This window comes from Molossus molossus, unplaced genomic scaffold, assembly GCF_014108415.1.
Source record: "Molossus molossus isolate mMolMol1 unplaced genomic scaffold, mMolMol1.p scaffold_m16_p_19, whole genome shotgun sequence".
In the NCBI taxonomy this organism is placed as follows: Eukaryota; Metazoa; Chordata; class Mammalia; order Chiroptera; family Molossidae; genus Molossus; species Molossus molossus.
Genome location: NW_023425354.1, coordinates 32,839,670 through 32,901,288, shown reverse-complemented (window position 1 = coordinate 32,901,288; position 61,619 = coordinate 32,839,670). Strand labels below are relative to the sequence as shown.

At 51.7% G+C, this 61,619-nt stretch overlaps 4 protein-coding genes and 1 non-coding gene across 15 annotated transcripts; 2 read left to right on the top strand and 3 right to left on the bottom strand.

The window, feature by feature from the left end:
* The first annotated feature begins 1,168 nt into the window (after positions 1-1,168).
* On the top strand, positions 1,169-11,054 carry FAM171A2 (family with sequence similarity 171 member A2). Its single transcript, XM_036269098.1, has 8 exons — positions 1,169-1,409; positions 5,007-5,234; positions 5,464-5,556; positions 7,665-7,823; positions 7,903-8,082; positions 8,176-8,292; positions 8,412-8,538; positions 9,046-11,054. Exons 1-8 carry the CDS (start codon positions 1,292-1,294, stop codon positions 10,511-10,513), a joined length of 2,490 nt encoding a protein of 829 aa, XP_036124991.1. The 5' UTR covers positions 1,169-1,291; the 3' UTR covers positions 10,514-11,054.
* Positions 11,055-11,141: 87 nt separating this feature from the next.
* Positions 11,142-17,877, bottom strand: GRN (granulin precursor). Of its 5 annotated transcripts, none has more exons than XM_036269659.1 (13): positions 17,811-17,877; positions 15,194-15,341; positions 14,978-15,121; positions 14,782-14,866; positions 13,967-14,079; positions 13,743-13,878; positions 13,529-13,623; positions 13,164-13,287; positions 12,789-12,886; positions 12,448-12,693; positions 11,994-12,227; positions 11,676-11,906; positions 11,142-11,589 (listed from the first exon to the last, which is right to left on the bottom strand). In XM_036269659.1, exons 2-13 carry the CDS (start codon positions 15,329-15,331, stop codon positions 11,452-11,454), a joined length of 1,782 nt encoding a protein of 593 aa, XP_036125552.1. In that variant the 5' UTR covers positions 15,332-15,341; positions 17,811-17,877; the 3' UTR covers positions 11,142-11,451. The 5 variants fall into 5 exon arrangements, with proteins under 5 accessions (XP_036125552.1, XP_036125553.1, XP_036125548.1 ...); XM_036269660.1 differs by having other exon boundaries at positions 15,194-15,338; positions 17,811-17,863; XM_036269655.1 differs by lacking the exon at positions 17,811-17,877 and adding an exon at positions 17,482-17,796.
* A 16,909-nt stretch (positions 17,878-34,786) lies between these two features.
* LOC118635154 lies at positions 34,787-34,918 on the bottom strand. Its single transcript, XR_004960492.1, has one exon. It is a non-coding gene; the product is annotated as a U11 spliceosomal RNA (small nuclear RNA).
* A 2,525-nt stretch (positions 34,919-37,443) lies between these two features.
* On the top strand, positions 37,444-41,666 carry SLC25A39 (solute carrier family 25 member 39). 3 transcript variants are annotated; one of them, XM_036267970.1, is made up of 12 exons: positions 37,444-37,555; positions 38,401-38,500; positions 38,635-38,694; positions 38,814-38,858; positions 39,135-39,244; positions 39,607-39,674; positions 39,818-39,942; positions 40,111-40,284; positions 40,565-40,674; positions 40,827-40,908; positions 40,989-41,069; positions 41,153-41,666. In XM_036267970.1, exons 2-12 carry the CDS (start codon positions 38,416-38,418, stop codon positions 41,266-41,268), a joined length of 1,056 nt encoding a protein of 351 aa, XP_036123863.1. In that variant the 5' UTR covers positions 37,444-37,555; positions 38,401-38,415; the 3' UTR covers positions 41,269-41,666. The 3 variants fall into 3 exon arrangements, with proteins under 3 accessions (XP_036123863.1, XP_036123862.1, XP_036123864.1); XM_036267969.1 differs by having other exon boundaries at positions 39,111-39,244; XM_036267971.1 differs by lacking the exons at positions 37,444-37,555; positions 38,401-38,500; positions 38,635-38,694; positions 38,814-38,858; positions 39,607-39,674 and having other exon boundaries at positions 39,156-39,244.
* A 667-nt stretch (positions 41,667-42,333) lies between these two features.
* Positions 42,334-51,496, bottom strand: RUNDC3A (RUN domain containing 3A). Of its 5 annotated transcripts, none has more exons than XM_036267964.1 (11): positions 51,157-51,481; positions 47,378-47,493; positions 46,855-47,003; positions 46,584-46,669; positions 45,775-45,864; positions 45,600-45,680; positions 45,266-45,431; positions 45,006-45,163; positions 44,119-44,256; positions 43,902-44,008; positions 42,334-42,940 (listed from the first exon to the last, which is right to left on the bottom strand). In XM_036267964.1, exons 1-11 carry the CDS (start codon positions 51,261-51,263, stop codon positions 42,798-42,800), a joined length of 1,341 nt encoding a protein of 446 aa, XP_036123857.1. In that variant the 5' UTR covers positions 51,264-51,481; the 3' UTR covers positions 42,334-42,797. The 5 variants fall into 5 exon arrangements, with proteins under 5 accessions (XP_036123857.1, XP_036123858.1, XP_036123859.1 ...); XM_036267965.1 differs by having other exon boundaries at positions 42,537-42,940; positions 46,855-46,991; positions 51,157-51,472; XM_036267966.1 differs by having other exon boundaries at positions 42,537-42,940; positions 46,855-46,988; positions 51,157-51,472.
* Between the last annotated feature and the right edge of the window lie 10,123 nt (positions 51,497-61,619).

The window sequence follows — 61,619 nt, the reverse complement described above, 5'->3', positions numbered from 1 at the left end:
TGGAAGGAAGGAAGGGAAGAAAAGAAAATGTGGTGGTTTTCTCCACAATCTCAAAACAAGGCCCCCTTATTTCAGAAGACCACACCAGGAGAGAAGCACCAGAAGAAAAGCCTGAGTTCCTGAGTTCCTTGCCCTAGGTATCCAATACCCGCGGGCACCACCTTTTGAGAAAGAAAAGGTATGCCCTGGCCAGTTTGGCTCAGCAGCTGAGCGTCAGCCTACGGACCAGAGAGTTCCGGGTTAGGTTCCTGCTAGGGGCATGTACCACACACACACACACACCAGAGAGAGAGAGAGAGAGAGAGAGAGAGAGAGAGAGAGAGAGAGAGAGAGAGTAACAAGCCAGAGAGAACCAGGAGAGGGATACCAGATTAGATGAGGATTTGGCTACCCAGAAACTGGAAGGAAAGAGAGATTGGCTGGGGCTAGAGGGCGGGCCAATAGCTATCTTCAAACGTGGGGTTCAGTGGCTGAGGAAGAAGGAACCAGTGAGACCAGCCAGTGAATTTCAGTGGGAGAGTTGGGCGGTTTCCATCTCTAGAACTTCCTAACAACTATGATAGCCCATCAATAGACCTTATTACCTGGGCCAATAACAGCATCTGGTCAGGCATGTGCTAGACCCTTTACATCATCTCATTTAATCTTTTCAACAACCTTAAGAAGTAGAGATTACAATTTTCACTTTAAAGGAAGGCTAAGTAACTTGCTCGCAGCTTAATAGAATGCAAGAGCTAGACCAGATCCAGGACCAACTGATTCCCAGGGGGCTGCACCCTCGTCCCAGCACTGCGAGAATGTTTGTGCTGAGAGAGGGGAGCAGTAAAGCAGAGCAGTTCCTACCGTTTTTGGTCTGTAGACACTCATGAGGGTACTCATCTATTTGAGTGCGTTGCAAGCAATAGCTATCCGCGCCCCCCCCCCCACAATTTTGCACCAAATTTCGGGGTCTCTGGAACTCCAAGCACCCTGGCGATTGGACCCTGTTCAATCACTCCCTTGCAGCTCTGGGTCTAGAGCGCAGGACGGTGGCTGAGGGGTGGGCTGAGCTCAGGCAGGGCCAGCGGGCGGCAGGCGGAGCCGGGCTGTGAGGGGGCGGTGCCCGGAGGCCCGTGGGGTGGGGCGCCGCCTGCAGGGGGCGCTGGCGGCGGCTCCGGGCGGAGACAATCGCGCTGAGCCGCTGCCGCAGCCCGAGCGGGAGACTGAGCGGCGTAGAGCTGGGGCTGAGCGGGGCCGGCCGAGCCGGGCCGGGCGGGAGCCATGGGCCGCTAGGGCCAGGCCGAGCCCCGCGATGCCGCCGCCCAGTGGCCCCAGCGTCCTCGCGCGGCTACTACCGCTGCTGGGGCTGCTGCTCGGCGGCGCCTCCCGGGCTCCCGGCAAGACGCCGCCAGAGCCCCCCAGCCCTCAGGGTGAGTCTCCGCTAGGAGGGCAGCGATCGCCAGCCTGCGCCCCTCACCCCCATCGGGCCCCCGCCCGCCAGCCCCCTCTTGGCCGCGCTCGTGAATTGGGGGCTATTCTATTCCCTGGATTTGGGTGGGGTAGATAGGCAACCTGGGTTCGGAGCTTCCCGGGGAGAGGAAGACCTCCGGGGAGGGGGGCTCGGGGAGACGCAATGGGGAGGGCGGGGGTCCCCAGGATCTGCGCCGCCACCCCCCCTCCTGCCTTGTTTTTCTCCCTCCTGGTCCGCGAGGCGCTGCTGCCTGAGCCATTGTCTACCGAAGACACCCGCCCAGGGGCGGGCTGGGGCGGGCGCCCACTCCGCAGCCCCCTGCGGGTTCCTCGCTCCAGACCCCAGCTGGGTGAGGGCTCAGGCATCGGCTGCCACCCTGGGCCTGGACGGGGGCTGGGCGCCTAGAGCTGGGTTTGACGGGGGGAGGGGAGAAAGGGGAGTGGGTGAGGCTGCGGGTGAGACTGTTCGAATGGATTTCTTTGCCTTGGAGCCTGACAGCCCCCAGCTGGCCTTCCAGGTTTAGATTTTGGGGTGCACCAAAGAAACGCTGCTCAACCCATGAAGGAGAAGGGGCTGCAGTTGGGGGGCTCTTAAAAAAGGGGTGCATTGTGATTCCTAGCTCAAAGCGCATGGCAAGGCTGTGGTGGCGGAGCCATGCTGAACTGGCTAGCTGACTGTAGGCAGTGACGGCTGGGAGGGCAGGTGCCTGGGTCCCGTCCAGCAGGCCTCCGGCCACTCCTGTCCCCAGTCCGCTCCCAGGTCACCCCCTCCCCATCTCACCTCTCCAACGCGGTGGAGGAGACCCTCCCAGCGCCTCACCGGGCCCAGGTGGGTGTGTGAGGTGGGGGTGGGGTTGGATCCTGCAGCAGCGAGGATGGGAGAGCTAGACCATAACTCCCTACCTAGCTTGGGTTCTCAGGGTACTCCACCCACTCCAGCCCTGTACCTCCCTTCTAGCCTCCTGCCCCATCACCCAGCCACTACTCTCCCCTCTCCTGCCTCTGGACCCCATCCCTGTCTGAGCCTGAACTGGTGCGCTCCACTCCTCACCTCCCCACCAAGGAGCTGGCAGGAAAAGCAGGGTGGGGGAGTCTCCATGAGGGAAGTGGGGTCCGGATGAAGGGAGGGGGTCGGATTTCCTCCTGGAATGAGGCAGGGCTGAAGCCAGGAGAAGCGGATACTGTATGGAATGTCAGGCTTTGAGGAATGGGGAAAGTTCTCTGGCCTCAGTCTTCCCTGTATTCTGGGGGACAAGAAGAGTTTTGATGGCTAGGAATGGGCCCTAGTTTCTCAGAAAGCCTTTCTCAAGTCCTGCACCCCAGGGAAGGGGGGGGCCCAGGGAGTTGGCTGGAATAGAGCCAGGATCAGGACTCTCCCAGGCTTCTGGCTGGAAGCCTAATTGAGGGGAAAGGGGAAGGAAATCTAATAGGTACCTGCCTCCTTACCCCCCAGTTTGGCACTGATGCTTCCTTCAGGCCTTACCTGCCCACCCTTGTTTTGTTCCCTGGGCTCTCTCCCCTTTTATGAGGAGCTGGCCCTTGAACCCAAGGCATTCTGTCAGATGACCATAGTCCATACTCCTGGGTCCCCTCTTCCCAGCTGCTCCATCCAGCTGCTCCTAGCCTGGGGTGGGGGTAGGAAATAGCCCTGCTCCTCTAGCTTCTCAGAATTCCTACTAGGGAGTGGAGGGGAAGCTGCCAGTTCCTGGGAGAACCAGAAAGCAGGACAGGGTTGAGTGTGTGCACCCACCCTGCAAATTGGGCTTTGGCCTAGGAGGGGACAAGGTGGTGGGTTCAGGGACAGCTGGATGGGATGCCAAGGGCAGGCGTGGCACTGGCCCTGGGGTTGGAAGCCTGAGATAAGACACCTGTCACTGTTGAGTGTTAGGCTCCACCTATGAGGCCCCCTGACCTTCCTGTGCCCTGCAGCCCTCAGCCCCCTCATCTCCTGGCTCTTCCCTCTGTACCTGGACTCCCCTAATTTTGTTCCCAGCACGAGCCCACTCCCCACCTGCCTCCTGAGGCTTGTACTTAGGTCTCTATCTTTCTAAGCATGATAACTCCTCCAGTTATTAGCAGCAAGATAGAGATGAGGCATGGTCTTAAGGGGGGGGGCTGCACTGAGTGGGAAGGGGTAGGTGGTGCTCTAGATCAGAGAGAATGCCTGGGAAATCCATGAGAACAACTCTAGGCCTGGTTCCTCCCCTCCCCCTCCATCACCCCATCTGAAATCAGGACACCTGCAGGCCCATGCCAGCTAGATCATCCATGGGCTAGGGGCAGAGCTGGCTGAAAAGCAAAGGCCTTGGACTTCCCTTGCCAGCCCCCTCCACACCAGTTTCTCTTGGGCCTGGGTCTGTACCCCCTTCCAATCTCTCCCCTTGCCAGGACCCCAGCACCCTGTCCATCTTCTGGTAGGAATGAGGGCATTACCATGTTGACTGACTGTACTGACCATCTGGGAGGGGACCAGTAGTACACTGAGGAGGAGGGGTCAGGAGGTACTTGTTTGGGCTTCAGGGTTGGGGTGAGTCCCTAAATCTGAAGAGAAACAAGTTTGTGCAAAGGGTTCTGGGAAGAGGATGAATGATAGGGATGACCAATTTCCTAGTGTTCCCTTCTTAGTTTCTTCCTTTGAACCCAAACTCTGACCCAGTGCACCATCCTCTCTTCCAAATGGCTGAATCCTGGCCTCTCTCCTCTCCACTTGCAGCCCCTAGTTCTCCACTTATTCGTTCTTCCTCAACTCTCCCTTCCCTCTCCTCTCCCTGACACCAGCCCCATAGAGTCCAGTGGTTAAGAATTTAGGTCTAGAAGTCGATTCCCAGGTTTGGATCACAGATCTCCCACTTAACTATAGCACAAGTATATAAATTCTTTTTTTTAATTTTTTTTTTTTTTTTTTTTTTTTTAATCCTCACCCGAGGATATTTTTGTACAGATAGAGTGGGAGGGAGAGAGAGGAAGGGAGAGAGAGAGAGAAACATCGACGTGAAGGGACACATCAAGTGGCTGCCACCCGCACGACCAACCAGGGCCGGGGACAAACTGCAACCGAAGTATGCGCCCCTAGCGGGAACCGAACCCGGGTCTCTCCGGACCGCAGGCCGACGCTCTAACCGCTGAGCCAAACCGGCCAGGGCACAAGTATATAAATTCTGAGCCTCAGTTTCTTTATCTGTAAAATGGACTAAGAGCATGTTTTATCAAGTCTAATACATCATGGACTGGAAGATCCCCGTTATTTCATGTACCGGTAAGAAATGAAAAAAATGCTGCCAATTGTAATTAATGACATCAGCAATCATAGGCATAGCCTGAGTTCGGAAATGGTAAAATATGGAAAAGTGCGTGTTAGTTGAAATAGTACCACCTACATCATAGGCTGATGTGAAGTTGAATTGAGGGCTCTGTAAATGCTGGTTTTTATAATAGCTTATCTCGCCTTGGCCCCAAAGCTGCTCCCAACCCACAGCCCCCTCCTCTGATTTTGGGGTACCCCCTAGTTCTCTTCCCACCCCCTCCTCCTTACTCTCCTCACCTCATCTTGTCCACAGAGATCCTGATCAAGGTTCAGGTGTATGTGAGCGGGGAGCTGGTGCCTCTGACCCAGGCCTCAGTGGATGTGTTTGGGAACCGTATGCTGTTGGCCACTGGCACCACGGACTCAGAGGGTGTGGCCACACTGCCCCTCAGTTACCGTTTGGGCACCTGGGTGCTGGTCACTGCTGCCCGCCCTGGCTTCCTCACCAACTCCGTGCCCTGGCGTGTTGACAAGCTGCCCTGTGAGTGCAGGGGCAGGTGGAGGGGGGGATAGCAGCTGACCCCATCAACCCCTTCCCAAAATAGTCCTCGGGGGTGGAGGGGGTAGGCTTTCCAGCAGCTGCTGCCTGGGCTGGGGTATGCAGAGGGGGCTGAGGGAGGATGAAGTCACTAGGACTTGGAGGGAGGGAGTACCCCGCCTGGGGGTGGGCAGGGGCTTTCTCTGGAGCTGACAGGCCAAACTTCCCACAGTGTATGCGTCAGTCAGCCTCTACCTGCTCCCTGAGCGGCCGGCTACCCTCATCCTCTATGAGGACCTGGTGCACATCCTCTTGGGTTCTCCCGGTAAGGCTCCCCCTCCACTTCCAAGCTCCTCTTTCTGCCCCCTGACCTGGGTATAGAGAGCTCTGCTTTTCCATACTAGCTGGGTGCCCTTGGGCAAGTCACTTAACCTCTGAGCCTGTTTGTTAATCTATAAGATGTGGATATTGATAGTATCTACCCAAATTGAAGTAAGGATCGAATATTATAAAGCATGGAAAAAATAGCACAGAAGGTCGTCAATAAATATTGTTATTGGGGTTTCTAGTGGTTTCTATTCTCCCTCTATTATTAGAATTCCCATTCCCTGCCACCTTTGTTCTCAATGTGTATGTCTCCACGTCCTTGTTGCACACCTACTGGGTGCTTAGCCATGTTAGAAGACCATGAGGGGGTCATTCCAAGGTACTGAACAGCAATGGAGTGCAAGGCCTGGAGCAGTCCTGCAGTGGCCCTGGTGTACCCACGAGCTTTCAGTCTCCTCCAACTACGCCTCGCTGCAGCACCTAGGCTGTGCCAGGCACCGTGTCTAGTGCTGGGGAACAATGGTAAAGAAGAACAGACCCACTCCCTGCCACGTGGAGTTCACAGACAAGTAGAAAGGCACACAAACAGGCCATCGTAAACCCTGAAGTAAAAACGGAGCAGGCAGGGCAGTGGAATAGAGGGCAGCTGCATTCAATATTGAGAAAACTCGAACCTGTGAGTGTTGCAGGAGGTAAGAATTTGGTGAAGGGAGCTGCATGGACTTGGGAGTGGGAGAAGCCCCTCCTCAATTTATATTCTTAGCTGAGTCCCTATCCCCAAGTTATAATTTGCTCGTCATCTCTCTGACCCTGAACCAGAGACTTCTAAACTTTCTTTCGAAGTTTCTAAATGCCCCCTAGCTTAAAGCCTCCCACAGCTCCCACTGCTTCAGGATGAAGCCTAGACTCCTTCACCTGCTGACCGCGCCCTCTGAGACCTGACCTGGCACCGCCTCGCACACCTCCCACTCCAGTCACCTGGAGGCCCCTGACCAGCATGCTGCCTAGTACCCCTGGGCCTTTTTCCTGGCCGTCCTCTGAAAGTCCCTTTCCACTTTCTTTCCTGGCTGTCTTATCCTGCAAGGCACCTCAGGGCCTTCCCAAGCTGGGTGGCCCAGACTCCTCTTGCACCCTGCATCCCTCTATTGTAATAGAGAAGTGGGATGGGATGGTGGGCGACAATGTGTCCTGGCACCAGACTGCATGGGCTTCGGTCAGGCTCCAGGATTGTGACCTTGGGCAAGTTACTGAACTCCCGCCTCCAATTCTGCACCTATAAAATGGAGTTGATGATAAAGGTGCCTAGGTCAGGGGCTGTTGTGTTAATTACAGGGGTTTTAATTCAGGTAACCTGCTCAGAACAGTACCCAGAATATCAAAGCTTAATAAATGTTAGCTAGTACCATATTGTAGCAGAATTCTGTTTTATGTCCTCTCCACCCCAAGACAGGCAGACAACACACAAGTGCACACAGAGCCTAAGCTGTCTAATGCAGTAGCTACTAGCCACGCATAGCTATTTAAATTTAAATAAATTTAAAATTCATTAAAGTTTTAAAAATTAAAAATAAATCCAGTTCCTAAGTCTCACTACACTAGCCATACTTCACGTGCTTAATAGCCACGTGTGTCTGGTGGGTACTGTAATGGGCGCCACAGGTATAGAACATCTCCGTCTATCACAGCAGAAAGTTCTAATGGGTACCCTAACAGACCGCACCACACTAGGCTGTGAACTTGAAGGCAGGGAATTGTGACTTATATCTTATTCATTTTTGTATCCCCAGCACCTAACACAGTGATAGTCGTTGTTTGAGGACCTGAACCTCATCGCTTTATAGGTTAATAAGGAAACTGTTTCACAGAGCAAGTAACTTGCTCAGGGTCACACAGCCAGGACTAGATTTCTGGTGCACTTCCCTTCCAAAGTAACATTCTACAGCTGCCCAGTTCTCTCCCCAAGTCACTACCCTCCCTGGTCTCCCAAGTGGCCTGACCTATTGGCTACCCCACCCCCTTAGATACTTGCTTTCTGCTCTGGTCCCTGGGCAACCTTGTCCCTGGCCAGGCCACTGCAGCCCCTCCTCTCCTCCTCTCGCCATCCAGGTGCCCGCTCCCTGCCCTGGGTGCAGTTCCAGCGGCGGGCTGCCCGCCTGCCTGTCAGCTCCACCTACAGCCAGCTCTGGGCCTCACTCACACCTGCCAGCACCCAACAGGAAATGCGGGCTTTCCCAGCCTTCCTGGGCACTGAGGCCTCCAGCTCAGGTATGCTGGGTGCCAGGCATGGAAGTGATAACCCCCACCTGAAGGATTTAGCCCTCAACCCTGTGTCTCCTTCCCCCAGGCAATGGCTCCTGGCTGGAGCTGATGCCCCTGGCTGCCGTGAGCGTGCACCTGCTGACAGGCAATGGGACAGAAGTGCCACTCTCAGGCCCCATTCACCTGTCTCTGCCTGTGCCCTCAGAGCCTCGTGCCCTTGCTGTGGGCACCAGCATTCCAGCCTGGAGGTTTGACCCCAAGAGTGGTGAGTTCCTCGGGGGGTTGCCAGGGCTGGAGTTTGGGGATAAAGACTTAGATGGAAGGACATTCAGTCTGATGCAACCCCTGCCTCTCCCAGGGCTGTGGGTACGAAATGGCACTGGTGTGATCCGGAAGGAAGGCCGGCAACTCTATTGGACCTTTGTCTCCCCTCAGCTGGGGTACTGGGCGGCTGCCATGGCTTCCCCCACGGCTGGTGAGAGTGTGATGGGGGGGGTGGGACTGTGGGGGAAGGGGAGGCTGGGAGAGTGGATCCCCTTCTGAAAAGCAGGAAGGGCATCCACACCTGGAACGCTAAGCCCTCGCCTGGCACAGGGCTGGTCACTATTACATCAGGCATCCAGGACATCGGCACCTACCATACCATCTTCCTGCTCACCATTCTGGCAGCCCTGGCCCTGTTGGTGCTCATTCTGCTGTGTCTGCTCATCTACTATTGCCGGTGAGTGATACCCAGACCCCCACCTTCTCTCATCCCATGCAGACAGAGGCCTGCTCTATACCTGCCCTTATTGTTGGGTGCTCAGGCCCCCAAAATGCATAAAAGCACAGTATGATCCACAAGGTGCTACCAGAAAGCAGGGCATGTGCACATGCAAAGACTGAAAGACTGGCAGGAGACAGGAGGCAGGGCCTGCAGGACCGACCCTCCAGATACAACCTGAAGCTGCTCCTACCAGCCCAGCTTCTCTGGTCCACGGAACCTCAGGCTTAGGCACTACTCTCAGGTTCTCACAGGCGCGCAGTTTACCCTAGAGAGACCCAAATGGACACAGCTGCCAGCTGGACCTCCCACAGACATGCAAGCTCTTTCCATAAACCTCTCCCAGGAGTTTATTTGTTTAGTCCTGGGCATTGTGCCGAGCCCTCATCTTGCAACTGGGAGGGTTAGGGAGCTGCTCTGGCATTAACCTTTCCTAAGGGTCCCCGTCTGTCTTCTCCTCTCCAGGAGGCGCTGCCTGAAGCCGAGACAACAGCACCGCAAGCTGCAACTGTCCGGGCCTTCTGACGGCAACAAACGAGACCAGGCCACCTCGATGTCCCAGCTCCACCTCATCTGTGGGGGACCCCTGGAGCCCACCCCGTCGGGGGACCCCGAGGCCCCGCCTCCAGGCCCCCTCCACTCCGCCTTCTCCAGCTCCCGCGACTTGGCCTCCTCCCGAGATGACTTCTTCCGCGCCAAGCCGCGCTCTGCCTGCCATCCGGCCGCTGAGCCTGCAGGTGCCCGAATGGGGGAGGGCGCCGGGCTGAAGGGCGCCCGCTCGGTAGAGGGTCCTGGCGGGCTGGAGCCAGGCCTAGAGGAGTACCGGCGGGGGCCCTCTGGGGCCACTGCCTTCCTGCCAGAGCCGCCCTCGCCGCCTCCGCCCTTCGAGCATTACCTGAGCCACAAGGGGGCAGCCGAGAGCAAGACCCCCGACTTCCTGCTGTCGCAGTCGGTGGACCAGCTGGCACGGCCATCGTCGCTCAGCCAGGCTGGGCAGCTCATCTTCTGCGGCTCTATTGACCACCTCAAGGACAGTGTCTACCGCAACGTCATGCCCACGCTGGTGATTCCCGCGCACTACGTGCGCCTGGGCAGCGAGGCGGGGGCCGCGGGGGCGGGCGACGAGCCCATCCCGCCCGAGGGCACGGCCGCCGGCCCAGCGCGCCCTTTTCCCCAGCCCGACCCCCAGCGCCCGCTGATGCAGGGCCACTCGGGCGCGGGAGGCGAGGGCAGCGGGGGTGGCGGCGGCGAGGGCTGGGGGGGCGGGCGCTCAGCGCCGGTCAGCGGCTCGGTTACCATCCCGGTGCTGTTCAACGAGTCTACCATGGCACAGCTCAACGGGGAGCTGCAGGCGCTGACCGAGAAGAAGCTGCTCGAACTGGGCGTGAAGCCGCACCCACGCGCCTGGTTTGTGTCCCTCGACGGGCGCTCCAACTCGCAGGTGCGACACTCCTACATCGACCTGCAGGCGGGCGGCGGCGGCCGGAGCACTGATGCCAGTCTGGACTCCGGCGTCGACCTGCACGAGGCGCGGCCGGTGCGCCGGCGGCCCCTGCGCGAGGAGCGCGAGCGCGCCCCGATGGCCGCCCCACCGCCGCCACCCCCGCCCGCGCCCCCGCGCCTGGCGCTCAGCGAGGACACGGAGCCCAGCAGCAGCGAGAGCCGCACGGGCCTCTGCTCTCCAGAGGACAACTCCCTGACACCGCTGCTAGACGAGGTGGCGGCGCCCGAGGGCCGGGCGGCCACGGTACCCCGGGGTCGGGGCCGCAGCCGTGGGGACAGTTCCCGCAGCAGCGCCAGCGAGCTGCGGCGCGACTCGCTCACCAGCCCGGAGGACGAGCTGGGGGCCGAGGTGGGTGACGAGGCGGGCGACAAGAAAAGCCCTTGGCAGCGGCGGGAGGAGCGGCCGCTGATGGTTTTCAACGTCAAATAGTGTCTCCTCCTGGCCTGGTGCCGCCTCCAGGTCGGACCCCGCCGGGTCGGACCCCGCCCTGTCCGCCTTGGCCTCATCCCCCGGGTGCATGCCCCAGGGTGTTGTGGGGGCACCCACTCTTAGCACTGGGCTTTGAGAAGTGCCCAGGGGCCTGCGGAGCTGTCCAGTGGTATGTGCTGGGTAATGTCTTGGGAGGGACCCCATGTCTGCCCCAAGAAGGCAGTGGGAGGGGTCAGACCCTCATCAGGAGGGCTGGGTGGGGGGGAGCCATGCCTGTATAAACGTGGTGGTTGTACATAGAAAGTTCTATTGTGGGAAAACAGGAGGGGCAACCAAGCCTCAGCTGCCAGTATGAGGGCTGGGAAGGGAGGGGGCATTCTCTTTGGACCCCTGGGAAGGGAGGGGTGCTGTTTGCTGATTAGCCCACCTCTGGGCTACCAAGTCACAGGGCTAGTGGCTGGGGAGGCTCTGGGGAATAGGGGATAATGTGATGGGATTGCTGTGGGCAGCAGCAAATATAAAACTGGTGAGATTAACTTTGTGTGTATCTCTGTGGGGTTGAGCGAATGTGGGTGCTCAGGGATCCCCTGGGGAGGGCAGGCGGGGTGGCCAAATCAGACACTATTAAGAAAGTGTACAAACTTTATTGAAACAAATACACACACACACACACACACACACACCCATGGAGAGAGAACATCTGGCCACAGGGTCCACAGAAATTTGGGGAGGGGATGGCAGCTTGTAATGTGGCTTTTGCCACAGGTCCCCACCTGATAGGGAAGGCCTTAGATTGAGATCCTACCTCAATTATGGGAGGACTCAGAATAGGGGGCCGGAGAATATGGTGGGGAGAGGGAATGGGGAGGCCTGAGCAACAGGTACCCTCTGAGCAGGGTCCCAAGAGCTATGGAGTGTTTTCAATCCTCAATCCCTCCTCACAACAGCTGTCTTGGGACTGGGTCCCTCAAAGTAGTGTCCCAGCGCAGGGTCTCCCTACGTAAACACTTGGTGCCCTTGGCCCCACAGTGGAAGCCAGCAGGACAGCAGTGACGGTGATCTGCACAACAGATACCCTGGATGGTCAGAGGAGGGTATGAGGTTAGACAAAGCAGGACTAGCCAGGCCTATACCCAGCCCAAGGGTAGGGGGTGGAACTGACCTGGCGATAGGGACAGCAGGCCCAGCTCCCGCGGCTATCTCGGCAGCAGGTCTGGTTGTCATGGCAGAAGTGTCCCTCTCCACACTCCACATTCCCCACACCCACATGAGGGCCAAGGGTCAGGTGGGCAGCATGGTGGGAAGAATCCACCTCCTTCTCACAGGTTCGGGCCTTTACATTGCAGGTATACCCAGTGGGGCAGCAGTGCTGGTGGTCCTCACAGCACACAGCCTGGGGAACAGAGTGGCATTATGCTCTTGTTCCCCTCTTCCCCAGGACTCAGCTCCCTTCTCCAGGGGCAGGCAGGTGGGCACTCACATGGGGCAACTGGCAGCAGGCCCAGCCCTTACTCAGGCTTGGGCAGCAGGTCTGCCCCACCGGGCAGCTGGTGTGCTGGTCACAGCCCATGTCTTTGGGTTGGGACAAGGAAGCCCGGTGGGCAGGCATCTTCTCCAGTCCAGCCACCATCTTGTTCCCCATCTGACACTGCCCCTCAGCCAAGCATGTGTAACCCTGAGGGCAGCAGTGCTGGTGGTCCAAGCAGCAGACACCCTGGCAGGGAGGAGGGGGCAGAAAGAGTGGTCTAGGGAGCTATACTGTATGGGATGACACACTGAGCCCTTAGCCCACTCTGCCTCCTGCTCAGTTCCTCCAGCTGGGAATGAAATCTGAGAGCTGGTGTGCCACTGTGGGCTAGGCAGAGAGCAGAAGAGCAAAGTAACGAGTCAGGCCAAGACACTGTCCCCCCTGTGCTACCCCACTACCCATGCACCTCTGGGACGGGACAGCAGCCCCACTCTCCAGACATGAGTCGACAGCAGGTATTAGAGGAGGGGCAGCTGGTGACATTATCACAGGGGATATCACTCTCCGTGGCTTGGGGGCCTGGCAGGCTGAGGTGGGCTGGGGTCTGCTCCATCCAGGACAGCTGGCGGGCTTCCTTTTCACAGGTACCCTTCTCTGTGTCACACATAAACCCAGCTGGGCAGCAGTGTATGTGGTCTTCACAGCACACAGCCTAGGATGGATAGAGAGGGAACAGTAGGCACAGGGACCTAGCTGGCTGCCATCCTCTGCTTAGCCCAGCCCAGCCCAGCTACCACTCCTGGGTACCTGGACAAAAGGGCAGCAGCCCCAGGCCCCTGACTGTAGGCGGCAGCAGGTGTAGTCATCTGGGCAGCTCACCTCCATGTCACACTTCACCTCCTGCACTGAGTTAGGCAAGGAGGACAGGTCAGCAGTGGCACTGGGGACCCTCTGGGGTGCCTACCCTTTGCTGGCTCCACAGTTGGAACCAGATGTTGAAAATAAAGGGCTACCCCTGGCAGTGATCCTAAAGCAAGGCCCAGTGTGGAGAAAAGGGGGCTGTACCTGCCCTGGCCCCTCCATGTAGCCATCAGTCCCCCGCCCCCACATCTGTTCCTAGAATAGCCTGGTGGAGAGCTTCTCCTCGGGTGCAGGTGGGATAGTCTGGCCTGTTTCTGATACCTGTGTGTGCTGGCAGCTTGGTGAGGAGGTCCGTAGTATTCTCCTTGGAGAGGCACTTGCTCAGGGCCAGGTCGCACACAGTGTCCTGGGGGCAGCAGTGCAGGTGATCGGAGCAGCAGATAGCCTAGGTGGAGGCAGGGGTGGGTCTTTGTGACTTCTAGTCTTAATGGAGCACAAGGAGCAGTCAAGCTGACAATGACAGCTGGCATTGCCCCAATCCCCCACTAGGGAGTGGCATAAATCCTGGGCAGCCAGGCTCCCAGCAACCTGCCAGCTACCTGTACTCCGCTGGCGTCCCTGAAAGGTAGGTGTCCAGGCTAGGTGCTGTGGGCACGTAGCCCAACTGGTTATATCCCCTCACTCACATTAGGCATTGGGCAGCAGCCATACTTCCCACTAGGCAGCTCACAGCAGGTGGAACCATCAGGGCACTGGGACTGTCCATCTGGGCACATGATTCCTGGAAGGGAGAAAGGTGTGAGGGGCAGCCAGAGTAGAGGGGTACTCTTCCCCAGCTAGAAGCCAGGCAAGGCCTCTCCTCACCCCAACCCCCAACCTGATGCTCTCCCATCTCCTCACCTGCTCTATCAGTCCTTTGTGCGGGGATCTTCTTTGCCAGGGGGTGGGTGCCAGTGGCGGTGAGGCAGCGGGCATGAGCCAGGTCACAGGAGGTACCATGGGGACAGCAGTGCACCTTGTCTTCGCAGCAAGAAGCCTGAGAAGAGACGGTCTTGACTCTCTCTTTGCCCCCTCCTCACTTTGCCCCTGCTGCCCCCCAAACCCCCATCTTCCCAAACCTGTACCTGGGGCATTGGGCAGCATCCCCAGGAGCCATCAACCATAGCGCAGCATGTGGAGGAGTTGGGACACTCAAACTGGCTGTCAGGGCACTGGACGGCACCCAAGGGGTTGGCATCTGTGGATAGGATGACCCAGGAGTCCAGCAACCCGTAGTGAAGGTCACTGCCCCCATCACTCAAGGAGCTGCTGGCACCAGAGCCTACAGACCCAGCTACAGGGGATTGGGGGGCTTTCACTAGGGCTCAGTGTTCTCCCAGGCACTCTTTTTTTTAAAAAAATCCTCACTGGAGGATATGTTTTTACTGATTTTAGAGAGAAGAGAGAGAGAGAAAGGAACATTGATGTGAGAGAAACATCGATCCATTGATCAGTTACCTTCTGTACACACCCTGACTGGGGATCGAGCCTGCAACCTAAGTATGTGCCCTGACTAAGAATTGAACCCACAACCTTTTGGTACACAGGACAATGCTCCAGCCAACTAAGCCACCCTGCTGGGGCCCCAGACACTTAAACCCCTCTCCCAAAAGCCAGGCCTTACCTCAGGAATATGGCACAGGGCAGGGGCATCCATTGACTGGGCTGGCATTAAACCAGCCCAGCTTGGCCTCTCCCCAACCCTGCTATGCCTGGCCCCAGGCCTGGGGTCTTGTATTCTCTCCTTCCTCTCCTAGCCCCAGTGGCTACCCCTCTGTCCAGAGCAGGGGGGTTGCTAAGTACAGATGCCACATGAATGAGGACATGAGAGTAGAAATAGGGTCACCGAGCCAGCTCTATGCTGCCCATCTGCCTGGCCTCCACATCCACCTTACGGTACCTGATCTTCGGAAGCACGACTGTCCGTCAGCACTGCAGTGGAAGCCCTTCGGGCAACAGTGGTGGCCATCCCCGCATGACACGGCCTGTGGGACACAGAGACACCTGTGTTGACTAGGCCCTTCTACCTGGGGTGGAAGAGTACAGGAAACATAAACACAGACCTAAGCCCCTCCATTGAGCCAATGGTACATCACCTCTAGGAATGGGCAGCAGCTGGAGGTCCCCAAGACAGTGAGGAGGCAGGAGTATCCAGGAGAGCAATGGCCATCAACCTGGCAGGGTCTGCCCAGACGCCTGCTAAGCACTGTGGGCCATTTGTCCTGGGAAGAGAGGAGAGGCTAAACCAAAGGACCAGATGACCTTTTGGGAAATCCCAGCTGCCAGCTCTTGCCTGGGCTGAGGGCACTCACCGGAACGGGATTGCAGCAGCTGTAGCTGGCTCCTCCTGGGTCCAAGCAGCAGGCCACAGGGCAAAGCTGACCATCTGGGCACTGCGTTCCAGCCACCAGCCCTGTCACTAAGGTCACAAAGCTCACCAGGGTCCACATGGTCCACCTGCTAAATACCAAGAGGCATTTGACAACTAGCTTAAGTACATGCCACCCTTGATTTTGGGGCCAGTCTCTCTCCAGGCCCAGGCCCAGACCTGAACCTCCCCCACAACTCCTAGGGAGAAGGCAAGATGTGGGGCCTGAGATTCAGCTTCCTACATATGTGCTGTGGGTGTCACAAATGCATTGGCGCATGTACACCCTTGAACATGAATGCTGACGTGAGTATGTGTGAATCTGTGTCCCCAACATGTGGCCTAACATCTGAGTCTCTGTGGGTGAATGTATAGAGATGTGGTAACATAAGAGTCAGGAAGATTTGTGGGTTTTGTGGGTCTGATCTGTGGGAATGAGGGCCACCTCTTGGGTGTGAGGGAGGCATCAGTAGCCATGGGAGGACATGCTGGGTTACAAGGACAGAGTCCCCCTCTGAAGAAAAGCCAGGGTTTCGCTTCCTCAGCTAGCTCCTCTGGATGCTTCCTTGCCTGATACTGTGTTCACACCTGCACCCTGCTAAGGCTTGTTGGTGGGAGGGGATGTCACATGACAACATGAGAAACCACAGGGTTGAGAAACTTGAGAAAAGGAAAGTGAAGTGGCCAGTGGAGTCTGGGGTGCCCCCGCCAAGAGGCCAGCCACCACCTGCTCACTGACTGTTCCCTCCTCACCAAGAAAAAGGGGCACAGGCTGGGTCAGTCTTTGAGACACTGTGTTCTAAGGGCCCTCAACACCACCAGGAATTTTCAGACTCCCTAAACATACCATCTCCCTACACCTGCCTCTCCCAATATGCTGACGCCAAAACTCAGCCACACATCAAGAGAGACCACAAGAGCCCACCAGCTGCTGCTCTGGAGTCAGCAGAAGGAAAGAGCCTCAGTCTGGGGGATGAGACACAGCCCCTCACTTCCTCAATAACTTTTCCCCAAGCTCAGCCAGCTCCATCAGTTCATCAGGGCAGGCCCAGGAGGTTACCCTGCCTAGAGGGGCAAAAACAGTATGTTTGCTGAGCCTCTTGGGAGCCAGTTTAAACACTCTACATTATTTTCTTTCTTCTCTGCAACCACCATCCAAAGTAATAATTATTACCTTGACTTTTCAAAGGAGGAAACTGAGGCTCAGAAATGTTAAGTAACGTGTCCATGTTATATATCAAGTCATAGAGATTACAGGCTTTGATGGCTCCAGAGCATATCAGACCTGGCTGGGTTCATTTCACATGTGACACCATGGACAGTGCCTGAGAATGGACCACAAACTCCAGGAGGGTAGAGGCCTGGGGTTCAAGCAGAGGAAGGGGACATAAGCATTTCCTGGGCAGGTGGACCAGGCAGCACAGAAACAGGGAGAGCTGAAGCTGACTGGATACTGCACTGGTCCTAGTCCTAGAATTGCCACCACTGATTGTGAGAGCCTCAAAAGTTGCTTAGTGCCCCCTCTACAGCTCAAAGACCATTCCCAGGAGGCCATCTCCTGGCCAGGTGGGGATGAAGAAGACTGGTCCTGGACTTCAGCCCCTTGCATTCTCTCCTCCACACCCACAGCTCCCAGGCAAGGCATCTACAGCTGGCCCCATCCACTTCTTGGCTTAGGCGTGAAGGGGTGCCTGACTACGGATCTCAGACTATTCAGTACCCTAGTGATTCATTTATGTTTATTTTCTTTTTAAAGTACCCTGAGGTTAGGAAGCATAGTGTATGCGTCTACTGGATACACATACAAGCACACACACTCAGGGATGGGGGAGGTGAAAGCTCAATCCACTCAGGAGGGTTTTGAGTAGCGGCCTCTCTCACCCCACCCCATCCACACTGCCAAAACAGAGAGGAACAGGTCTCTTCAAGCCCCCAGCTCTGTCATCTTCCACTAGGTGGCACCCCCCAACTCTGAGTGTCTGGAGCAAGAGATTCCCAATAGGTGAACCAACCCAACTTCGAGGCGCGTGAGCAGGGGAAAAAAAGTGGCTGGGAGAGGCGGAACTTAGTTTGTCCCACCCCGCAAAAAAGGAAGTAAGGGAGAGCCAGACACAACCACTCCCAAGTCCTTTGAGGAAGCCACGGTCTCGTCCCACTCCCAGCCCTCTGAGCTCCGGGACCGGCGCGGGCGCCTTTCCTGTTCCCAGCCGCCGCGGGAACGTACCTACCTACCTACAAACCACCACCACCACCAGACGGGTGGGCGGAGCCGGCTCAAAAACAGAGTGATCCCTGCTTTCGGGAAAGGGGCTGCAGCTTCCGGGGATGCTAGGAGGTAGAAGGAGAGCGTCCCCTCTAATGGGGGTCACTGCCATTCTGGTTAGAGTGCCACCCTTCATAAAACTCCCTCCAGTGCATCGCAAACCCCCAAAGAAGATTCTCTGAGCGAGTCTTCTCTTGTCTCCCGAAATAAACTCCAGAGGAACCTCAAGCCCCCACGTCCCCGTGGCCGGGAACTTGGAAAAGAGCAAGCGAGAGGTCTGGGCGGCCGACCTCCTTACCTTCGTGCGTCCGGCTCTGCGCTCGCTAGATAGCGGCTGCCCCGCAGCTCACAGACTTGGGCCTCGCAGCGCGATGGCCCGCCTACCTCAGTTTCCATTGGCCAGGCTTTCGGGCTGTCGCGCTCCCGTTGGCTACTCATCGACGTAGAGGCGGGGCCAGCATGGAATGCTGTGCTTCTTTTCTACTTAATTCATTCCCCTCCCTCCCTGCTTCTCTCTTCCTAACTCCCCCCACCCCCATTTCTAGGGATCATGTGATTGGGAAATCATGTGATGCGCGCCCTGGCTTGCACTATGCCTCCCGAGGGAGCCGGGTAGTTTTCCCGAGATGGGGCCATTCCTGTGTGGAGTTACTTACAGCCAAACGAGCTGCCCCTTAGAGTGCGTGTCCAAGGACTTTTGCAGAATATCCGCTTCTGGATTTGGGACACTTGTGCATCCTGTTTCTAGTCTATTCAATAAAGTCAGATTAAACTTTGAGGTTGAAAGAGAGTTGTGAGAACAAGGATAAAACGCCCGAGGTCCTTTCCTAAGGTACTCGCAGGGGGGATGGGGTGGTGAAAGGAGACAGACTCAGATTCTAATTTAAGGTACCTAGTCGTGTGCCAAGTGCACGCATGTGTGTAAGGGAAAGGTAGTAGGTTAGCTCTAGGCGGGAAGAAGAGATTCAATTTCACCGTGGGGGCACTTTTTTGAGCTGAGTCTGGGAGGATTCTAACGCAGGTGGGAGAAGTGACTGGACAGGAGGTGTTGGAGAGAGCATTAGAAAACCAGATGGGCCCTGGCCGGTTTGGCTCAGCGGTTGGAGCGTGGGCCTGCGGTACAGAGAGACCGGGGTTCGGTTCCCGCTAAAGGCACGTGCCTCGGTTGCAGTTTGTCCCCGGCCCTGGTTGGTCGTGCAGGTGGCAGCCACTAGATGTGTCCCTTCACATCATGTTTCTCTCTCTCTCTCTCCCTCTCTCTCCCTCCCGTTCTATCTGAACAAAAAAATGGAAAGATGTCCTCGGGTGAGGATTAAAAAAAAAAAAAGAAAAGAAAACCAGATGGAAAGGGTAGCCTTGGGCTAGGATCAAATACCAAGTGTGATGTAGGGGGGGTTGAGAAGCTGCTAGGTGTCTGGTACAAAGCAAAATAGGGAAATGGGTGCATAGTAGAAGTGGCATTGTAGTTTTAGATGGCGCTGCCTTCCAGGAATTGACATGGCTGGTGAGGAGGGAAAAAACTACACAACAGATTAGCCAACAATAGAAGCCAGACTGCTCAGTGCCAAAGGGCCTGGCCCAGAAAAGACTAGTCACAGGAGAGCACCAGGAGAGAGGCCAGGCCCAGAGAAAGCCTGGTGCTAAGCCTTGAAGGAAGGGATGGAGAGCGCTGTAGGTTAAGTGAAGAGCTTGAGCTGAGAGTGAGGTTTCCGTAAGGGACAAATCCAAGTCTGGATAAGGAAGGAGTGGCAGGGTTGAGGAATTGTGTGGCAGTGGTGCTCAGCCTGGAGCTAGTGAGGGTCCAGACAGTGGATAAGGCTCCTGATGAGAATAGGGACTATTCTGCATGCTGGTAACATTTGTGCATATTTACCTTCCCATGTATCCTGAGGCAAGAGGGTATAGCTTATGTTTCTATTGATAAAGCATGCACATACATAATTTTAATAAAATGTTAGGCAAATCAATAAATGAACCTATTTACCATAACTACACAGAACCAGAAGAAACAAACAGAAACTAGAGTGACTGAAACAAGTAGACCCTCTGTATCTATGGGTTCCATATTTCATTGGTCCAACCAACTGCAGATCAAAAATGATTTTTAAAGTGTTACGTTGTTCCTGACATGTACTATGTGGCTAGGTCTATGATAGTGGCATCTGTGCTGAACATGTACAGATTGTTTTCTTTATTATTTCCTAAACAATACAGTGTAGCCCTGGCTGGTTTGGCCCAGTGGTTAGAGCCTCAGCCTGTGGACCAAAGAGTCCCGGGTTCCATTCCAGCCAAGGGCATGTACCTCGGTTGCGGTTCTTCCCGGCTCTGGTTGGAGTCCTGTGGGTGGCAACCAATCGATGTGTCTCTCTCACATCGATGTTTCTCTTTCTCTCCCCCTCCCACTCTGTCAGAAGATAAATGTAAAAATATCCTCTGGTAAGGATTAAAAAAAAAATATACAGTGTAACAATTATTTACATTGTATTAGGTATTATAAGTAATCAGAGATTATTTAAAGTATACAGAAGGATGCAAACACTACGCCATGTTATATAAGGGACTTGAGCATCCATGGATTTTGGTATCCCTGGGGGCTTCTGGAACCAATTCCCCCTCAGATACCTAGGAGTGACTGTATCATAAAATTCTTAAAGGGGTGATTTTCCCACCAAGGACATTTGGCAGTGTGTGAAGACATTCTGGGTTGTCACAACTGAGGGGAAGTGCAATTGACATCTAGTGGGCAGAGGCCAGGGATGCCTCTAAACATCCTACAAAGCACAGGGCAGAATTCCCCAACAAAGACCATTCTGCCCCGAATGCCAGTAGTGCTGAGAAACCTTCTCTAGAGGATCATGAACTTTCTCCATGAAAGAGCTCAACGTTCTCCTCATACAGAGCTTCTTATTTCTTGTTTCATAAATTTTAAATAAATGTTGTCATCTGATTTCCCAGCAACAGTAGATTATAGAAAGATCAGGGGATGTGTGTTTTGAAGTTTCTAGAAGCAGTCACTTTGACTTTAACAAGGATTAAAAGTATACAGAAGCCCGGCCGGTGTGGCTCAGTGGTTGAGCGTCGATCCACTCACCAAGAGGTTGCTGGTTCGATTCCTGGTCAGGGCACATGCCCAGATTGTGGGCCCGATCCCCAGTGGGGGGCATGCAGGAGGCGGCCAACCAGTTCTCTCTCACCCCTTTCCCTTCCTCTCTCCCTCTCCCTTCCTCTCTCTCTAAAAATCAATAAAGAAAAAAAAAATTTTTTTTTTTTAAAGCATACTCTAGGGAAAATTGCAAAAACCAGACTGAAGCCCAACATCCTGGGGACACTGAGTGTAAAAACAAACAGTCCTAAATGACTGTATGGGCCGTGTGGGTATAACTCTTAAAGGACAGTAATGAGCAGTCAAGGTATGAGCCTGAGCATTCAGAAAAATTGGAATCTTAGGCAACCACTCTGATTAATATGGCAAAGAAATGTGACATACATTTACTAAACAGCTTTTCAAAATGCACACAGTGAACCTCCACTTCTATGGAGAGGGTACAGGTCCCCCAAAGACTGTAAAACCTCTCCCAAATCCTTAAGAAACACTCCAGTGTCCTTACACCTTCCAATTCAGGAATCTCTCTCCCTCTGCTTTTTGCTTTTAAGGAGGGAGAATCATTTTACGATCAGGGAAGCAAAAAAAAAAGCAAATGTCCAGAGTCACAAAAAGATTTGCCCTACTTCCTGAGCCCTCCCAGCCCCCTTTGACCAGGACTTGTGATGCTTAATTTTTACAAAATAAATTTACTGTAAATATGAGGTTTTGTTTCTGAATCTCAATTCTGTTCCACTAAACTATGTGTCAGTACCACACTGTCTTGATTACCATAGCTTTATAGCAAGTTTTGACATTGGAAGAAGTGGGAGTCCTCCAACTTCCTTCTCAAAAATTTTTTTCCTTTATTGATTTTATTTATTTTTTTTATCCTCACCCAAGGACATTTTTTCGGGTTTTTTTGTTTTGTTTTGCTGTTGTTGTTCAGATAGAGTGGGAGGGAGAGAGAGAGAGGGAAACATCGACATGAAAGAGACACATCGAGTGGTTGCCACCCGCACGGCCCAACCAGGGCTGGGGACAAACTGCAACCGAGGTACATGCCCTTAGCGGGAACCGAAGCCGGGTCTCTCCGGACCGCAGGCCGAAGCTCTAACCACTGAGCAAAACCGGCCAGGGCCCTTTATTGATTTTAGAGAGAGACAAAGTGAGAGGGAGAGAGAGAGAGAAACATTAATGTTGAGAGAACATCGATTGGCCACCTCCTGCATGCCCCCCACTGGGGATCGGGCCCACAACCTGGGCATGTGTCCTGATCAGGAATCGAACTGGTGACTTCTTGGTGCATGGATTGATGCTCAACCACTGAGCCACACCAGCCGGACTCAAGATTTTTTTTTTTTTTTAATTATTCTGAGTCCCTCAAATATCTATGTGGATTTTAGGATCAATTCCTGCAAAGACAGCTGAGATTTTGATAGGGAATACACTGAATCTGTAGATCAATTTGGGATATATTGCCATCTTAACAATATTAAGTCTCCCTATCCATGAACATGGGATGTCTTTCCATTTATTTATTAGCTTCTTTTTGACAGTTGCCAAGTGTTTCACGCTATATTTTTACATGGTTTACTTAACCAGTCTCGTGTAATGAGCTTTTATGTGTTTACAATTTTTTAAAGTTACATATAATTATGCAATGAATATTTGTGAACATGTGTCTGAGTGCACATGTGGGGGTTAAATTCCTAAATGTAATATTGCTTGGTAAAGGGTTTGCACATTTGAAATATTAATGACAAATTGCCTTAAAATTTTTTCAATTTGCACAGGCAGTCATGGTACTTGGGGGAACTTATTTTCCATATACTCACCAACATTGGATATGCCTGTTTAATTTTTTTTTTTTTTTTTGCCAATCTATGACAGAAGATATTTCCTGGTTGTTTTATCTGCATCTTGTTGATCTCTAGGGAAGCTGAATATTTGTGCATACGCTTATTCTGCTTATCTATTTACTCTGTGAATTGTCTGTTCTTATCTATATTAGTCAGGGTTCTCCAGAGATGCAAAACCAATTGCTGTATACATAGAAAGAGATTTATTAAAAGGAATTGGCTCACATAATTATGGAAACTAGCAAGTCCAAAATCTGCAGGGTAAACCAGCAGGCTGGAGACTCAGGAGAGCAGATGGTGCAGATGAAGTCCAAAGGCAGTCACTGAAGAATATCCTCTTGCTTGGAGAAGCCAATCTTTTTTTTTTTTTTTTCCCATCCTCACCCGAGGACATTTTTCCATTTTTTGTTCAGATAGAGTGGGGGGTGGGGGCGAGAGGGAGAGAGAGAGAGAAACATCGACGTGAAAGGGACACATCAAGTGGCTACCACGCGCACGACCAACCAGGGCCAGGGACAAACTGCAACCAAGGTACATGCCCTTAGCAGGAACTGAACCCAGGTCTCTCTGGACCTCAGGCCTACACTCTAACCACTGAGCCAAACCGGCCAGGGCGACAGTCTTTTTGTTCTATTCAGGCCTTCAACTAATTGGAGATGGTCCACCCACATTATGGTGGGCAATTTGCTTTAAACAAAATCAGTCTCATCCAAAAAGAACCACCAAGTTGATAGATAAAACCATCTCTTTTGTTCATTTTTCTACATCTTGCCTTTGAACTGTTAGAGCTCTTTATACATTCTGGATATTATATATTATACAGATGTCATTGTCTTTTATTCTTTGTTTATGATCACTTTTGTAGTCGGAAGTTGTGTTATTGTTATGTCATCTGAAATCTAGCAATCTTTTCCTTTGTGACTTCTCCCTCTCCCTCTACCCCCAACCCTACCCCTTGTGTAAAAATTTACAAATAGCCTGGCTGGTGTTGCTCAGTGGTTGAGCATCAACCCCTGCACCAAGAGGTCACCGGTTTGATGCACGTACCCAGGTTGTGGGCCCAGTCTCCAGGGTGGGCATGCAGGAGACAGCCAGTTGATATTCTCTCTCATGAATGTTTCTATCTCTCTCTCCTTCTCCCTTCCTCTCTCTCTAAAATCAATAAAGAAAAACAAATTTTAAAAAAAAGAATTTACAAATATGTTCTTCCTGGTCCATTCCTATTCATGCTGCTGCTCCAGGTGCACTGGACCTCAGATGCCAGCCCCATGCTGGATTGAGGCACGACAAGTGACAGGAGGTCCCACTCAGGAGCCTGGCATGGACAGGCCCCTGGATGTGTCCCTCTGGCTAAGAGGTTCCTCTCCAGCAGCCCTAGGGTTGCTTTCAGAGGTAGTGGTCTGGATAAAAGGTTGAAAGTTCCCCTTTCTCTTCCTCCTTCCACTTCTCTCAGCTTCTGCTCCTTTCTCCCAATGGTCCTTCAGGGTTTTCTTTGTTCAGAGTTACTGTTCTGCCTCCATCGAAGAGTCCTAGCTGCCCCAGAGCAGGGGCCTTTCCCCCTGAGATCTTGAATTGTCAGATAAAACATAGAATGCCCAGTTAAATTCGGATTTCAGATTAGAAACTTATTTTTAGTATAAGAATGTTTCATGCAATACTCAAGATATACTTACACTTAAAAATTACCCATCGTGGCCCTGGCCGGTTTGGCTCAGCGGTTGGAGCGTCGACCTGCGGTACAGAGAAACCCGGGTTCGGTTCCCGCTAAGGGCGCGAACCTCGGTTGCAGTTTGTCCCCGGCCCTGGTTGGTCCTGCGGGTGGCAGCCACTTGATGTGTCCCTTCACATCGATGTTTCTGTCTCTCTCTCTCTTCCTCTCTCTCCCTCCCACTCTATCTGAACAAAAAATGGAAAAATGTCCTCGGGTGAGGATAAAAAAAAAAAAAATTACCCATTGTGGCCCTGGCCGGTTTGGCTCAGTGGTAGAGCGTCAGCCTACAGACCATTGAGTCTGGCCAAGGGCACACGCCTCATGTCGATGTTTCTCTCTCTCTTTTTCCTTCTCTCTCCCTCCCACTCTATCTGAAGATAAGTAGAAAAATATCCTGGGGTAAGGATTAAAAACAAATTACCCATTGTGTATCTCAAATTCAAATTTAACTGGATATCTTGTATTTTTATTTGCTATATCTGGTAGCCCTGAAGACTAAGGTTGGAGTTGGGGCATGAAAACAGCCTCTCCCTCTCATATACCTACTCCTTCCTCTTCCTGCCTGAGTCACCTTGGGGTGAGCAATTGTTGCCCCAGTTCCTGAGGCGCCAGCCTTCATCATCAGGCACCTGACTGGTGCTGGTGGGGCTCAGCTTGGCCCTCCAGTCTGTCTGGTGGGTGTGGGGGAGTCAGAAATAGGCCAGTGTGGGGGCCAGAGGCTGTGGAGGGATATTTGGCAACAGAGGCACTGGATAAAGTCAGGACACCTGGGTCCTGTCCCTCATAGAGTGTGAGCTTTTCCAGTGCCATTGGGCAGGCCACCTTCCTTGTTGTTTTTAATCAATTACTATTTTTCACCAAAGTGAACATGCAAATAAATTTAAGTCAAATTATAAACAAAGTAGCACTCTTGTTCTTTCTCATTTCCTACTTTAGACACCCACTTTCCAAGTTTTTAGCAGTTTCTTCTGAGTTCTCCTTGAACCTTTAAATCAGATGAGAATTCTTGATTGGCCTTTGGCCGCAGTGTGTATCTGGGTAGTGAGTAAGCACTGCCCTGCCCTGCCCTGCTCCCCGCCAGCCGGGAGATTCAGAGTCTACAGTGAGCTGCAGCCACTCACCTACCTCTTGGAGTAGGGCCACATCTCTACAGGAAGAGTAGTGCTGGCTGGTATGTTTAAATCCAGCTGTGGGGTGTGGGATGCAGGGTGGGGGTGGAGAGAAAGAGGAAGGGTGTATGGGGAAGGGGAAGGCAGGTTAGAGAAGCATGGGAGGGGAGTAGTTTCCTTGGCTCTGCAGAGGCCCTGGCTGGAAGGGCCCCCAGGGATCCTCTGCCCCAGGGTTCTCAGCCCCAGATGCTTGCTGGAATCACCGAGGGAGCATTTGTAGCTGCAGAGGATCTGATGTGCAGGTCTGAGGGCCCCTCATCTAGTCGAACCCCTTCCTTTGCAACAAGGAAAGTGGTGCTAATGAGGAAACGCCTCTTGGTCCCTTCACAAGCTGTGTGATTTGACTTATCCTCCCTGCCTCGTTGTCCTGATCTGTACATCGAGGACACTGGCAATGACGCCCTCCCCTCCATGGAATGAAGTAATGCCTGTGGAAACACTAGCACAGGACCTGAGACAAGTGCATGCTTGTTGGGGGAAAGCCCTGCAACTCTAAATTCAGGATTAATTCTGAAGAACTGATATGTAGCCTTATTCAAATTCATAAGAACCTTAATAGGAGAAACTTATGTACATGGGCAAAGCAGCTGCTCCCAGTGGTGGCCAGCTGGGAAAAGATCCACCCCCTCCCAGGACAGGGTCTCTTTTCAAAGGGGTAATAGTAAAAACATATGGTGGGTAGTCATGTAGACCACCAGAAAGAACAATGCATTCCTAGGTTAACAGATAACATCAGGCAGTTTTCCACACTCTATACATTTATTAATCTCCTTTCTGGGGCCCGACATCTTTGAGTTGCATTCTGCTTTCTGGGTCGTCAGCCAAACCTGAGGCTGTGGAGAATTAAACAGTCACTGAAAGTTAGAGTCCAACATTTCCCAGATGCCTTTGCTGCTGGAGACGTATTGCATCTCTGAGCTCCTACAGCACTCAAATAACGAAGTTGCTACCACTGTGGTGATTCCTCCCCTTGGGCCCTCCAGCAACACCCCCCCGACACACACCTTAATCTGGGAGATTGCCCAGCTGCCCCTTGGCCCACCTTGCCCTCTCCCCACTAGCCCTGGTATACATGTCCCTCCTCCCAGAAACCCACCTGGATTCCCCATGTGGCCACACCCTTTCCCATTCTGCTGGCCTGATGTCCCAAATTCTGTCCCCCTGGGGCAATTTGCACCCGGTCCTTTTCAGAGTCTTGTGCAGGGCACCCTCATACTGGAGCCATCGACTTCCTTAGCCAGACAAGGGCAGAAGTGACAGAAGAAGAATCAATCCCTCAGCAAGGAGCTCAGGTGGGAGACATGGGGTCGGATGGGTTGGGCTGACGAATCTTTCCCCATCCAGACATGGGAGCATCTGCCTCCGACAGCCGAGAGATGGCATTTTGCCAGGTTAAAGTTTCAGTTTCTTTTTTTGTTTTGTTTTGCTTTGTTTTGTTTTTATCCTCACCCGAGGACATTTTTGCATTTATTTTCAGATAGAGCAGGAGGGGGAGAGGGAGGACGAGAGAGAGAGAGAAACATTGATGTGAGAGAGACGCATCGAGTGGCTGCCACCCACACGACCCCAACCAGGGCCGGGGACAAACTGCAACAGAGGTACGTGCCCTCAGCGGGAACTGAACCCAGGTCTCTCTGGTCTGCGGGCCAGTGCTCCAACCACTGAGCCAAACCGGCCAGGGCAAGTTTCAGTTTCTTATATTCTGAGAGCAGTAGGTTATCTGAAGAACTTCCCAGTGGGGTCAAACACTGATCCCAGTGAGTCTCCAGGAAGCCAGAGTGGCTCTGGAACAGGCAGGTGGCAGGTGGCAGATGGCAGGGGATGGGAGTCAGCTCTTTCCTGGAAACCTGGACAATGGGCTGGGATCTGAGCAGCAGGATCACATCATTGCCTGCTGATCTCAAATTCCAGTTCTGCCTCCTACTAGCTGGGTGACTTGGGCATGTTCTTTGACCCTAAATGCCTTCATCTGTGAAGTGGAGCAGTTGCAATGACCTACCAGGGTGTTCAGGAGATCGACTGTGCTAACATCTATGTAAAGTGTCAGGCGCACAGTCGTTTCTCAATAACCTGTCATTCCCTTCTCCATCACTCCTATATTTGAAAGAATTTTGACAACCAAATTACATTTACTCAGGACTAAGGAATTCATTTTCCTGTTACAATTTACAAAACCAATGATATAAAATCTAGCCCTGGCTGGTTTGGCTCAGCGGTTGGAGCGTTGGCCTGCGGACCAGTGTCCCGGGTTTGGTTCCCGCTAAGGGCACGTACCAAAAAAAAAGAAAGAAAGAAAAAGAAAAAAAAATTAATGATATAAAATCTGACTCCACTAGAGTGAAAAAATGAAAATTCAGCCAAACCCACAACAGGGGCTCAGGTCTGACAAACTCGTCCCAGCTCCTCCAGGGTGCAGGCCCTGGGCCCACATATAAGGACACCCTGTCCCTCCACTGATTCTGGAAGGCTTGGGAGGGGTGGGGCCTGTTGGTGGTCCAGCCAGTGTCATGCCTCCTACCTGGTACAGGGAGTATCCTTCCCCATCCTGTGCCTTTTTCTGAACTTGCCCAAGGGCAGCTGTGCCCCTGAGTGGCTGTACATTGCTGGTGGGCTCCAGAAGTTGAAGCCCAGCTTTTGTCAAGGGCAGCAGTGGACAGGTTGGGCCATGGGAAGTGGAGGACAGCTTGGGTCGTGGGCACTCCTAGTTGATCCTTGGAGACAGGACATTAATGAGCTGAACCCGGATGGTTTTGCTTGCCTACTCTGTACACATCACTGAGTTCTTATAACAACACTGCAGAGTATTATCGCCATTTCACACATGTAGGAGATGCTGAAGGTCTTGCATTCCAGCTACTAAGCAGTGGTTTTAAGTAACTGAGTCCAAGTCAATCAAACCCCAGAGCTTTTGCCCACAACATCAGGCTGCATTGAATGCTGACAACGCTCAGTTCAATCCTCCCTCCCAGCAAACTTTGAGCTTTCCTGGCCCTTCTCCATCCAGGTCCCCTACAGGTCAGGAGATATCTGCTCCAAGTCACTTGGACATGGCATTTAACTGCTCTAAGATTCAGTTTTCTCATCTGTAAAATGGGTACACAGTAACTCCCACATGCCCTCTACACAGACATGTGAGTTTCGAATGGGATGGTGGATGTGAAGGGACCTTGTAAACTGGCACATTAAAAACAGGAGAAATTCGGTCTGGCCAGTGTGGCTCAGTGGTTGAGTGCTGACCCACGCACCAAGTGGTCGCTGGTTCGATTCCTGGTCAGGGCACATGCCCAGGTTGTGGGCCAAATCCCCAGTGGGGGGCATGCAGGAGGCAGCCAATCAGTGTTCTCTCTCATCGATGTTTCTATCTCTCTTCCTCTCAGTTCCTCTCTCTCTAAAAAATCAATAGAGGAAAAAAGAATTTTAAAAATAAGTAAAAAAAAATTTAAGGGGAAAAACAAAAAACAGGAGGAATTCTGCCCTGGCTGGTTTTGCCCAGTGGTTAGAGCGTCGGCCCTTGGACTGAGGGAGTCTCAGGTTCAGTCCCGGTCAAGGGCACATACCTGGGTTTCAGGTTTGATCCCTGGCCCCAGTCAGGGTGGTGCGGGAAGCAACCAATCAGTGTGTCTCTCTCACATCAATGCTTCTCTCTCTCTCTCCCTCCCTCCCACACACTCTATCTAAAAATCGCCCTGGCCGGTTTGGCTCAGCGGTTAAAGCGTCGGCCCGCGGTCCGGAGAGACCCGGGTTCGGTTCCCGCTAAGGGCACGTACTTCGGTTGCAGTTTGTCCCCGGCCCTGGTTGGTCGTGCGGGTGGCAGCCACTCGATGTGTCCCTTTCACATCGATGTTTCCCTCTCTCCCTTCCTCTCTCTCCCTCCCACTCTAGCTGTACAAAAAATGGAAAAATATCCTCGGGTGAGGATAAAAAATAATAATAATAATAAAATAAAAATAAAAATCAATGGAAGAATATCCTCAGGGTGAGGATCAACAAAACAAAAAAAATGAAAGGAATTATTTTTAGGATATCAAAGGGGTTCCTCTTGTTAATCTGATTATCTGTCTCTGAAGCATTGGGCCAGAGCTTAGGGGAGAGCACCCTCCCCACCCAGCTCAGAGAGGTCAGGTGAGAGTCATTTCCGGGAGCCCCAGGAGGGGCAGCTGCAAGGAGGGGAGGAGGGGAGGCAGAAACTGCCCACTGGGGCACCTTTTCCCAGTCACAAGTCTCCTTTACACAGCTCACCTGTCTAAACCCAAAGCTCTCAGCAGTCTTGGGAGGGAAGTAGGACCAGAAATATTTTCATTTTTAAAGATGAAGAAACTGCCCTGGCCGGTTTGGCTCAGCGGTTAGAGCATCGGCCTGCGGTCCTGAGAGACCCGGGTTCTGTTCCCACTAAGGGCGCGTACCTCGGTTGCAGTTTGTCCCCGGCCTTGGTTGGTCGTGCAGGTGGCAGCCACTCGATGTGTTCCTTTCACATCGATGTTTCTCTCTCTCTCTGTTTCTCTCTCTCCCTCCCACTCTATCTGAACAACAAATGGAAAAATGTCCTCAGGTGAGGATAAAAAAAAAAAGATGAAGAAACTGAGGCCTAGAAAGGAGACAAGTTTCCCCAACAAGTCAGCAGGGAAATCTGTACTCAAATGCACTTCAGGAGACTTTTCATTCAGCCTCTTATATTAGGATGGTTGCCGGTTTCCTTGGTTTCTGTATTTTAAAAAAGTGGGTCCTGCAAATGTTGAAGATTCACATTGTGCCAGGTTCTGTACTAAGTTCTCCTGTGATCTCTAACACAGCCTTGCCAGGGAAGTCCAGTTATTACCCCGTCTTACAATGGAAGAAGAAGTAAAGCTCAGAGAGGTGAAGCAACCTTACTGAGGTCATGCAGTTAAAAAGGCCTGAAGCCAGAAATAGAATCCAGGTCTGGCCCAGAGCCTGTGTTTGTAACCATAACAATATTCTTTTTTGTTGTTGTTGTTCTTTATTGATTTTATAGAGAGAAGAAGGGAGAGGGAGAGAGAGATAGAAACATTGATGAGGGAGAACATCGACTGGCCGCCTCCTGCATGCCCCCCACTGGGGATCGGGCCCGCAACCTGGGCATGTGCCCTGACCAGGAATCGAACCGGCGACCTCTTGGCGACCTCTTGGTGCATGGGTTGACATTCAACCACTGAGCCACACCAGCCAGGCCCATCCCAATATTCTTTCAGCATAAGTTACTGTGACATCTGGCCCTTCATCTGAGCACCTCTTTCATCTCAGCCTGCTCCACCCTCCCTTGGCCTTCACCTTGGGTTCATCTCCAGCAACATTCCCTGACCCCTATTTCTCCCTTTTTTAGGCCATCTCAAATTTTCTCTCTCACATGACCTGCTCTGTTGCCCTCACAGATGTCACTGCTGTCTGCAGTTGTCTTATTTGCTCATTAGTTTGTGTCTCCTGCACTAGAACGTGTGAGTAGGGACCTTATGTGGCTTGTTGCCTGCTGTCTCACATATCTGGCACACAATCAAACACTCGAAAGTTCAAAAGAGAGAGAAATGTTCTATAAATCTAAAGAGAGAGACAGAAACAGAGGCAGAGAGAGAGATAGCCAAACCTTTGGTCCAGGCCTGGCTGGGACAGCTCCTCCTCAGTTTGTATCACCATGACAGGGGCTCAGCCTTGGCTTGGCCACACTGGTCAGGTGACTAACATACTCCAGGCAGCCTTGGTCAAACTAACAAGCAGAACCTGAATTACCCAGAGGCAAGGACACTAAGTATGACTGGATGGTGCTTGGTGATCTCACAGTCCTTTGTGAGAACTTTATATGTTTTGTAACTCTCCTTTAATACATTTTCAAAAATGAAATTCAAAGGCAATATAATTTTCCCACGCACAATGCTTTTAGACATTTGTATAAACTTCATAGAATAATATTTATATTATACATACAATATACTGTACAAAGTATTTTACACATAAGGTACTGTATAAAGTAATATAGAGGCCCTGGCTGGTTTGGCTTAGCGGTTGGAGCCAGAGAGTCCCGGGTTCGGTCCCCGCTATAGGCATGTACCAATAAATAAATAAATAAATAAATAAATAAATAAAGTAATACAGAAGAAAAAGAAAAAGAAAGTAATTTAGAATCAAATACTATGTATTTCTGCATGTGAAAGCTCAGGCTTAACCCCACGAGAGCAAAGAAGCTTGCAAATGTATGAAAACCAGAACCATAACTGTAGACTCCTGCTGGAGTGTCAGGTCAGCAACTCAGCTCACACAGACCAGGTGGTCACGGGGACAAAATCTTCTAAAATTGTGGATGAGCCTTGATAAAGTTTTCATGGAGACTAAGTCAAATCTTCCCTAGGATTGCATGGTAGTTTTACTTCTGGAAAATTTAATATATTTTAAAACCATTCAAAGAAATGTTGGTGAAATAAAGCTAGCTTCCAGGTCAGGTAATGAACAGATTTCTCACGTATGTGATTGTCCAGAAAGACGGGAAAGTTGAGACCGGTACTGGACGATTCCTTGATGTGTCAAAGACCTCATCAATTCCCAAACTATGCCCTAGGGGGCGGTAGCGCTCTGGTCGAGAACAACTGCCTGACACTCTCCAGTGCTCTGTTTTTATTTATATAATTTATTATTATTGTTGTTGTTGTTGTTGTTGTAGTTATTGGTATGTGCCCCTAGCTGCGAGGGCCTAGTGGGAACTGAACCTGGGACTCTCTGGTCCACAGGCTGACGCTCCAACCGCTGAACCAAACCGGCCAGGGCTCTGCTTTTATTTTTTATAATTATTGGTTAATCATCACCCAAGGATATTTTCTCCATTGGTTTTTCGAAATAGTGAAAGGAATAAAAGGGGGAGAGGGAAAGAGAGAGAGAGAAACATCGATTTGTTGCCTCCTGTCGGGGACTGGGGATCCAACCTGCAGCCCAGGTTCCTGCTGGGAATCTAACCCACAAGCCTTTGGTGCGCGGGCTTACGCTCTAACTACTAAGTCACATGGGTTAGGGCCTCTGGCGCCCTGCTTTTCAATTTAACTCTACCGTTGGATTGTTTTACATCATGCTGTGGAGATCTACATCCCTTTCAAGACTGCATAGTATTCCATCACATGAAGGGAATGTCATGCAGTTCCGCCTCCATAGCATTCTGCTGTTACCTACCAGACTACCCTAAAGGTCGTTTCGCACATGTGTAAGCAGTGGGTTGAGGAATTCTGAGAAGTGACCTGGCTGGGTCACAGCATGTGAGCAGTTGAATGTCTGAGAGTTTGGCCAAAAATTGCCATCCACGGAGGTAGATTAATCTACACTCCCCCAGTAGAGCAGGAGAGAGCTGTTCCCGGAGCTCTGGGAGTCAGGCTGGAGTGGGGATGGGGTGTCAATTCAGAAAAATCTTTTTTTTTTTTTATCCTCACCCGAGGATATTTTTCCATTTTTTGTACAGATAGAGTGGGAGGGAGAGAGAGGAAGGGAGAGAGAGAGAGAAACATCGATGTGAAGGGACACATCGAGTGGCTGCCACCCGCACGACCAACCAGGGCCGGGGACAAACTGCAACCGAAGTACATGCCCTTAGCGGGAACCGAACCCGGGTCTCTCCGGACCGCAGGCCGACGCTCTAACCGCTGAGCCAAACTGGCCAGGGCTCAGAAAAATCTTAACCAGGATTCCTCCCCTCTGAGGGTCACTTCTTCAGCCCACGCCCAGGGTCCCCCCAGTAAGGCCTTGGTGTCCAGAAACTCTACAGCCTACCTACTCAAGCCATGGGTGAGGGAAGGTAGGAAGGCCTTTCCCTAGGTAGGTTGATCCTAGCTATTACATTTACTAATTTTCTTAACTTTCAAAAAAAGACATCTTTGTTGCTCTTCTGAGTCTATAAGTAACACAGGGGCAAATGTAGATTTACAGTTGTTCGTATGGAAACTGTTTCGTGTACTCATAACTGTAAATCTACTTTTGTCCCACTCTGTATATATGTATTTCAGAGGGGGAAATCCCTTTCTCTACCAACTTTTTATTTTGAAAAACTTAAAAACAAGAAAAAGAGCCCTGGCCAGTTTGCTCAGTGGTTAGAGCGTCGGCCTGCAGTCCCGAGAGACCCGGGTTCTGTTCCCACTAAGGGCATGTACCTCGGTTGCAGTTTGTCCCCGGCCCTGGTTGAGTTGTGCAGGTTGCAGCCACTCGATGTGTCCCTTTCACGTCGATGTTTCTCTCTCTCTCTCTTTCCCTCCCACTCTATCTAAACAAAAAAAGAAAAGAAAAAAAATTTAAGAAAAAGTGCAAGAATAGCACAATGAGCACCTATATACTCTTCACCTTGACTCCCCAGTTGTTCACATTTTGCTGCATTGGCATTATCTTTATTTATTTTTAACCATTTGAGACTAAGTTGCAGACATTCAGCCCTAAACATTTCAGTGTGCATTTCCTAAGAATAAGCACGTTCTCCTACAAAACCACAGTATGGTGATAAGAAATTTAACATTGATAAAGTAATGTCTACTGTACAGGCCTTATTCAATTTTCTTCAGTAGTCCCAAAAGAGTCTTCTAGAACTCCTCCTCCTCCCTGCCCTCAGGGTCTAATCAAAGACCTGACCTGGCATTTAGCTGTGAGCCTGGAGTTTGGGTTTCTCCTCTTGGGCTCAGTGGTCCCCAAGCCCCTGGCCCTGCTTCCAGGAAGGCAGCTCTAGGTGGGGACAGTGCTGGTCCTGAACTCAGAGGTGTTGGTGGGGCTCACAGGAGGGACCTGAGCTTTACTTTAGCCCCATAAATACCTCCCTAGGCCCCGAGGATACAAGCTCGAGTGGATACTGCCCCTGCCACGGAGCTTGCCCTGGAAGAATTCAGCCTCACAATAAACTACCGTCTGTTTCTGTTGCTCTCCCAGTGCTAGGCAAGGACTGGTCCATCAGTGCTCACTACCACCCCTGGGGCTGGTACGGTCCTTCCCCCTTTTACAGCTGAAAGGAGTTTCTGTTTTTCCATCTGATGAGGAAGCTGAAGATGACCACATGGGGCCACATGATACCTCTGGAAGGACCACTGGGTGTGTGGTCAGTGTGAACTGTGGCCAAGTCAGCCAGGACTGTGACTGCCTCCTCAGGGCTCCAGGCTTGCTCCTCTGGGCAGACAAGTCTAGACAGGGTTCTGAAGCTTCATAGGCATTTTAAGGCTCCTGCTGCACCCTGCAGCCATCATGATTATCCTTGGGAAATGCCTCCACCGGCTTGTGATGTCTCATCGTCCACAGATAACCTCTCCCGCCGGGGCAGACTGCTGCCACCGCACTGGGCTTTGTTCACACCAATGATGGCCCACGTTTTCTCAGCATCAAAGCATTTACTTGTGGGGGAAGGCAGGGACTGTGATCTACTCACGTCCGGGTCCCTGACAGGACTGTTTGTTAATTCTTTATTCTCTCTCTCTCTCTCTCTTTTTTTCCTTTGTGGGCACCAGGACCAACTATCACTAGCTGCCCAAATGTCAAAAAATTATGCTTCTGAAATCTCTTGATGTCAATTCTGCACATGGAGCAATCAAGCTGCTTTACGTGTGCCACTCGACAGAAGCCCTGTTTTTTGTTTTTTTTTTGGATTGTTGATTCTTCACAGAGCTTTTGCAGATGTGACTTTAGCCAAGAGTTTGTAAGTTAGACAGGACAGGTGACATCATCTTTATTTTCAGATGAGGAAACTGAGGTGTAGCAACAAATCTCAAAGGTATCCTATTGCAAGAAGAAAACCAGAAATGAAGTGCAAGTCCCTCATTCTACTTTGGGGGAAACAGAGGCTCAGGGGTCACCAGCTTTGAATCTGGCTCTGCTACTTTACAACTGTGTGATCTGGAATCTGAGAAGGAAGGCATGTAAGGAGTTATAACTATCTGTGCCTGCATTTGGAGGTAGAGGTAGGACCAGAAATAGAACCTGGTTGCTCTAAAGGCCCTTTCCAGAACTTTCTGTGCCACAGGTTCTGGGAGGCAGTCAATAATAATGAAAATAATAGTCATTGAGTGCTTGCCAACTGCCAGACAATGGTCTAAGCACTTTACAGCCGTTAACTCCTTAAATCCTCACATAATTCCTGTGAGGTAGGTGCATTATTATCCCCATCAGCTTGTTTTATAACTAGGCTTAGAAGCTTTAAGATACTTGCTAGAGCTGCAGCAGGAGGAAATTGGAGACAGGTCCCTGTCTCCCAGGTGCTCTGGTCCTGAGGCAGACAAGTGGTGCTGCCAGGAACACGCTATATTTCTTGGAATTCTTGGGGCCTGAAGCCTGAGTAGATGAAACAGATGAGCAGTTCACTGCAGGGATCAGAGCGCTGGGTTGAGAATGAGGTGGGGTGGGAGCTCTTCTGGACTCAGGCAGGTGGGGGGTTGAATTCTGTCTCTTTCATTTGAGTGACTTTGGTGCCATTTGACCTCTGGGGTCTCTGTTTTTTGTTTGTTTGTTTTTTATTTATTGATTTGAGAGAGAGAGAGAGAGAGAGAGAGAGAGAGAGAGAGAGAGAGAGAGATTGGCCGCCTCCTGCATGCCCCCCACCGGGGATGGGCCCACAGCCTGGGCATGTGCCCTGACCAGGAATCGAACCGGTGGCCTCTTGGTGCATAGGTCTGATGCTCAACCACTGAGCCACACTGGCTGGGCTGGGGTCTTTGTTTTTTCATTTGTAAAGTGGGAAATTGCATGGGAGAAACCTGGGTTCTGCTTTACACTGGAGTCATTACACACGGGCACCTTCTCTTCGGCTCTTTAGACCAGCGGCCACCTCACGGGTCACAGATTGCACTCTCCACGCCCCCTGATTCAGGCTTCCCAGTGGTGGAAAGTCGCAAAGCCGTTTCCCAGGGAAAGCTGATAGTTGGCCCCTTGGGATCCACGTGCTAACTCGGAGTGAGCCGGCTGGCTGGGTCGCTGTAGGTCCGGACGCGACCATTTCTGGGAGTGAGGGGCGGGGAGACAATTTACGTCAAAGTCGTGGCCGACCCTTCTTAAAGTCGCAGCCTCGCATCCGTTGGTTTTTGTTTTGTTTTGTTTGTTAGAACAAACGATCACGTCTGCACAAAAGTTTTAAAGACGAGGCAGGTGGTGGGTCTTGGCGGCGGGGCTGGCCGGGGAGAGAAATGTGTCTCCCTGCGAAGTGGGATCAGAGACGTCAGCGTAGGATTTAAGCCCATTTGTCACCCGGGGAGGTAGGGTAAAAAGTACCTGTCCGGTTCCAGTTCCGAGCTTTAAACTTCGAACCTGTTTCTCATCATTTGTAAAATGGGGTGAATAATAACTTAACTCCTAAAAGTGTTGAGGCTTAGAAGAAATAACGGTGTGAGTGTAACCAACACAAAGATGTAGGTCTCTTTCTCCTTCATTCATCCTCTCTGTGCGAAGGAGGACCCCAAAGCCCAGGGCGGGGTTGAAATACCCCAAGTCACGCAGAAGTGGTTCAGAGCCCAAGTTAAGCCAGGTTGAACCCGGGGCTCCCGGCTTCCGGACCAGCCTTTTCACTCTGTCCAGTCTTCCTAGCCGGGATCACAACTCGTGTAACCCCACTGCGTACAAGCGCACTGCACCCTACAGTTTGTCAAGTGGCTTTGGAGCTGAGTTTCAACCGATTATCTGTAAAATGGGGATAATGCTAATTCCTGTTTGATGCGGTCCCGGTGAAGTTGTAAAATCCCAGCCAGCAGATAAATGCTTGCCATCGCTCTCTGATCGTCCGCGGCTTTGGAACTGATTCAAACCCCCGCTGCCACGCAGACTGGGCCACAGAGGAAGAGGGGGAGAGTGAATTCACGCTGGTCTGGCAAATTATTGAGAGTGCTGGGGTTCCCGATGCAGCGTTCGGCCGGGGGACTAGTGAGGAGGGGGTTGTGAGCATACGCCGTCAGTGCTGTGCTGCCGACAGGTCATGCGCGACGTGGAGATGTGCGACCTTGGCGCGCGGTCCCGCCGGGTACCTGCAGCTTGGTGTGGAGGGCTCGGCTGGTCCCAGTGGAGGCCTCGAGTGGGCGGGGCCACCGTCACTCCGGGCATGCGACCGGTCGGCCCTCGGGGGCGTGGCTTCGCGGCGTGGTACGGGGGCGGGCCGGGCTCGGCCGCCTTCCTTGTCGGCCTTGGAGCGAGGCGAACGTGCGCGGACCCCGCATCGGTCGCGGACCCGCCATGGGCCCGCCCGACCCCGGGCGCCGCGCAGCGCGAGTACCAACCTAAAGCTAGGTGGGCGGGGCGGGATCGGGACTGAGGGCCCGGCTAGGGATGGAGGCCGGAATCGGGGTCCCGGGGAGCCTGAGCCGTGGCTGGGCTCGGAGCGCGGAGTCGCGGGCCGCTGCGTTGATCAAGTCGGCTTCACCGGGCGCCCCCTGCGCGCGGGGCCGGGGCAGGGAGTGTCGCCCAGGGCCGAGGAGAGGTCCTGTCTCCCCATCCCTACTTCTCGCTCTCTGGGTCGAGTCCCCGGCCGGTATTTCTGGGGAGAGAGCACAGAGGTCGTTCTCATCCTCGCCCCTGGCCTGGCCCTTCCGGTCCTGGATGGGGTGGGGGGAGGGCCAGGCGCCCAGCCTGCAGTCCGAAGAGAGCGGACGGACCAGCGGTTTTGTTTACACATTTCTCTCACTGCCCGGGCCCACCTCTCCGCGATGTGTGACTTGGGCCTGGGGACTGGAATAGGAGGCGCAGGGGGATGGCTAAGGCATTTTGATCTTTGGGGCCAAACCGGGCACCCTCGCCGAGGAGGTGCACAGGAAGTCTGTGTGTCGAGGATGAGGAAATAGCAATGGGCCACTGTTGCCTGTGAACCAACCGGTAACTATCCCACCTTCCTAACTACTCCCAAAGTGACCTTGGGCAGGTCGCCTCACCTCTCTGAACCTCAGTCTCTCCTTTGGCAAAGTGGAGACGATAGTAACCGCTTTAAAAGATTATCGTGAGGGTCACTTGAACTTATACTCCGTGAGTGAATGGGGTGAGAGGTCGGTAAAATCCGGAAGTGCACTGCCTCAGCTTTCCCCAGCCACTGATTTCTGTTTTGTGAGCTGGCATTCCTTTGACTGAGCTTTGCTTTTCAGAATTGAAGCTACAAGATGGCTGATCAGGACCCTGGGGGCATTAGCCCCCTCCAACAAATGGTGGCCTCAGGTGCTGGAGCTGTGGTTACCTCTCTCTTCAGTAAGACCTTGGGAGGTTGGGTGGGGGCAGCTGGGTACTAGGGCAGATCAGAGATTGGAAATGTCTTGGTCTCGGAGGGGAGGGGTCAGGAGTGAAGTCTTGAAAGAAGTCTTTAGACCTGCCCTCTCCCCCAGTGAACCCGCTGGACGTGGTGAAAGTCCGCCTGCAGTCCCAACGCCCCTCGGTGACCAGGGGTGAGTAGCCAACCCTGGAGCTAGTAGGGGGTGATGCCTGGGCAAAAGGATCTCCCAGAGATGGGATCCCTGGGTAGGTGGGCGTCTCTCCTGACTTGATGGACTACCTTGTGTTTTAGAGCTGGTGTCTTCCTCCAGACTCTGGAGCTTCTCTTATGCCAAATGTGAGTACCCTTAGCCACAGGGAGCCAGTGAGGGTCAGGGGAGGGAGTGTCCCAGTCTCCCCAGAGCACCTGTGAGCTCTGCAGCCATGGACTGCCACATGCTTCCAGATTCTATCAGCCACTCCTCTGTCCTGCACCAGAATGTCCACCTAGGGTCCCCCAGCCTCTGCTGGCCTCCAAGGGACAGGGGCTCACCACTTCCCTGCCGGGTTCCAGGGCCATGGCATGCTAATGCCTCCTCCTCTTCCCCAGTACCCTCCTCTTTCCAACCCACAGGGAAGTGCCTCCTGTACTGCAATGGTGTCCTGGAGCCCCTGTACCTGTGCCCAAATGGTGCCCGCTGTGCCACCTGGTTTCAGGACCCCACTCGCTTCACTGGCACCATGGTGAGGAGCAGCTGTGCCCTCAGCTGGGTCTGTTCGGATACTTGAGAGATACAAATTGCTTGAGCAGCAGACCCAGGAAAGAACAGATACTACAAAGCATGTGGGGGCAGCCAGTTTAGTTTGGGAAGGGCTTCCCTGAGGAGGTAGTTCTCTCCACGAGGGTTTGAAGGTTGAACAGGAGTCTACCTGGAGCCAAGTGGGAAATTGCATGTGTGAAGGCTTGAGGGGCTACCGCCTCCAAGCAGGAGCCAGGGCTGTGGGCAGAGGTGATAGTATCAGGTTAGGGCCCAGCCTGGGCCAGCACCTTCACAGGCCTTTGTCATGTTCACCCTCATGCCCTGGGCTGATGTTCTCTTGGCCAGGATGCTTTTGTGAAGATTGTGAGAAACGAGGGCACCAGGACCCTGTGGAGTGGCCTCCCAGCCACTCTGTGAGTACCCCAGTCCTGTATATTGTCTTCCCTTTGCCTTGTTGCTCCCCTGTTGGCTCTTGCTCCCCTGTTGGCTGGCTGGGTGGGGCAGGGAAGGCCTGGGCCGTTTGGGAGTCCCAACTAACATCTCTTCACACCCTCAGGGTGATGGCTGTGCCAGCAACCGCCATCTACTTCACGGCCTACGACCAACTGAAGGCCTTCCTCTGTGGTCGAGCCCTGATCTCTGACTTCTATGCACCCATGGTGGCTGGTGCACTGGCCCGCTGTGAGCACAGCCCTGGGCCCTTGATCTCCCTTTGACCCCACCTTTGCCTGAGTTCAGTCCTAGCTCCCACCTCCACTCTCTGCCGATGGGGAGATGTCTTGGGCTCCCAGACCCTGGGGCAAGCTGCCGTTAGGACCTAGGGCTGATCGCTTTCCACTGTTTCCATAGTGGGCACCGTGACTGTGATCAGCCCCCTAGAGCTGGTGCGGACAAAGCTACAGGCTCAGCATGTCTCATACCGGGAGTTGAGTGCCTGTGTCCGAGCTGCTGTGGCTCAGGGTGGCTGGCGCTCACTGTGGCTGGGCTGGGGCCCCACTGCTCTTCGGGATGTGCCCTTTTCAGGTAGGCACCAGGGGTGCAGGGGATATGGGGTAAGGGAGCCCTTGGATGATGCACAAAATGTCTACAGCCAAGTTCCAACTTTGATATGCTGACTTTGAAGTCACTTAACTTCTCTGAGCTCTGTTCCTGCAGAGAGCCTGTTATAGAAACTGGCATGTAGCAGGCAGGCCTCTTGACTGGGAGGGAGTGGTTGCCATGTAAGGGACAGTGAAAGATGTGCAGTATGGGGCCCACCCTTCTGTCCTCCACATCTCTAATGAGTGTACCCTGTGCTCCCAAGCCCTGTATTGGTTCAACTATGAGCTGGTGAAGAGCTGGCTGAGTGGGCTCAGGCCAAAGGACCAGACGTCAGTGGGCATCACTTTTGTGGCTGGAGGCATCTCAGGGACGGTGAGTTGACTGGGCTGGGGGTGAGGCTGGCAGAGGTGTCCTTGCATGGCAGTGCATTAGCTGCCTGTTGAGAAGCAAGCTCACTCTCCCTGTCTGGGTACAAGGGATGGGGGTCCTGGGAATGGAGATGAATCCTCTCCCCACCCCACCAGGTGGCTGCCATCCTGACTCTACCCTTCGATGTGGTGAAGACTCAACGCCAGGTTGCGCTGGGAGCGGTCGAGGCTGTGAGAGGTGAGGGGTTTGGCTGGTGTGGGATGGGAGCAGGTGCGGGTCCAAGCGGGGTCTTAATGGGCTATGCCTTGTGTCTGCAGTGTCACCCCTGCACCCCGACTCCACCTGGCTGCTGCTGCGAAGGATCCGGGCTGAGTCTGGCACCAGGGGACTCTTCGCAGGTGAGTGTCTGTATCCAGGCCCTGGTGGGGTTGGGACCCTCCGGGACCCACCCTCTGATCCCAGCCTTGCCCTCCCTCTGCAGGCTTCCTCCCAAGGATCATCAAGGCTGCCCCCTCCTGTGCCATCATGATCAGCACGTATGAGTTGGGCAAAAGCTTCTTTCAGAGGCTCAACCTGGAACAGCCTCTGGGCCAGTGAGAGGAGTGAGGGGATGAGAGCCCCATCTCTTCCACGGATGGGGTAGGGCAGGAGGGAACTGAGCCAAGTGCCTTGTCCTCAGGGGAGGGGCCTCATTTTTCTTACCTCTCAACTCTGAGCCCCAAGGGTAGCGGTTCGCCCCTTTGAGCCTTCCCAGGCCCCCTCAGACAGCTTTCTTCCTACTGGTCCTCATCCCAAGCTCCAAGGATCATCACTTTTCCAACCAACTCCCCAAGTTCAAGACCAAATCTGTTAACTCTCTCTTCCCCCTACCCTCTTGGCATTTCCCTGTGTGTGTGTTGTAGCTGGGCTTGCCCCCAAGGGCCACAAAGCCCTGGGCCTGGCTAGTCTGAACCCACCACTGTTAATTCATTGAGTGTAAAGATGATGAACTTCTCTCCAGTGCCTGTGACTGCAGGGGCAGGGGCAGGGGACAGTGGGGTTGAGGGAAGCAGGACTTGGTAAGGGATTTGCACAGAGGAGGCCTGTAAGGGATCCTGGTGTAGGCTTTAGCTGCCCAGGTGATGCCCATGTAAAGGACACCCCAATTTAGTGAGGACCCAGGATTGATGGATCAATAGGCAATATCCTGATAGTGTTAGGGCCAGGGTGGAGGATGGTGAGACCTCTCCCCAAGGGCACACTTAAGTGATAGCAGAAGAAGGAGGGTTGCTTCACTGCCAGGCTTTGGCCTAATGGAAGGGTCTGCAACTTTGGGCCAAAGCTGAATTGTACAGGATGATGGAAGATGGCACTGCCAGGGCCTGCGCCCCGTTCCCCCAAGGATGTTCAGTCTCTTCTCTGCCTGAAATTTAGGAAGTTCTCAAAAAGTATCAGGTTGAAGGGGTTCTTATGTGTCTGGGTCCTGCTGTGGGTGGACCTAGTACTCAGCACACTTCATACAAAAGTCACCCACTCCTGAGCTAGTCTGACCCGCCTGCTCCCACAGGGCACACACTGATTGTGTGGTCTAGCATCACATTGGTTATGGGCCCACCATTGGCTCTGCCACGTTCTGTCAACCTCAAGACGGTCCTGTCCTAGTCCCCACAGACAAGGCTTCCCTCAGTCATCTATGTGGTTTTTATTTGCCTGTTCCCCTCAGAGCCCCTACACTGGGGGCTGAGGAAGAAGTGACTTCGGGGGATGAATACAGGGACAGACAGGAGAGGTGGGGGAGGTGAAGGTATCGAGGCTGAGCCACCAACTCCTGAGGAGGTGGGGGAGATAGTGAAGTAGAGTCCCAGGAGGGAGCCAGCCAGGCATCAGTCGCCAGAAGAATGGAACAAGCTCCCCCAAGGACTTCCTGTGGCCTTGGCGACTCCACCTTCCTATCGAACAGGCTTCCCTTGGCAGCCCTGGCTTCCTTGGGCAGGAAGCTAAACCAGAAGCAAAAAGTTTCTTTCCCAAGAGATCCCCCTGGCTGGCTGGACATCGTTCTCTGGAAGGGTGGCCTGGATTTGGGGACTCTGAGGAAAGGCAGCAGGTGTCTGTGCCCTGGCAGGTGGGGCTGGCACAGCCCACACTGTTCAGCTGGGGCTCAGTGCTGGACTGCCCTCAGGACTGTCGCTCACCAGGCACTCGTTGGATTTGAAGCTCGCCAGGGACTTGCAGCTGGGGATGGAGGCCAGGGAGCCGCAGAGGCCCAGCATGGAGGGCGTGGGGTCCTTCCCTGGAGAGAGAGGGTGGGTGAGGCCAGGCCAACCAGTCTGCATGTGTGGCGGTCGTGGGCTCAGGCTGTGAAGGGGCATTCCCTCAGTCCCCCAACCCCAGGAGACTTCTCGTTTCAATTAACATTGATAGGCACCTGCCTGTGCTGTGCACAGTGCGGGGAACACTATTGTAATCGTCAGTTTATGTCTCTGTCTCCCCCTGAGGTTCATCCTCTCTGTTTATTAAATACACAGTGAGCACTTGTTCTGTTCCAAGCACTGGGGATACAGAGAACGGACGAGACACAGTCCCTGCCCTCAAGGAGCTCACAGTCTGGTGGGGAGACAGACACATGGACAATCACAAACAGTGTGGCAGGTCACATGTCCATAGCCTGCCTTGTCTCAAAGAAGATCTAAGGTCATCCAGTACAGTAGTTTTTAGAAAAGACATGACGTCCAGGCACCGGGAAAACTAGGGTGGGAAACCAAGGTGAAGCCACGGGGAGGGCAACACAAAATGCATGCGTTGAAGTCCTGGACATTCGCTTGAAGGGAGCCACTAATTTGGCTCTGAGCTTCCTGGCAGCCAAAGAAAAGGGGGAAACAAGGGTCAGGCAAGTGGTTCACAGAGTGCATGAGATACGAGCAAATTAGGCAAAATACTCCCAGAAAATTGGAATCCCTTGATATCATGATACCAAAAAAGCCATCGAGCCCTCACCACATGCCAACACTGGCGATCACTTTAACGCCCCCATTTTACAGATGAGAAGGGCTCTGCAAGGTGAATAATTGACAGCTCCACAACCAGAGGAGGCACAGCTGGGGTTTGCACCGGAGTTTGCCAGACAACCCAAACCAAGTTAATTGCTGTGCTAACCTCTCTGGAAGGGCTGAGGGAATTGGCCAAGGCCTGACTACAAGCCCCAAGGCCTGGAGGAATGCTTGGTGCTGCATTGGGGGAGGGGGGGCGCTCACCAATGGGGCCCCAGGGCTCCTCATCCTGCTTCCCCTCTCCCAGGCGCTGGGAGTCTGAGCTCAGACTGGCTTCAGCTGACAGCGGCTCCGTGCACATGAAACTGTGTCTGTGACAGAGTATAGAACTGGTGTACAGGTAGAGGCTTACCGCCCCCCATGCCCCTCTTCCTTAAGAGGGACCAGCACTCAGGCCCAAACAGAGCCTGACTGTGCTTACCTCCGGTAGAGTTTGGGGTTGCTGACACCCTCAGCTCCATTGAGCGTTCCCAGCGACGGCCATTGGTTGACTAGGGGCGTGGTGAGTTCCTTGGAACCCTGGGCCAGGGGAGCGTGGTCACCAGGGATCAGACCTGTCCTGGGATGGGGAGGGGTTGGGGTCAGGCTGGCTGGGAGGGAGCAGAAATAGGGAAAGGGGGGTGTCTTCAGCAAGGGGTGTTGGGAGGGGTTAGGATTAAAACCTGGGTTGCAGAAATGGGGACAATGTTGAGGATCAGTGGGGCCGATTCTAAGAGTCAGGGAAGGGTACTGGGGTTCAGGCAGGTGACAAGGATTAGTGCACTCATGTTGGGGGTTAGCGGGAGTGAAAGGGTGTTGCAGGAGTCAGGGTGATAGAGAATAGTGTAGGAATCCTGAAATGTAATGGAGGTGGGACTTTGGGAATCATGCTAGGAGGTCATAGGGTGATGAAAAGGTTTAGTGAGGAAGTGTCAGGGATTGGTAGGAGTGAGGTCAGGTGTCATGGGTGATGACAGTGGGCTATGTTGCAGATCAGGGGGAGTAATTCAATCACGTTGAAGGTCGCTGAGTAACAGAGGTCCTTGTGAGTGATGTTGGATGGCCTTTTAGTTGATGGCGGGTAATAGAGGATGAAGTGGGGAGCGGATTTTTGGAGGGCGCCCAGGATCATAGTTGAGGATAACGTTAAGTCACTGCAGAGGACCTCCGGGTAGAGGTGATGGGGTCAGTTGTTTGATGCTAGCGGTTGGTTGAGTTGGATGCGAGTATCAGAAAAGGTGAGGTTAGAATCAATGGGGGAAATGAGGGGGTTCCCTGGGGTGATGTAGTCGGGGTGGGGTCAGGGTTCAGGGCGGCGGCGGCGCTCACAGCTGCTCCTGCAGCTCCAGGATCACGCCTTCCAGCTCCCGTTTCTCGCGCTGGTTCTGCGCTGCCGCCTCCTCCAGTTGCAGCTGTAGCCGCCGATTCTCCGCTTCCAGGTCCTTCAGCTGCGACTCGCGCAGACGCACCAGCTCCTCCAGGTAGCCCTGCGGAGCGCCGGCTCAGCGCAGGCGGCGGGGAGGTGCCTGCAGCCGGCTGGCCCGCCCCCTCCCGCCCCGCTGCCTGTGCCCGCGCCGCGCCGCGCGCACCTTCTGCGCGTAGACGATGCGGAACTTCTGTTCCATCTTGTGCCACTTGCTGTACCAGCTGTCCTCGTCGGTGACGAGCGGCAGGTACGGGTGCTCCGGCGAGTTGTCCTCGCTGGTGCTGCTTTCGGCGCTGTGCCGCTCCTCCTCGTCAGTCAGGTAGTCGTAGCTTGCGGGAGGGAGCAGTGGGCACCGGTCGGCTCGTCCCGCCCGCGCGTCCCACGCTGCTCCCCTTGGGCTGCGGGCCGCAGCGCCCGCCCAGCCAGTCGTCTGCTGCCATCCCCAGCCCTCCAGGCGGGAGTCTGCCCGCAGCCCCCGCAACAATCCGGCTTCTCACCTCTGGGTGAACTTTAAGTAGGGTGTGTAATCGATGACCACGGGGGTCTTCCCATCCAGCACTTCACCCTTTAGACAGAAGCTGGGAGCAGAGAACCCACAGAGTTGGTGAGGGGTTGGACATTCGCGGGGGTGACACCCCACCACCGCCACTGCCACAGACATCCAGACCCCACCTGAAGTCTATGGCGCTCAGTCCTATCAGCATTCCAGTGAGGACCGTGGCTTCCTCCCTCAGCATGATGGCTCCTGAGTCATAGAAACGTCTGTGGGGAGTGGTGGGGATGGGACTGATGGTGCAGCACCCTCCCAGGGAGCCCGCATCCCTCAGGACCTTTCTTGTTGGCTTACTACAAACCTTTCTTAGAGGAAGTAAGTATCTGCTTCCTGCTCATCCCTCAGGTGTGGGTCTTGTGTCTCCCTCAGACTGGGGCCCACTGGGAATAGCACTTGTGTATCCCACCTATTAGAACGTGTGTTCCCTGAAAATAGACTTTCCTCAATCTTCTGACATGCCCCTTTCCCACCAAGTACTGAGTCACCCAGATCCTTAAAATCAGGAAACACTCCATTCCCCACTGGCACATATTGCCTGTAACCCTGCCCCAGGACACAGCTCTGCACAGCGGAACTCTGCATTCCATGGGTAGCAAGTACACACGGCTGCCATTGTTTGGGGAGCAGGTAGGGCTGTGTGTTGAAGGTATAGAACAAGGCCAAGTAAAATGATACATAGATGAGACTTGTCCAGATTTGTGTCTAAAGGTAGAGCTGTGTGTAAGTCTGGGAACTAATAGGGGATAATGAGTTTGACTTGGAAGAGGTGATGGTGGTGCCAAAGGTGTGCTTTCCAAAACTAGTGGTGCATGCTGGGAGATGTAGTCCAGATAGAAAAGGTTGCTGTAGGAACTGAAAGATCAAATGTGTTTAGACAATGAACATGTGCACTGGGACCTGTGGTCTGAGCTGACTGAGAGGGTCTGACCTGGTGGTCCGGGTGTCCCGCAGAGCTGTGGTGATGTATTCCGACATGCGCTTCTCCATCAGTGCTACCCGGATCCATGCCCGGCCCTGGAAAGCATGCTCACTTTTACTTGCAGCCCTGAAGAGACCCATGTACGCACCATTGGGTCTGGACCTCCTGTGGCTCTTCTCCCCTGTACCCATGGCAGGAGTGGGGACCAAGGAGCAGGCAGTTCCCCTGTATCCAGAGCAGGGAGTAGCTGCCCTGACCCTGCTCATCGCAGGCCACGCACCTTGGCTCGGGCTGTGCTGATGTTCTCCATGTTCTCAATGCTGCTCACACAGTTGTTGGGCACTTTGCTGCAGGCCAGCCGAATATAGTCCCAGAAGCCCCGCTGCCCATCTGAGCTGAACCAGCTCACTGGACCTGCTGGGGCACAGGCTGAGCCAGGGCAGGGAGGGGGCTCAGCAAGACAAGGGAGTTTAGAGAAGGTCCATGTAATGTGTCACACACATGCATAAGTATAAGCAGCCACATACATACACAGTGCCTACCACAAATATGTGCACACTCATACGTATACACAAAGGGCATGTCAGCATATAACTGCATGCCCAGAAGACCCCTTCTCCTCTTCCCAGCTCTGTGCATGAGCTGTGCATGACCCAAAATTGGAAATATGGACGGGGGAAGAATTGGGACCAGGGTCAGTGATAGGGTTCAGAAGTCACAGAGTAGATCAGAGCAGAGTGGCTGGGAGCTAAAGGCTGGGGGTTGGGAGGGCTGGGCAATAAAGGACAGGAACCTGGGCCCACCTTTGAAACGATGGCTGAGGATTTGCTCTAAGATGGCTGCAAAATTCACAAACTCCTCAGATGAGTCATCGATGGGCTCTGCTGTGTACTTCTCCAGCAGTGTTTTCACAGAGAACCTGGGTGCGGGGTAGGGAGAAGGGGCAGTGGGGTGTTGGGTGAGAAGACAGGGTGATGGTGGTAAGGGAAGGTCATCAGGCCAACAGACGGACAAAAGGCAAATAAGAGGTCATGAAGAGCATGGATGTAGTGGGGTGGCAGGAAAAGAGGGTGGGAGACAGGTGAGAATATAGTGACCACAGGTGCTGTGACATGAGAGTGCTAGGGTGGCAGGTGGGAGACTGTGTGACAAAGTGGATGACAGGAAAGGTGATAGCCAGAGAAAGGAAGCTTTGGGAACAAGGTATGAGAAGGAATGAAACAATAGGCAGCAAGTCCAGGCACCCAAAGCTGGAGGCCATCCCAGAGCCCTCTCCTCCTTGTCCACCCTTCAGAGTTCCATTCTCTATGTATGTGGGTTGGGGGTCAGCTAGGAGTTAGAAGCTGGTTTGTATCCCTGACCTGGGCTGTCTTCTGCTTTTGCTGGAACAACCTTCAGTCCCTCTGGGGTGAAGGGTCACTTGTGCCAGGACCTGTGAGTTGGCACCAAGCACATGGGGTGCAGGCATGCATGGTGGCCAGGTGGGCTCTCAGCACAGGGACGCACCCCCTCCCCCTTTTCCTTCCCAGCTTGGCTGCCCACACACCAGCTGCCCAGAACCAGGAGGTGCAGAGTTGGGCTGGGGGAGGTGCCGGGTGTGGGTCTGACAGACACACTGGGTGGGAGGAAGTATTGGCAGCAGATCTGTGGAAGGGGCCTTGGGGGCCCTGACACCTGGCTTCTCAGAGAGGAAAGGAGCCAACAGAAGACAATGGAGCTGAGAGACTGGAGCCCAGCAGCTCCCATCCCTCTCTCCAGTCCTGCTTGAAAGCCTCAGCTCCCTCTGCAGTCCCTATTCCCAGTCCCTACCCCTGCAATCTCCACCTGCTATGGCTGCAGTGGGGTGGGGCAGGGCTGAGGGCTCAGCTCCCCACATCCCATTATTGCCCTATTGTGGGTGGCAGAGCAGATACAGGGGCTGCTTGGAACTGCCCTTTTTTTCCCTAAGATTATCAAGCCCTGTAATGGGCCAAGCTCTATACTTTGCATGTATTAGCTTGTCCATCCCTACAACAGCTCTGGGAGGTAGTTCCTCTTATTATCACCATCATCCCCATTTCACAGATAAGGTAACTGAGGGTCCAAGTGGTTGACTGATCTGTTCCAAGTCACATCACACAGCTAATGGGGATTCAAATAGGTATGTCTGATTCCAAAGCCCTTGCTCTTTCTGCCATATCTTGTGGACTCCTGGTAGCTGTGAAATTCCCAAGGATCTGAGCAGCCCCTGCCCTCTGTCCCCGACTCTACAGGCTCCAGCCCCGGGGCACTGGCCTCCCTGGCTCTCAGGACAATGGCACAGCTGAGTCCATGGGCCTCCTTCCCTTCCCTTTGGACCTAGAGTTGGTCTAGCCTGAGATCAGAGACAGGTCAGTGTTGGGGTTACACTAGGGGGAGGCAGCCTGGTGGACTTAAGTCCTATTTCCTTGTGATACATGTGTGGCTTTGGACAAGTCATTCAATCTCTCAGAGGCCCGTTGTCTCAGGTGCAAACAGGAATAATAGTACCTGCCTCATTAAATTTTGATTCAGATCCTAAGCAGGACTGAGAGGAGGTGAGTGTGTACAGGGCAGGGGTGATGGGGAGATGGGCCATTAATGGGAAGGTTTAGCCTGCCAAAAAGGAGCCTGTGTTTAGGGCATTATCTGGGCTTCATTATGCAGCCCCCCACAGCCTTATTTCTTCTGATCATCTGGGTCAGACCACAGTGGGGGCCTGGGGCTGGTTTCAGCATGGCAGCCATTTACCATCTGTCCTCAGGGGTGCTGCAGAGCTGGTCATTGCCCCCAGGAGCCCCATGGTGTACTCCCTGTTAGAAGGTGCAGTGGCTGCTGCAGGTTACCATGGAGACAGGGAGGCCAGGGCCCAGGGGAGCCCTTAGCTTGCTACAGGAAACTGTTCTGGGAGCTGGAAGTGAACCATGTGACAGTGATGAGGCAGCAGAGGCCTGAGGGGTTTCTTAGCCTTTGTCATGCCTCTGGTTCCCCCCAAACTCTACTTCTTACACCACAGCTCTAAGCCTACTTCAGTCCACTAGAACTGCTGTAGCCTAGGCCAAGGGCTGTTCCCCTTTCCTCACACACTCAAGAGGCCCAGCTTTCCTGGCAGGTAAGAGAAAGAAGAGGAATCTAGGGCATCAAGAGAGAGGAGAGGGACAGAAAGGGTGTCATCAGGACAGGGCTATTGCTGTGTGTCAGGCATTGGGCTAGGCTCCTACAAGGATTATGTCATTACCATTCCTCCGAGTGGCTGTTGCATCTATAATGGGGATGATGAGGTACCCAAAGCCCGACTGAGTAGGAGACTTCACCAAGGTTGCACAAGTAATAACTGATGAAGTAAGAGCTTGAACCTAGGACCATCTAACCCCAAAGGCAGAAATCTTTATTTTACACCATACTGGCAGGGTTCAAGGTGTGAGGGGGGAGGCAGTGACCTGCACTTTGCAGTCATCCTTTCTGTAACATTTCAGGCATTTTTACAGAGGTCTGGTGTGCACAGCACAATGCGAGGCAGTAGGGATATAGTTGTGTGAGACAGGCACAGTGTGTTTGGGTGTGTGTCCAGGAACCTGGAAGAGCCATAGGACACACTGGCCAGGGCATCAGGTGGGTACTGATTACTGTGTGCAGGCAGGTGAAGCTGGCAAGGGAAGACAGCTGAGATGTGCACTAGGAGCTCCCTGCTCTCAGAGGTGGCATGAGGGGCACTGCTGGTGAGAAGGCAGCTGACATGGGGAACCTACAGGGAGAGATGAATGGAGGTGAGGGCTCAGGTAGAGAGGCTGAGCAAATAGCCATTCCTGGCTTCAGGGCAGGGAGGATGAGTCTGCAGGGCTGAAGTGGAAAGGTTCACTTCATGGGCCCCAAGAAATCAGGGGAATCTTTTCAACACTGCAACAGCCCCACCCTCAGGGACCAATAGGCCTGCCCTCCCACTCTCCTCCCCTTGAACCAAGGAGACCCAGGATTCTGTGGCCAAGCCCTCAGTCCTTCCCATGGCAGGGGTAGTACCCTTCCCTGGATGAATTTAGGGTCTTTGCCCACATGCCCAGTTGACTGCCACAGGTTACAGCTGCCCAGAGAAGGAGGGCACCATTCCTGCTTCAAGATTTGAGCATTGGAAAATCTCCCTGAAAAGCCCCACTTCAGAGAGGCCAGGCTGTTGGGTAGGAGTGAGGGTATGCTTGGAGGGTGCTCATCCCCGGACCGTCAGTTCTCCTAGGCCCACAGCTTCCCGGTTCCCAGCCGGGGAGCCAACCATCGCTCCCCCTCCCCCTCACGCACAATGTCACTTCCTGGTTCTCACAGGAAGCTGCAGTACCAATTAAACACCCCTCACCCTCCAGGCCTCAGGCTGAGCAAAGGCCTGGCTTGGCCTAGAAGGGTAGGGACCAGACCTCGAAACTCCCTACCCGGTCTGGGCCTCAGAGGGACAGTGGACGCTCCTCTTAACCCTGTGCCACCTCCATTTTCTCCACGGCTGCTATGCACCCTGTCTTTGGCTAGCTCATCCAGGTTTTCAAAGCCGGTCCAACGCCTCTCCCCAACCACCCTACTCCCACCCTCCAGCAGAGCCCACCTGCACACGGTAATCAGGTTCCTACGCTCCACAGCCACGTTGCGGGAAGACGCTTTCTTGGAGGACAGCCCCAAAGCCATGGTGGTCTGGACAAAGCTCGCTTCCATCCAGATGTGCTGCCGCTGCCAGCTGCCCCTTACCCCACCCGACGCCTCGGCTCCCCCGCCGGATCACGGCTGGGCCCTCTGCCCATCGGGGCCCCTCGACCCCTCTAGGGCCATCTCTCTGCCACTGCTCCCGGTGCCCAGCACCTTGGCTCCCTCCCCCGCGCGATTCCCGAGCAAAACAAGGCCGGGGAGGGAGCTCTCCGAGGTGCTGAGCCGGGCCCGTCACCCCCTCCCCTAGCCTCCCGCCCCCACCTCGTCCAGTGATGTCACGGCCATATGGCCCCGCCCCCAGCAGCCAGGGACCAATCCGTAGAGGGTACAGAATTTGGGGGCGGGGGGAGGGGAGAGAACCAGGGTCCCCGGTACTGAGAGGGTTCCTGGAAGAGGCAGCGATTGGAAGGAAGGAGTAAGAAGGGGCATCTGGCTTGTCCTCCAAGTCCACACCCAGAGCCCAGGACCCTCCTTGCGTCTCTGAGTTCCGACATGTCCACTCTCCTGTTTCTGACTTGTGATAAGTAGTATCTATCTCAGATTTCTCCCCCAGCTGCCTGGGGAATGGAGATTCTCACCTCCTGTACCCTCATCCCAGCCCTGCTTCAGTATCAGCGTTCCTAGCGAGACCAGAGCCAGGTCTGTGTCCAGAGAGCGCAGGTGGCCCTACCCTGCTGACTCAGGAGGCCAGGGAGCAGAGAGACTGCGTGTCTGCGCCAGCCAGTGGAGTCTACCGCTCCTAGGGTGGGGGATGGGAATCCAGAATCAGCCCCTGGAGCCCAGAGCCTGGAAACTCTCAGGACTAAGTGGAGAGTAGACTTGACAGCTAAGGGCCTGGGGTCTGCGGAAGTTCCTAGCAATAGAGCTGGTAGTGTCAAGGCAACTGGGGGGGGGGGGGGTGCAACCAAGGCACTGCTTCCCCTGTGAATCTTACCCCCTCACACCACCTTAGGGGCATCTGGCTTCCTGTTAACCTGTCTGCCAACATTGCTGTGTGGTACAATTAACCCTCTCTGCAAGAGAGGAAGTCCCTGCAAAGCTGGTTACATCTTTTACAGGAATGTGGGGAAAATGGAGGAACAGTCTAGCTTTCCTGCTGTCCTTTTACCTCCCGGTTGTTCTCTTACATCTCTAATACCTGCTTCATTCCCCAATTCAACCTGTTCTTTTTCACCCACTGAAATCCCCAGCTTCCACAAAAAGCTTTTCTGTGTTGATTGAAGGGGCTCCACCCAACTTCTCCATCTGGCCTCAGGAATGTCCATCCCAGGGCTCAGCTCATGTCGACTCACCAACTCTGCCTAACTACCAGATTTATTCTACTCTGCTAATAAATGGTGAACATCTCCACATTGATTCAGATGTGCACCCACATCTGAATATGACCAGCAGGCAGGGGTCCTCTGTTAGCACAAACAGAGGAGGAGGAGATGAAAGCCCTACAGAAAAGTTCCCAACCCTGGTCTGACTCCCTTGGGGCTGGGGAGAAGGTCCTGACTCCAGGCTCAGCTCTCATGTTCACTCAGCCTCAGCCTCAGCCTCAATTCTTGACTTCTGGGACCTCAGACTTGGTCTTTGCTGTCCCTCTTTTGCTTTCCCCTCCTGCCTCATCTCTAGAAATCCTTCCTAGTATCCTCCTGCTCCCAGACTCATAGCCAGTGGCAATAATGATGTTCTTCTTGTTCTTTTTTTTTAATCCTCACCCAAGGACATTTTTTCATTGATTTTTTTGATAGAGTGGAAGGGAGAGAGCAAGAGAGAAAGAGGCATCAACGTGAAAGAGACACATCAATTGGTTGTTTCCCACACAACCCCAACTGGGGTCTCAGGGCCAGGGATCAAACCTGCAATCCAGGTACATGCTCTTGACCAGAATTGAACCCAAGACCCTTCAGTCCTTGGGCCAACACTCTAACCAGCCAGGACTTCTTTTGTTTTTTTCAATGCAAGATATATCTTATCCACAAAAGAGCACACAGAACACTAATGTGCAGTTAAAGAATATTGACAAAGTGAACAGTTGTGTCATCGCCTCAAAGATCAAGAAATAGAACATTATCAACATCCAGGACTTCCCGTATGCTTCTCCCTGATCTCATCTTCATTCATCCCCTAAGAGATTACCACTATCCTGGATTTTGTGCTAATCATTTCTTTGCTTTTCTTTATAGATTTATCATCTGCATGACCATCAATAAAAATATAGTTTAATGTGGCTAGTGTTTAAACTATGTAGAAATGGAGTCATACTGTATGAATTCAGTTGTGATTTGCTTCTTTCAGTATTACTTTAGGGAGATTAATTCTCCTTGTATACTATTCCAATGTGGTATGTCAACGCCATAAGTTATCTGTTCTGTCATTGAGGGTAACTTTGTGTACCAGATAGGGCATAATCAGAAAAATAGAAACCACATCATGTATTTCAATTAGAGGGGATTTAATACAGGGGGTTGGTTACACAGGATTTGGAAAACTAAAAGCAAAAAGAGAAAGAACACTGAGACAACCTGGAACGAATAAAGGAAGCAGCAACGACTGAAGAAACACAAGGGAAGAAGTGGGATTGCTACACCCTCGAAACCCTGCAAAGTTGGGATACAAATGCAAGCATAGTCACAGGGGTGCTGTTCAATCCTTAGAGGAGCCATCTACAAAGCTGGTTCTTGGAATGCAGGAAGAAGCCAACTTCCAATGATAGAGTGCCTGAACAGAAAAGCAAAATGGGAAGATAGTCTCTTCTCCCTTTACCTCTAGTGCTTCCTATTCGCAGAACCTAACAGAAATCCAGTTAGTAATGGAGTCTAGAAAACAAGTTAGAAGGCTCCCAGCCCCACCCAACAACAGAGCAGAGACAGGAAAAATGGATCTGGAGTGGAAAGGTAAGAAGTATATAACTGGGAGGAGGAGGAGGGAATCAGTGGGGGGAAAAGAAATATCTGTAACAAAAAGAAAAAGAAAAAAAGAAGTAAATAACTGATACAGTCAAGCACTTTTTCTGCTCAGCATTTATACATACATTTCTATACACATTGAAAGTGACAATTTCATGATTTCACCTATGTGCAGTTGCCTTTCACACAAAGATTCTCTGGCACCCTCCCTCTAACGTGGAGATGCAGTCTCTCCAGTAACAGTGTCCATCTCTTGGTGATTTTAATACCTCTTTCTAGTTCAGCTGCATTTCCTCTAGAGGATTTTGTAAACCTAAAGACTAAATTATAAAGTTCACTACCAACAGAAATCCTTATATAAAATAATAAGGGAGGCCTGGCCAGCATGGCTCAGCGGTAAGATCGTCGCCCGCGGACCAAAGAGTCCTGGGTTCAATTCAGGCCAAGAGCACGAACCTCAGTTGCTGTTTGTCCCCAGCTCTGGTTGGGGTTGTGCAGGTGGCAACCAGTCGATGTGTCTCTCTCACATTGATGTTTCTCTCTCTCTCTTTCTTCTTCTCTCCCTCCAGCTCTATCTGAAGATTAATGTAAAAATGTCCTCAGGTGAGGATTAAAATAATAATAATAATAATAATAATAATAATAATAATAATAATGGAACCCTGGCTGGTTTTGGCTCAGCAGTTAGAGCAATGGCCCACAGACCAAAGGGTTGTGGGTTGGATTCCTGGTCAAGGGCATGTATCTGGGTTGCAGGTTCGATCCCCGTCCCAGTTGGGGTTGTGTGGGAGGGAACCAATCTATGTGTCTCTCTCACATCGATGTTTCTTTCTCTCTCCCCCTCACTCTCTCTCCCTCCCTCTTTCGACTCTATCTTAAAAAAAATCAATAAAAAAATATCCCTGGGCAAGGAAAATAATAATAAGGGAAAGAAAGGAGGGAGAAATTAATATATAGAGAGAGTATATAGTATAAAACAAGCAAGAAAGATAATACCTATAACTTCTGCAGTCCTTATTTCTGTACCTTGTCAGATGTTGATTTTTATAACTTTCCTCTTCCATTACTCTTTTTTTTTCACTTTGCCCTAAAACAGCACTTCAGTTTGTTTGTTTTTTTAACCAGATCAGATGATCAAACCTTAACTCTTGAAGAATCTAAATCCTCAGAATTGTGTTGCTACCATTTTTCTTTAACTTTTACTATTGAACATGGAAGAAGGAGGAGGCACACTGGGGGATCCTGTGGGTCCCAGGCATAGTGCTCTCTACCTTCACCGTGTAGCTGCAACCCAGTTTCTCCTTGGTATTTGGGGATCAGTCACCACAGAAGGTAACCTCCTTCTATGCTGCAAGCCCAGGTAAGAGTCTTAATCTCCAGTTTAGTGGAACCACTGTTCTATCTAGTGAAAGGATTTCTCCTTTGGTGTGCTAGCATTATACATTTAAATACCCAGCAAGTCAGAGCCCTGATAGAGAAGAAGTAGGAATAGGACCCTGACATCTAGTATGGGATCATCTGTTCTGGAACCCCCAGATTTTCCTGGACCCTTTGGGCCAGAAGAAGTGGCTTCTCCCCCTCGGTGGAAGAGAGCAACCTCCTTGCTTGAATACCATACAAGCCCTCACCTGAGGCAACTTCCTCACAAGATGATACTTCCCCACTTCAAGATCTGACCCTGACTCCCTCCATGATTCTAGACCAATAACTATGATCAAGACTCCTCACGGACCAAGTTGGGAAGTATTATCCCAGCTATGGGAAGAAAGCAATTATTTACCAAAAGAGCTTCAGGATCTGGCTAACGTGTAGCAGCAGAATTTGGGAGAACATTTTTTGGAATGGATCTTGAGGGTGGTGAACTGGGTCAGGGAATGGAATATAAGGCTGGAAAATGGACAGTTTATTGATCTGGGATATTTTCCATGACTGAGGATTTAATATTTTAAGGGGTTGACAAGGACATCTGAATCCAATTGCAATATGCTACTGGAATAGATCTTCAAAGTTTAGGGAAAACTATGCATTATAGCAAATAAGGTGGAGATGCTGGAACTTCCTTAGCAGAGTACTGGGGATGGGGTCAAACGGCTCAGAGGGATGGGTACACCCGAATGCTATATTATTATATATAACCAGAGAACACTATGCCTACTATGTTTCTCATGAGGGCCCAGAGATACTCCCTTAAATAAAGTGATAAGAAACTAGTTTGATGGAGTGCCCCTGGTACCATTTGCAGCCCAATAGTAGCTTTCCTCTGCAGGCCAAAGTTGATGGTAACAGAGACTGCTATGGAACTGGGTTTCCTAGAGTCACTGGGTATTACAGGAGCTCAGAACAGGCTGGGCTACAGTTCTTAGTCATCAGAATCAAAGTGGACATAATTACTATAATGGGCAGAAAGACCAAATGGCAAACTGGGATGTAGTGTGATGGCCAATAGGCCGTGGTCTTTTGAGGCAGGTGGACAGACAATGAGGGAATTTCTTGACTTACATAGCCCCAAATGAGCAAGAATGAGTGAACAGAAGGCTGATGTCAACCACTGCAAAGGAAAATCATGGTCCCTCACCCATTTCCAGACCAAAACCATTTTTTTGGCTGCAGAGCTCATTGATTGAAGGGAAGTTTTCTTCAGGAAAAATCTTCCAATGCCACAGCAAGCTCATGTCATAGTAATTCTCTCCCTCCTCCCCCAATAGTACTGTGCACTGAGTACCATTTATCAGAGCAACCGTGCACTGAGGAATGGAGAATACTCAGATCTTTCAAGACTTTGGATACAGCCCTGGCTGGTTTGGCTCAGCAGTTAGAGCGTCGGCCTGCGGTCCAGAGAGACCCGGGTTTGGTTCCCGCTAAGGGCACGTACCTCGGTTGCAGTTTGTCCCCGGCCCTGGTTGGGTTGTGCGGGTGGCAACCACTCGATGTGTCCCTTTCATGTCGATATTTCTCTCTCTTTCCCTCCCACTCAATCTGAACAAAAAATGGAAAAATGTCCTCAGATGAGAATAAAAAAAAAAAAAGACTTTGGATACAGGTTCTGAGCTGACACTGTTACTAGAGGACCAAAGTACATTAAGAACACACATTAGAGCCCTGGCCGGTTTGGCTCAGCGGTTGGAGCGTCGGCCTGCGGTACTGAGAGACCCGGGTTCGGTTCCCGCTAAGGGCACGTACCTCGGTTGCAGTTTGTCCCCGGCCCTGGTTGGTTGTGCGGGTGGCAGCCACTCGATGTGTCCCTTCACATCGATGTTTCTCTCTCTCTCTCTTCCTCTCTCTCCCTCCGCTCTATCAGAACAAAGGATGGAAAAAATGTCCTCGGGTGAGGATAAAAAAAAAAAAAAAAAAAAGAACACACATTAGAGCCTTGGACAGGTAGCTCAGTTGATTAGAGAGTTGTCCTGATGCACCAAGGTTTTAGGTTCCATCCTAGGTCAGGGCACATGCAAGAATCAATCAATGAATGCATAAATAAGTGGAACAACAAATCTCTCTCTCTCTCTCTCTCTCTCTCTCTCTCTCTCTCTCTCTCCCTCCCTCCCCCTCATTCTCCCTCTCCCTTTCTCTCTCTAAAATCACTAAATAAAAATGTATAGAAAAGAACACATATTAGAATGGAGCATACATAGACCAGGCGATAAAAGGAGACCTAGCCAAGTTCATCCCCCAGTGGGTGTACTAGGTCCACATATTCAACTGATGGCTATTTCCCTGGTTCCTAAATTCATAACTGGAATAGATGTATAGTACTTAACAACTAACAGAACTCTCACATTGGTTTCCTAAAATAAGAGCCATTAGAGTAGGAATGAAGAATTGGAAATTGCCCCCTACCCTTGCCAAGATAGTAAATCAGAAAAAATCTCCATGCCAGGTAGAATGATAGTGATTGTAGACACCCAGAAAGGACAATGGAGTGGTAGACCCTGATATATCTCCCTTTAACTCATCAGTCTGGCCTTTGGCAAAAACCAGATAATGGTGAACATAACCAAATGGTGGCTCCAATTTTGCTGCTGCGCTAGATGATGTGACAGTTTTCCTAAAAGAGATCAACATAGCCCGACATTTAGTATGTGGCTGTTCATACTAAAAGGATTAGAATCTTAAAAAAGTATACTTCCATTTCCTATCTCCCTGAATTTGAATGTTGTGATTATACGTTGTATTTTAGTTGATATTTCCATGCTTGTTAATGAAATTGCGCATTTTCTCATATGTTTACTGGTCATTTGGGTTTTCTCTACTATGAAGTTCCTATTCAAAGCATTTTGCTCATTTTCTCTTGGATTGTTTTTTAATTGCTTTGTAACTTTTGTCACTTTTATGTACTACAAATATCATCTCACATTCTGTGGCTTGTCATTTGGTCTTCTTGGTGGTGTTTTTTCATGAAAAAAATTTCTTAACTTTAATATAATTAAATGTATTAATTTTTTTTTAAATCTTTACTGGAGGATATTTTTCTATTTATCTTCAGATAGAGAGAGAGGGAGAGAAAGGAAGAGAGAGAAAAACATTGACGTGAGAGGGACACATCAACTGGTTGCCTTCTGCACGACACTGACCAGGGCCAGGGACCAACCACAACCTAGGTACGTGCCATTGGCTAGAATCGAACCCAGGACTCATTGATCCGTAGACCAATGCCCTACCACTGAGCCAAACAGGCCAGGGCATGTATCAATTTTTTTATGATAGATGTTTTCATCTCTTGTTTAAGAAGTCTTTTCTAGCCCTGGCCGGTTTGGCTCAGCGGTTAGAGCGTCAGCCTGAGGTCTGGAGAGACCCGGGTTCGGTTCCCGCTAAGGGCATGTACTTCGGTTGCAGTTTGTCCCCGGCCCTGGTTGGTCGTGCGGGTGGCAGCCACTCGATGTGTCCCTTTCACATCGATGTTTCTCTCTCTCTCTCTCCCTCCCACTCTATCTGTACAAAAATTGGAAAAGTGTCCTCAGGTGAGGATAAAAAAAAAAAAAAAAAAAAAAAAGAAGTCTTTTCTAGCCCTGGCCAGTTTGGCTCAGCGGTTGGAGTGTCGGCCTGCGGTCCTGAGAGACCCGGGTTCGGTTCCCGCTAAGGGCATGTACTTCGGTTGCGGTTTGTCCCCGGCCTTGGTTGGTCGCGCGGGTGGCAGCCACTCGATGTGTCCCTTCACGTCGATGTTTCTCTCCCTCTCTCTCCCTCCCACTCTGTCTGTACAAAGGATGGAAAAATGTCCTCGGGTGAGGATAAAAAAAAAAAAAAAGAAGTCTTTTCTACCTTGAGGTTATGGTGTATTTTCTTATATTACCATATAAGAGTTTTATAGTTTTATTTTACTTTGAAGTCTTTAATTCACCTGAAGTAAATTTTGTATATGGTGTAAGATGGGTGTTCAAGTTCATTTTGATCTTATATCATTTGTTATTTAAAAAATTTTTTTTCCTTATTGATTTTTTTAAATTTTTTTTATCCTTACCCGAGGACATTTTTCCATTTTTTGTTCAGGTAGAGTGGGAGGGAGAGAGAAACATCGACGTGAAAAAGACGCATCGAGTGGCTGCCACCCGCATGCCCAACCAGGACCGCGGACAAACTGCAACCGAGGTACATGCCCTTAGCGGGAACCGAACCTGGGTCTCTCTGGACCGCAGGCCGACGCTCTAACTGCTGAGCCAAACCGGCCAAGGCCCTTAATGATTTTTTTCAGAGACAAAAGAAGGAAGAGGGAGAAAGAGATAGAAACATCGATGAGAGAGAACATCAATTGGCCACCTCCTGCATGCCCCCACTGGGAATCAGGCCCACAACCTGGGCATGTGCCCTGACCAGGAATCGAGCCTGCGACCTCCTGGTGCATGGGTCGATGCTCAACCAGTGACCAAACTGGCCGGGCCCATTTATTTATTTATTTTTCACTTTATACCCCCTTTAATGATAATTAAGATATTAACAAAGATATTATGAACACTCATCAAGTGTAAACCATTTACAGTTGTTCCACAAAGGGCTTTACAAGTATTATCCCATTTATTCTTCACAACAACCTTATCAGGAAATACTACAAGGAACCTGCTTGCAGATGAGGAAATCAACACTGACAGATTACATTCTCCCAGATAGGTTATTTCAAAACTATGCTCAACTTTCACATTATACTACTTCTTTCTAAAACTATTCCCAAAGCTTTAGATGATATGCAAGGAAATATAAGTAAAAGTCCACAATTAGAAAAATCAAGCTAGAGGTGAACTGGTGATTAAAAAAATAATAATATTAAAAGATTACAGCTATGTACACTAGTAAAAAGAAAGAATGAGATAGGAGTATATTTACTATCTAAAAACATATCTATTATCTCTAAATATGCTTATTTTCTGTGGCATGCCTTGTACAAGGTTAACTATTTATTTTATGGTTCAATAAAGAGATAAACTTTAACCTTTCTGAGCCTGTTTCTGCCTTGGCAAAATCAATAATAACTGTCATGAGTATTAAAGTCAACAATGTCCATTTGTTATTTTTTTTTAAAGTACTTCCTCCACTGCTTTGAAATACCATCTCTCTCAGATAAAGTATCCATGCATGGATGGGTCTGTTTCTCAGCTCTGCATTCTGCTTCAGTGGCCTCTTGATCTATCCTTGCACCAAATAATCGTGTCTAAATTATTAAAACTTTATAATGTCTTGATGACTGGTAAGGCAAGTCATCCCATCTTCTTCAAAGTGTCTTGCTTTTTCTTGGCCCCTTGCATTTCCATAATAATTTTATTTTTTAAATATTTTTTCTTTATTGATTTTAGAGAGAGAGTAAGGGAGAGGGAGAGAGAGAGAGAAACATCAATGAGAGAGAACATCGATTGGCCACTTCCTGCATGCCCCCCACTGGGGATTGGGCCCACAACCTGGGCATGTGCCCTGACCAGGAATCGAACTGGCGACCTCTTGGTGCATGGGTTGATGCTCAACCACTGAACCACACCAGCAGGGCTATTTTCCATTGTTTTATAATAGTCATCCTAGTGCTTGCAAAGGAGTTTCTCTTTGTGGTTTTGATTTGCATTTCCCTAATGACTAAAGATGTTGAGCATTTGTTCATGTATTTATTGGCTATTTGAATATCATCTTTGGAGAAATGTCTATTCAAATCCTTTGACTATTTTTAATTGGGTCGTTTGTCTTTGTGCAATTAATTTTAAGCTAATTTTGCTAATGTATTAAACATTTCTATAAATTGAAATAATTTATCTGTAGCTTCTTTTGGATTTTCTTGCTACACAATTAATTCATTTGCAAATAACAGGCTTGTTTCTTCCTCACCAAATCAAGCATCCTTGTCCTGTTTCTGACCTCAGAAAGAAAGACTTCAATATTAAGTGTGATGTTCGCTAGAAGTTTTTTATAGATACCCCTTATCGGGTTATAGAAGTTCTCTTCTATTCTTAGTTTACTCAAAATGTTAACTGTTAATGGATGGTAAATTTTATCAAAT

Excerpts from the sequence above, each read along its gene's own strand:
- FAM171A2 (XM_036269098.1), top strand. The coding sequence starts at position 1,292 with ATGCCGCCGCCCAGTGGCCCCAGCGTCCTCGCGCGGCTACTACCGCTG. Across the intron at positions 8,083-8,175 it reads GAGGTTTGACCCCAAGAGTG|GGCTGTGGGTACGAAATGGC; the intron begins GTGAGTTCCTCG and ends TGCCTCTCCCAG. Across the intron at positions 8,539-9,045 it reads CTGCTCATCTACTATTGCCG|GAGGCGCTGCCTGAAGCCGA; the intron begins GTGAGTGATACC and ends TCTCCTCTCCAG.
- GRN (XM_036269655.1), bottom strand. The coding sequence starts at position 17,648 with ATGAAGGGTGGCACTCTAACCAGAATGGCAGTGACCCCCATTAGAGGG. Across the intron at positions 15,342-17,481 it reads GTGGTGGTGGTGGTTTGTAG|CAGGTGGACCATGTGGACCC; the intron begins GTAGGTAGGTAC and ends CTTGGTATTTAG. Across the intron at positions 11,907-11,993 it reads CCTGCTGCCAGTTGCCCCAT|GCTGTGTGCTGTGAGGACCA; the intron begins GTGAGTGCCCAC and ends TCTGTTCCCCAG.
- SLC25A39 (XM_036267969.1), top strand. The coding sequence starts at position 38,416 with ATGGCTGATCAGGACCCTGGGGGCATTAGCCCCCTCCAACAAATGGTG. Across the intron at positions 39,245-39,606 it reads CTCGCTTCACTGGCACCATG|GATGCTTTTGTGAAGATTGT; the intron begins GTGAGGAGCAGC and ends TCTCTTGGCCAG. Across the intron at positions 39,943-40,110 it reads GGCTGGTGCACTGGCCCGCT|TGGGCACCGTGACTGTGATC; the intron begins GTGAGCACAGCC and ends CTGTTTCCATAG.
- RUNDC3A (XM_036267964.1), bottom strand. The coding sequence starts at position 51,263 with ATGGAAGCGAGCTTTGTCCAGACCACCATGGCTTTGGGGCTGTCCTCC. Across the intron at positions 45,865-46,583 it reads CGGGACACCCGGACCACCAG|ACGTTTCTATGACTCAGGAG; the intron begins GTCAGACCCTCT and ends CACTCCCCACAG. Across the intron at positions 45,681-45,774 it reads CTGAGCGCCATAGACTTCAG|CTTCTGTCTAAAGGGTGAAG; the intron begins GTGGGGTCTGGA and ends CTCTGCTCCCAG.